This window comes from Mytilus edulis, chromosome 6, assembly GCF_963676685.1.
Source record: "Mytilus edulis chromosome 6, xbMytEdul2.2, whole genome shotgun sequence".
NCBI classification, from domain to species: Eukaryota; Metazoa; Mollusca; class Bivalvia; order Mytilida; family Mytilidae; genus Mytilus; species Mytilus edulis.
In genome coordinates this window covers 66,523,039-66,595,127 of record NC_092349.1, presented here as the reverse complement: position 1 = coordinate 66,595,127, position 72,089 = coordinate 66,523,039, and the positions used below count along the sequence as shown (strand labels likewise).

Genomic DNA, 72,089 nt, shown 5'->3' with positions numbered 1-72,089 from the left:
ATAAAGTTTTATTATTGTACAAAACCATACAAAGTATTTGACTGACTTTTTGTGTATATTATGACATATACATAAAGAAAAATATCTATAACACGGTATAATAATTTAAACATAACTACATATCTCTGTATCTTAAAATTATCGTGTTATTTGTACTCTAATACCATATAATAGTTGTATTGTATTTTAAATTGTGTTGCGTCTTTATTGATCATTATTATTGAATGTGTACTATTTATGTATTATTATATAATAATGTGATTATTATTGTATTTAGAGAACCTTACTGAAAATTGGTGTAATTCAAATGAAGTACTCAATCTTCATAAATATATCAATATAATCATTATTATTGTTTTTATTATTGTCATATTTATGGTTTTATTTAATAAACATTTTGTATAGGGGAAGACCTCTTATGTTTACGTAAAGTGACATATATATGTCAATTATAATAAGTGTTGCTTTGACAATAAAATAACCTGTTCTGATGTTGTAGCAAAATGTGTATGCATCTTTTTAGAAAATCATAAAAAAACTAGAAGGAATTCATTAACAGTCAAAAGTATTTACGTCGATAGTAAAGCTTCTTTTTCTGTAAATTTCGACAATGCAATTTTCCAACGGAACTTCTTTTACGGCTAAAACTGTACCTCTTTCACTATGAAGTTTTGAAAAAAAACCTATATCATAGAATCGAAAGTGCTTATGCAATACTATTTTTAAAGGTCGAAATATAGGACTGTGTGGCATTTTTTCAACGTTTCCATGCCCCGAACTTCTACGGATTAAAACTTACACTGAAATTCTTTACTATCCTTACCTTAACTTTAGCTTTTCCACAGAATTCGATTTGACTGTATGCATTTGTTTATCTACTGGAAACATTCCCTAGTTAATTCTCTTCGAGAAGAAACATAGAATATATCAGAGAACCATTACGTAAACAAAATTGATTATCTATGAATATAAGATATACATCTCCCAAAAAAAAGAGTGGTTTAAGAAACGGCTGTATTTACAAAGTGCAACCTAAAGATGCGATTAGTCTTTGATTAATATCCCAGACAACAAAAGAAACAATACAATGCAATGCATTTTCGATATATATCATGACATTGTATACACTGTACCATGGTTAATAATTTCCCAATTGGTCAAACATTTACAGTGGGTGTTTTGTTTCTTATCAAAACCATTGATGGAAGGCAAAAACGCGTTTTTTAACCCCAAAATTCAAAAATCGATCTAAAATTTTTAAACATTAAACTTGAACATAGTCTGTTTAAAACTTCAAATGCCTTTGCAGACATTTGAATTAATAATTCTCATCTTCGCAATTAAGTACCGACTTTTTCATCTTTTTTTCTGCCTTGTAAAGCCCCGGTTACAACAGATCGCACGAATTTTTGTCGTGGAAGATCCATAAGATAGTTATCGTGGCACTGTCGTGCAAAATGTCAAAAAAAATTATTTCGAGTGGTCACATCAACTACGACATCTCCACGATGGGAACACGACAGAAATAAAAATTGTAATTATCCTGTCGTTGGTTTGTCGCAAGTTGGTCGTGCGACAGTCGTACGACAATCATAAGTTTTTTGGGGCTATTTTTCAGGTTTTTCTGTCATGGGATGTGCGTACACTGTATCACTGTCGTCTCATTGTCGTGTCATAGTGGTATCACTGTCGCATGACTGTCTCACAACTGTCGCACAACAGTCATGGGTCACTCGTTCGTTTGACTCCGGGACTACCAGTATACATAGAAGGCCCGATTTATTGCAAGCTATTTGCCATTTGCTTTCAATATAGTTAAGTGTCATTATAAGTTCGGTCCAAGTAAACCACGTTTTTCGTATTAGTTTATATTATAATTGTTCAACAAATTAGGACCAGGATGTCCCCGAAACATGGATGATCATTTTGCCTTTGTTGGAGTCCAACAAGGCGCATTTTTAGCAGTACCAAACGTAATCGTTCTGGTGGAATAGCCATTCTCTTTAAACGACAGACGGTATATTTTCCAAACATTCATTCCTGCTGAATTATATTCTTCTGAATAAAACGAAAACATGTTGCACGATGAACGTACCACTGTCGTACGACAGACAGTCAATGTTGTGTGAGAATTGTACGAAATTTGGTATTCGTGAGACAATCGTGCGACTGTATCACGAATGTATTGCGACAGTCGTGAGATTATCGTACGACAGTCGTACGATTCTTATTTCTTAAAATTGTTTATGTTGGTACCCACGACAATGTGTTTATCGCACGACAGTCGCACGATTGTGGTAAGCTACCCTAACGACAGCCACAAGACACTGACACGACAAAAAATCGTAGAGCAAAAAAGGTGCATGTCCTATTTTCGTCCCACGACACACGACAGCTCCACAATGTTCAAAATATCGTGCGACTGTCGTACGACGATAACAGATAACCTGCGATTTGACCAAATTTCTGGTCGTGGCGCTGTATAAATGTGTTTTGGGTTCGTTGTGACCAGGGCTTAAATTAATGTATTTCTTTGATTATTTAACAGTTTTGTCTATTCATTTTATTTCATGATGAACTTCGTATCATTTGTTGGCTAGTATATAAACAAATTAATAAGATGCAAGATTGTTTTTCGATTCAATAATTTACAAAAAAATCTAACAACTGCAATATAATATATTAATTGTCTGCAAGTGAACAAACTAAAAACAAATAAAAGCTTTTAAAACAGGATATTGTTGATTGCAATATTTTCAATTGATTAATCGTTTTGCGGTCGAAGCGGTTTCTGTATTTTCCTACTGCAGAAGTGTTCAAAACCAAATAAATGAGACCATACCTTTAAATATTCATGTTTTTATCGGGTATTCACCACAACAAGGACACGTGTAGTTCATTGACTAGTACTATAGAAGGAAAGCAGTAACGTTATTACTGGCGCTTACCAATATTTTTTTCTACTCTTTTTAACGGAATTCATATTTATCGTTAGAACATGAAGAAAAACCCTTTTGAATATTAACCACTTATTTCACGACTTCTGGAAAATTCTGTTTATGCTGAATTGGCATAACAAATGTGTTGCACACTCAATAACCCGCTGAGCGGGTTATTTTTAAGTGTTAACCTCATTTTTTTATGTTATTTCGAATAGCCAAAAAAATATTATCGATTGTCGTTGAGAACAAGTGGTATTTTGTCTGATGCTTGGTCCGTTTCTGTGTGTGTTACATTGTAGTGTTGTGTCGTTGTTCTCCTCTTATATTTATGCGTTTCCCTCAGTTTTAGTTTGTTACCCCGATTTTGTTTTTTGTCCATGGATTTATGAGTTTGAACAGCGGTATACTACTGTTGCCTTTATGTATCCTGTTCCAAATTGCAATAGATATACAGTCTGATATGAGTTAATGTCTGTGTCTGTGTTTTTGTCTGTTGTTTTTTTTTTCTTTGTTATTTTTTCGTTTTGATGAAGGAGTTGTCTATCTTTTTCGACTTTGGTTTTCTGATTCGCATAATATGTGTTACGGCCAAAAATCATCTCTAACAACATGACAGTAGAAACGATATTCCAGGGCTTGTATATCCTATGATAATTTCCTTCCAAGAGGGTTGCGGCTCACAAGGATTCTATTAAATCAAGAGTTTACATTGGTGAAGTTAAATTCATCCCGTCGTATTGTCTATTTTATAGATGATAACGAATATACTACTAATGTCGTCGTAAGTACAATCCCGTTCCCTTTCCCAAAGGCAACCTACCGTGTTAGAATTGTTACTGGGTTTGTGCTATTACGAGCCATACGATGGTTGCCAACGTAGGATCAGGATCTGGTTATCCTTTCGAAGCAACGAATTTATGAGATTTCTATTCTTCAGTCTTTATTTTATTTTTCTATGTTGTGTTTTTCCTACTTGTGTTTTTCAATCCACTATTTTCTACATTTGAAAATGCCTGTACCAATCATCAGGAGTATGACAGTTGTTGTCCGTTTGTTTTTGATGTGTTTTGTCATTTGATTTTGCCATGTGATTAGGGACTTTCCGATTTGATTTTCCTCGGAGTTTAATATTTTTTTGTATTTTACTTTTTTTCTGTTGGTCTCTTGAAGCCATGCTGTTGTCAGTATATTTTCGACTTATGGACATCCCAAAATTAGAAGCATAGTATATGCTTTATTACACGAAGATCAAACAGAATACTTGATCGGAAGTCGCCCAGTATAACAAGGTCCGAAACAGACGTCACAATGGACATGGTAGCATCTGATATTGCAAGTGTCCCTTAATTTCCCGACATGACAACTAGTATATCACTAACATATCGCACTTAGATCATAAAGCCTATAACAACAGCAGTAATTTCAGTTCGTCTACAGGCATTATGGATGTTGATGACACTTAACAACACCAACTATTTTACGAAATTTGAAGCCAATGGCGGCAAAACCTGAGGCATTTTAATACATGTAACAGATGCTCCATTCACTAGAACATTTACCAGAAGCAACGATGGTCTGAATAGCAAAACATCAAATGGTATCTACTGATTAGAGTGTTACCTTTGCGGACTGGTATACGTTGGGGAAACGAAAGGAAGGCTAAATAAACGTATGTGCGGTCATAGATGATCGAACATTAACCACATTGTAAAGTACACTATTTGCCAGCATTTCAACCAGCCCGATCATTCAATTCGTTCTATCCAGGTTTTGAATCATCGAAAAAATATACCACATGACAATCAATGCTCATCTTACAACTCCCTTTGCAGACAAAAAGAGAACACTACTGGAATCGGCAAATGGGAACTTCAACACCATTTTGTGGCACTGACAAAATGGATGTTATATCTATACTTTACAATCCTTCATGAAGCTCGGTGAATGTGATGAACACTTTCAACCCTGGTTAGTCAAATTAAAATGGCTTTCTTTCTAGCGTGTAACTTATTTCCACTTCAAAGTAAACACGTTCAAAATTTTCCTATCAGAAACGGAACTAACACTAACGCTCGGTATTAAGATATTGACAAATATAATGTCTACCCATGTTGAAATGAACATAGCGCATGGCATGAAAGAATTATTTCTTAATGCACACCAGTACAAACGCACAGCTGTCATTTCGGATATTGCAAGTCAAAGACATTAAGTTTGCATGATCCTTTCTTTAACGTTTCTTTCTTAACAGAGATCTGAATCCAATCAACTTTTGCATTATCCTTCAACATAAATCAGTTCACTCGAAAATACCTCCCGTAAACCACTAGTTCATAACCACTTTGCTTCCTTTTTTCAATTCTGCAATTTCAAGTAGAAAAGGCTATTTTGTCTGAAGTAAAAAAAAAATGGCAGTTTTAAAATCAAAACTATACCTTATCCTGAGTTGTGCTCAAATATTCAACATACATTTAATTGTTGTTGTTTTTCGAGCGTATTGGTTCCTTGACGTTTAAATGCACAAAAAAAATACTTCTGATCAAAACAACAGGGCAAATGTGCCCTCCTGTTAAAATTGTTTATAACTCTTTATTATTCAAAAGAAACTTTCAACAAGGGTATAACAGTCATCCGAAGTTCCTCAGCGTTCATTTGATACCGAAACTACACAAATATTTCACCTTTTGACATCATACAGCTATGCGTAAGAAACACTTTATTTGAAATATGTACTACTTTCTTATATGTTCCTTCCGAGCTGGTCCGAATACCTGTCTAAAAGATAAAAAAGACAAAGATACAAAACAAATATACAGACAATTGTTTCATGATCTTAATATTTCAACTGTAACTCCCTGATTGCACCTGTTCTGATACTCCATTCATATATAATTCGAAATGTGTTATCCAAAGGTCCGAAAAATCATGAGACTAAATCTTTCAATAAGAAACACAACTTCAATATTTTCAGTCGAAAATTATGTCAGGCAATGGATAATGCAAGAACGAAGATTTGCTGATCAAAATTCTGACGCATTTATCGTTGGTGGGGCAGAAATGGTTAATTCCAGGCCACCTTGTTGTGCAACAATATTTGATGATTTTGCAAATGATGTCATACTGCCTTACATAAAATCTTGCATCAATAAATATTCAAGAGCAGACTTTGTATAACATTTTGATGTTTACTAAATGAATAATTTAAAGGCTAGATGTACATGTGACAAGACAAAAGCAAGGTTCTTGTGCTAGACGGAATGGTGTTTGTTCTGGTAGAACACCAGGGGATTGGAGTAGCTTTCTCTGTGCAGATGACAACGAAACGAAATTTTTCAAGTTTCTTGCCGACATAATTGCTTCTTTAGAGACTAATAAGGATACTATCCAACTACCCCCTTGTAATCATGGAGAAGCAGATACACGAATGTTTGTCCATGTTCGGCATGATTATGAAATTTGTTGTAAAACGGTAATTTTATGTTGCACTGACACTGATGTAGTAGTATTAGGAATTGCAGCACTACCAAAATATGGTGGAACAAACTGTGGATAGGTTTTGGCAGGAATGAAGACTTTTTAATGGCTTCCTGTACGTGACTTATCAAATGCGTTTGGTCCTCGTGTAGGTACTCTTCTTTTCGTTCATGCATTCAGTGGATGTGACACTTTGTCGAATTTTCCCGGGAAAGGGAATAGGTCAGTTTGATGAAATTAGTATTTCAAGATGTAAGAGCGGATTTTTTTCTGCGCTGAAGTATAAAGACACATACATAGATATCATAGAAGCATTTGTTTGCATCATATATGACAGAACAAATCATCATTTGCTGTTAACGAGGTACGATGTAAATTGTTACCCAGGAAGGAGCGGCATTGTGATGCTGTTCCGCCTACAAGATTTTTTTTCTGGAGCACATCCAAAGCGAAGCACATCAAGGATGACAAATTTGGGCTCAGCCTGATTTATGTATTCGACAAGTACATGAACCAAGTCATGAACACTGGGGGTTGGATGAAAGAAAAAAATCGATGACAGTTGGAAACCAAAAAGGACTTCTTGGGATGCCCTTAACTTTGCATCCTCCTGTCAGAAACTTTTGAAAAGCTGAGGCGAAAAATCAAGCTGTGTTGGTTACTGTAAATACTACATTTCTGTCCTTCCTTGTACGGGTTTTTGTATTGGCTACTGTCAGATAATTATAAGATAACCAACAGGTCGATCTTACAAAACTAGGCATTTAAACATAACAAAGAATGTGATATCACTTGTTGAGGTGATGGAAATTATAAAAGAAATATATTTTCAAAATTTTTACCGCCATTTTGGAACCGGAAGTCACTTTTTTGTCATTTGTGTGTTGTTTTGTCGTCCTTTACGAACTGTAATTCACGTTATATCATAACTTATATTGGATTATACCTATAACGCAGCTTTCAAGGATTTACGAAATGTAGCCAACTGGATATGACACCATTTGCAAAATGATTGGTGGCCGTCTTGAAAAAATAGAAATTTTTTATGGCCAGCACCTGATTTTTTTTAATTATCATTTAGTCAACCTGCATGCTTGTATCACGATTTGCACAATTATGTCCATGATATCTCCCACTATGAAGCGCAGTTTATTCTATATGAATTAATATGGGACACCAATTTTGTTACAAAATAGAATTTGATTGGAAATCAACTTGCATAATTGTAGGACTTCAGTTTGTTTATAGTTCAATTTAGTTCTGCACCCTTTCCATGCCTAGATATATTTTGACCAGTTCCTAAAACTATAACATGTATTGCTGTTCATTCGAATTGCCCAAATGTCAACGGTATCTAAAAACACCACAAATGACCTCCTTTGTGCACAAAGGACGCTAGGGACCCCAAAGAAGTTTGTTAAGAGCACAAAGGACCTCAAATTCCCTTTAAAGCAATTATATAAAATAATTCCTGATTTTTTTTTTAAAAAACGTAAATAATTACAATGAAAATTGCGATTTTTATAATGTACATTTTGGTGTTATTACCGGTATCGGTTTGGAACAGCCTTTTTATCCGGACTTTGTTATAGCTCATATATGTGAAATTTTAAAATAATATGATATAAATGATGAAAAACGTCAATTATTATTCTTTCTAATTATTTATTGTAATATTTTTTAAGAAAAGAGACTTTACCAGAACTACGAAAATTATGTAAGGATACCGATGATTTGCTGGATTTATTTGGTCTCGTATTTCATCATCCGCTTGTTTTCTTATGTGACATGTATTACATGTCTCTGGTTATATGTATTGATATGACGAAAATGTTTCTAAAGGCACAAAGGGAATAGTATGGCAATAATTATAAAGTAGGAAATAAGTTTGAATTTGTCAATCCGTATTTCATAAATTTCAGTATACACTTTGTTTAAAAAAAAATATTCTGCACAAAGTATGTACCGAAATTTTCTTACTTGACGATTCTTAAATTGCGTTTACGAAAACGTTCTTAAGACACAAAGGGACCATTGAGGGATTTATTCTAAAGGTAGGAAATTGGTTTCAATTTTTCAATCCTTTTTTTAGAAAGGAGTAAGGGCCGGTTTTGGCCTCAAATTTCAAGTTCATCTGACGAAAGATTTTGGACACTTTTTCAACACTTAAATGTCTATTTCAATTGATTCAATTATTTTTTGTGAAATATTTTAACTGATTAACTCATTAAAAACGCTCCGATTCAAGCGTAAATATGAAAAATCTTTCAAATATGCCAAAAACTGTCACTTTTCATATGGTTTTTGTCAAAAATGAAAGTGGCCGCATCCGTGTTCATCCTCGACCTTTATATATGTTATGTATTTCATTAAACACAACTTTCATTTCAATATAAAGAATGAACACGAATGCGGCCACTTTCATTTCAGACGGAAACCGTCTAAAAGGAGTAGGTTCAGTAAGACCCCTTTTTGGCCCCAAAATATAGCAGTTTTACAAAATTGTTAAAATGTAAACCTTTAGTTATTTATTGGACAGTAGAATGCTTCTGCTACATAAATATGGACTGTTTTTTGACAATACAATGCACATATATCCAGTACTAGCACCATATAGTCATGCTAAATTACTGAAATCCTCATAATTCTAGCATTTTAGTTAAAATTTAGACGGTTTTCGTGTAAAACGAAAGTGGCCGCATTCGTGTTCATCCTTAATATTGAAATGTAAGTTGTATTTTATGATAATACATAACATATATAAAGGTTGAGGATGAACACGGATGCGGCCACTTTCATTTTTACCAAAAACCATCTGAAAAGTGACATTTTTCGTCATATTAGGTAGATTTTTCATATTTGAGCTTGAATCGGATCGTTTTTAGTGACTAAATCTGTTAAAATCTTTCACATAAACCAATTAATTCAAATAAAATAGACACTTAAGTGTTTAAAAAGTGGTCAAAATCTTTCGTCAGATGAACCTGAAATTTGAGGCCAAAATCGGTCCTTACCGGACCTACTCCTTTAACTAAAATGCTGAAATTGTGAAAATGCTATTTAGCATGACTTAATGATGCAAGTACCCGATATATGTGCATTGTAATGCCAAAATAAGCCCATATTAATGTAGCAGAGGCATTATACCTTCCAAAAAATAACTAAAAGTTTACATTTAAACAATTTTGTAAAACTGCTATATTTTGAGGCCAAAAAGGGGTCTTACTGAACCTACTCCTTTCAATGAACACTTTTGTTTTGTCAAATTGTATTATGCACAAAGTAAGGTGTTTCTATTGAGAGTGAATCAAGTTGAATTGGTAAAGCTTTGATTGTTCCATGAAAAACTCTGATTTTTTATTCTTTTATTTCTTATAAAATTTTGAGAAAAATGGTTTTCCCATATATTTTGTTTTAACATAAATAGACGATGTATTTGGTCGACGGTTGTGAGATCTATATTTAGGAAACCGGTATATTATTAGAATGTTGGACAGAAATTCACAGGACAAAAAGTCACAATTCATTTTTTCTGATCATTTTCTTTGAATAAAAACCGCTTATTTCTACAATTTTTTTTTTTAATTTTTCTTCAACTATTGTATATGTTCCAGACCGTATGAGTATTTTACAGTACGCGTACGGTCTAACTAATATTTAGAAGTTGGTCAAGTTTTTTCGATACAAATGTATATAACAGATCAACATAACTCATAACTTAAGGTAGCAATAAACAGTTAGGAAAAATATCAAAATTTGCTCTCATGAATTTTACCATCCCCTTTTCATTGCTTTCTTACAATATTAAGCTTTCTATTTTTGTCATATATGTGCATATGTATGTAATCATCTTCCATAGATTTTGTATCCATTATATAAAATGGTAAAATATAATTTCTTTTGGTGCAATCATGGCAGCAATCTGCATTTATTTGCTATAAAATATTGCAAAAAGGTGGGAAAATATGTCACATATTTTCACAAAATTTGGCTAAAAGTAGAATTTCAATCGCTTAAAGTAATACCTTTTCTGAAGCTGCTTACATATATCCTTCAGTTAATCCAATAAAAATCATATGTCTTTCGTCTCATTATTTTGTAAAATTGCGTCCAAAACTTCGTGTAGAAAAGAAGTGTTTGTAAACATTACATTAATTTCTGGACCGATCGCTGGTCTAGCTATGAAACTACGGAAAGTCAAACAGAAAAGTGCCAATAAAACATATGAAATATAATCGTGATGATCTCATAAACCATCTTTGAAGGCTAAATTAGTACTCAGCTGTTTAAAAATGAATTTTATTACAAAATAGCTTTCATATTTGAAAAATCCACAGGGGCCAAAATGCGAAACTAAACTCCTAACTGTGTATTGCTACCTTAGCTTTATAAAATCTTATAGAAAAGGACCGTAATATCATGCATATCCGTATACTTATGTTACAAAACACGGTTCGTAAATCGTCAACTTAATACCAATTGAACTCAAAATTTATTTCTAAAAAATATCCTTTTTTTTTCGTAAGAAATCACTTTCTCCCATTCTATTAACAATTTCAGTTCCCTTTCATATAAAACTCCGTTGTGGTCCTTTGTGCTGACTTATACTTACGTAATGTTTGTAGTTTTGGTAAAGTCTCTTATCGTAAAAACTATTAAAAATAATAATTGACGTTTTTATCATTCATACCATATTAAAACTATTTGAATAATTTACATACATGAGCTATTACATAGCCCGGATATAAAGTCGGTTCCAAACCGATACTGGTGATAACACCAAATTGTACATTATAAAAATCGCAATTTTTAGTGGGTTTTTTTTTTTTTTTTTACATTTTTTCTTCAGAAATTATAATATGTTTATACTTTAAAGGGAATTTCATGTCCTTTGTGCTCTTATCGAACTTCTTTGGTGTCCTTAGTTCTCCCTTGTGCACAAAGGAGGTCCTTTGCGGTGTTTTTAGAGACCCAAATATCAATAAAGAAAGGTACAAATTAAGAGACAAATTGAAAGAAAGGTTCAACAGCCGTTCAATAATCCTATTTAAGTAAAGCTTGCACATACAATATCCCAAATTCTTTTTAAAAAAATTACAAAAACATGTTGCTCACCATAAAACCAACAAGGTACAACATTATGCATACCAATCTCTGCATCATAATCCTGTCAACCCGACCACTCCAACTTGTGATCTCATACCTTAGCTTTATTGTCATCAATATGCAACATCGACTATATCTACATTATTTGCATGTCTTTCCCAAGAGGAAATAAATACGATTTTTAAAACAATTTATCATGTTAAAACTTTAATATTTGACATTTGATATTACAAGTAGAATATTTAGAATATAATTGGTCAGTAGCAGATATGATCGGAAACTCTGACTGCTAAAGATGGAATGGCATATAGGAGAATATATTTCATCGTGAAAAAGGCAACTAAGTCCCGGCCTCCTGTGTGTTTAAGCTAGTGAATGTTTCATACATTAGAAAGACAATTTACAACATTTTTAAGAAAACTCATTATGTTAACATATTTACAAAAAAAGTCATATATAACACGACAAAAATATTTGAATAAATTTGTTACAACATTTGGTAGAAACACAACGATCAGAAATCAATTACATTTCGATCAACATTTTTACATGTTGTTTTGTACTTTAATTTCTTCATTTCAAGATCACCTGGTAAAATAGAAACTGAGCTACTGTGGATTCATTAATATTCGTTGGATACCAATTTTCGTCGGTTTCGTTGGTATAGGTGAACTTTCTTCCTCAATGCTTTACAACTTCTCACTTTTAATGTCATTATAACGTTTAGAGTCGAACGTCCCTGAAAAGTCTTTTGATGCAGAAACGCGAGTCTGCTGCACACAATTTTTAGTCTGGTATTTTGAATGAGTTTAAGTTGCCTTTTTATTTCGTCAGAAGATGAAATCTGAATATCGGTTAACTTATGTTGCCTCTATTTCACTAGATACCGTTTCTTTTGTAATAAGTAAACCTGGTAAAGCTAGGTTAATCGAACATCGCAATTTTCGTTTAAATGTACATGCATATACGTGTATATAAGAGTATTGGTAATTGATATATCTTATATATTTATGAAAACTATGGCTTAAATATTTCAATATTGATAAATTTTAGGACAAATCATAGTTATTATTTAAAATCAATACCAAATTATCAAGTGACGAAACAAAATCTTCCCTCATGACAGAAGATAAGCATTGACGTGAAACCATTAATTGAATAACCATATGTAGTATTGATTTCATTTCAATATGACCTGACTTACGGATTAAGAACGCTAAGGAGATAACTACAATTAGAATTGCTCCAAACCTGAGCATGGCAATACCAGCATGCACTAAACCATTATTTCCATCCTGTTTTATGCTGTTGGTCTGAACTGTAAATAAGAAAGCTTAAAACAAAACTTACCATTCAAGTAAACAGATCAGTACATATATGTTTATATTTTTATTCAATTGAAGCTTTCAGCTGACATCATTTCATCATTGATATATTGTCTGAATCCTGGGATATCTTTCATCTTCCCTTCTCTTGAAGCACTTCAAAGATCTAACACGATGGGTGCTACATTTGAAATAGGATCTGCCTACCCGACAGGAGCACGTAAAACCTCTCTAAGTTTTGTAAATATCGTGTTGCTCAGTCTCTATTGTGCTTTGTTGTGTTTATATTCTTATTGTTGTCTGTTGGTCCTTTTCTGTTTTGCCTTGACGTTGTCAGTTTATTTTCGACTTATGAGTTCAAATATTCGTTATATGTCTCTCACATGTCTTTTATACTTTCAACTTTCTACCTAGACTATACCATGTATATGTGTCTGCTCGGATTTCATGAATATATACGCATATAGTCATATATCTTAAGTTGTATTTTGAATATTACTTGATATGTATTTGTAAGCATAGCAAATATTATATATAATAGGACGAAATGTGATAGACAACATTAAAAAAAACATTGGAGAGAAAAAGAAAAGATGATCAGATTTGTTAAAAAAATAAAAATTGAGGTGACTGGTAAAAAAATTTAAAAACAAATTTTGAAATATGATGTTATGTTGAAGTTAAAAAATATTTTGCTAGCACTGAATGTAAACTAACGACTGTATTTCCATTGTTAATTATTCGGATTACTTGTGCTTTTGTGTAATGTTTTGGTGCCTTCCTGTTTTAAACGTTGTTAACAGTTTCTAATTTTTCGATCTTTGGTCTAGATCATAATATAAAGGAAATGTATAACTGGTATGCACATCCGGTGCAGAAATATTTTGAATTAATGTGAATTAATTATTAAATTTACTTCGGTATCACTAGAAATACTGCATCATTTTGATACGTCATTAACAATCTATGACTTTTTCAACACGATTCATGTTACCAAAACCTTAAAGTTTTCAGCTATGTAATGTTTTATTGGACGTTAGGGTTCTTTTTCTTTCATAATTTGCAATGTTTTCGACGAAGAGTTTTTTATGTTAGCTATTTATTAAGAAATAATATATTTATACAGGATAATTCTATTCTTAAATTTCAAATGAATCCAGTTCACTATCTCATTAGAATCATTAAGCAAAATCGAATTGTGAGTATATGTACTTAAATATCTTTCAACTTTTTTTGCCATAAAATAACAAAGTTATAATAAAAAATCATAGATTGAACAAAAACGGACAAAACCATGACAAATAATAAACAACGATAAGAATTCAATCAATAGTCAATTACACAATACGCACTGTGGTAACATTGCTGGATGATTTTCGTCATTTATTCTTTCTGTATGTGTTTGTCTTGTTCATTTGTTTGCCCCTTCTGACGAAGCGGACGGAGATTTCACTACATCGTAAATTACGCAGACAATTTTTTATTTCATTATGGTATATTAAACAGTGGAATCTCTTTCTAGATTTATTACATCGTGTAATGTTTATGTTTTCGGTCTTTGAATCATCACAAATTACTCAAATTAGTAACAGTAATTTTGCAATAAAAAGTCGCAAATTGAAATACTAACATTCATTGGTCTTTTCACGAGCGAGTTCATTACACTAGTTATAATGTATAACGAGTTTTGATAGTAACCAGAACTAAGGGGAATATAATTTCACATGAATATTCATCAAAGATTCGTTCCAATATTGTTTTAAATGCTGGTTATTTTTTCAAATTAACCAGCAATTAAATGCTAGCCTATTTTTTGACAAAAAACGATCAAATTAATAACAGGAAAGATTTTGCATCTTTGACAAACTATTTTAACTTGTTGATACTAACAAGCGTAACTGTAGCTTTACTTTCCTGGTAAGGGTAAGCAAACATTATATACTCTTATAATAAACGTCATGACACATCAGTTATGCACGCAGCCGTTTCTGAAACAGATATACCCTTTGTATTCGATGCTAAGATGTTAAGGCTGTAATTTGTTCCAGGCAATATTCCATTGACGACATACTTAAGAGAGGTTGGCTTCTCTAAATCCGTTACAGGTTCCGATCTCTTTCTGTTGTTTTTCTTTTGTGATATCCAGTACTCAACAAAAAATGTTTGTTTTAGTCCACCATTGAATTCAGACACCCATGAAACGTGAAGAGACTTTGTCTTGCAAAGAATATTAATATATACAGGCGCTGAAGGAATTGCTTAAATTAAATAATATAAAATCTTATTTAAAATAAAAACTGAAAATAAAGTCTTCTCAAAAATGCATATAACATAGAAATGTTGTAAAATGTAAAAGAAATTTTGGTACAAAAGATTTTTTTTTATAATGAAATTCATATATTTAATAATACCTTTGTATGCCCCCACTTTATTCAGTATAACCTTTGACAGTCCGTTTATCAGTCGACCTTTCCGTCGATACTATTGTTTCCCCACATGTTGAAGGATTGCCTCATGGAAAATTTAGGATACTCATTCGAAGTTGAGCAGTATGCGTATTACGATTCAAGACTTATACAGCTTTTAATAAACTACGAAAATTATACACAATACTATGAACCTTCAACACGCAAAGTTTCTGTTGTGAAGAATGTACTGTTCTAGAGCTTCATTTTAACTTGGACAATTGCAAACCGTGATACATAGTCTTCTTATATTTTTCTCAATGCGATATTTTGATCGTATACACCACTGTAATTCTGAATTTGGAATAATGCCTTGAAATGAAATATTACTTCTTCATTTTGTATGCATAACAGCTTGATAAATAGGAAATAAGGACGTCTGCCATTCAGAAGGTTGTGGTCTAACAGATAAATAGACAGGAAATATTTTATTGTTTAAGCGGAGTCTTCAAATATCACTTTTATTACTTTCAATAATATTTTGTCAACATTTATTGGGGCTGTTGTTTTAGTCATTAAATTTTCACACCTAGCAATGCCAGGTGATGGGTAATAAAAACCACATGTAACTTCATTTACCTGTAGTTTTGTTTACCTTTTATTTTAATTACCTGTTAAAATCATACATATTGAATAAAAAATATATTGATTTATAAATGTTGAAATAATATGTATTTTTTTATATATATCTACAGTGTGTAATCTCATAATTCATAATAACTAAATCAGTAGGAATAAGTGTTATAAATGAATAAAACTTATCTAGTTCATTAATTTATATAAGCTGACACATGCATAAAGATGAAAGTTTGAATATATTTGACTTTTTATCAAGTTTTTACTTCAATTAATAGAAAAACAAACCATGAAAATTTCAATTGACCAGTATTTGCCAGTATTTACCACTTTGGAAGTATTGTCCGGGGCGGTAAATACCGGCCCAACCTTGCTTATTATGTTACACTGGCAACGGATACAGGCAGGAGTCCAACCAATATCACCACAAATTGCCGGAATCGGACTACATTTCCCAAATCCCATAAATGTCCTGATTGCTCTGTTTTGGAGTCTTTCAATATTTTCGTAAGGCTTGTAACCCCAGACACCTGATGAATAGTCCATGATTGGAATAACTGTACTTGCAAATAATTTTGTGTATGTTACATAATCAAAACCATCTACCAGAAAATATTCTGATGATCAGGCACCAAATGCTCTACTACTAGCTGTAATGAGTTCGTTCACGCACTCGTTGTATTCTAGAGTTTCAGATATTGTAAGTCTATGTACCGATATCTTGGTGTGCATGTGTCCTGTGTTTGAGGTGAAAAATAGTAAGGTTGTTAAAGAGATATATTGAGCCCAGAAGGCGAAATGTATCTTTTTAACGTGCTTACGCTTATCAATTATTTATTTTGTAAGTTTGAATACACTATCTATTATCTACGCTACAACTCAATTTGATCTAAATAGTAACGTTGAAGTCTTCATTAATGTGAAGATGAAAATTAATACAAAACATATGTTAACAACAGTATAAGGAATATGATGCAGACATTTGTCTTCTTATAGTTCATTTCATTCCCTCGGTTTATTGTTTGTAACCAAGATTGTTTTCCCCCATTGAAGTATGACTTTCGAACTACTATATAGAACTGTGTCCTTTATCATCAATTTATACTTGTTTCCGTATCATGTTGATATATATAAAATCGACATTTTACTTATCCGATTGGTGGCCGAGAGGTTTAAATCGATGTGTTCATGGACAGTGAACCATATTTTGTTTTACTTCAAGGAGAGTATTCGACCCCCAATCACAGTATGTTGAAGATTGATAAGTCAAAGATAAGTTTTAAAGTATATTCACTGAAACAGAAATTCGTTAACAAAGGGAATGATTGAATATGATTTAATAGCTTCATTCACAGGCTGAAGAAACGCTTGATTGACAGGTTGACGTCACAGCAGTTGTTTTATAATGTTTAAACTACATATTCTTGAGTTTATCACCGAAAATAACTCAGAACTGTTATTTTGATACAACGTGGAATGATTAAGTATTATCCACGTAAAAGAATAACGAGGACATTCTTCACCAACTCATAGTTTCTATCGAAGGATAACTATGCATTATCTTTAAGCTACAAAATAACTCGTTTTTGTTCAGGTTATAGTTGCAGCATTGTTTTAACAAAACATTTAGATTGTTACTCTTGTTTTAACTGTAACAGCAATGTGTAACGATAAGTATATTTTGTATTTTTCAAATTTTTTTATTTAAAAAAGCGTAAAATTAAAAAATAAATACGTGTTCCTTCAGTTTTTATTTGATTCCTGATCATTCTTCTTAATCAGTTTATGAGATTTTAACATCGATAAATTACTGTTTATGTATGTAATGAATTAAAATCCCAGTGAGTTCCGATAGTCTTTGCATAGGAATATGGCCTTATCTTTACACAACTAGAATTCATAAAACATTTGACTGACATTTAGTCAGATGATATCCAATGGAAAATTTTATACAAATAACTTGATATTCCTAATTATTTTGAGGAACATGTACACTGAAATTATATTTTAAAACTCGACAAACCTATTGACCAACCAACCAAACATTTTACTCTTCTTCTTGTTTTTGGTATACCTTAATTGTTACATTAGTTAACTGGTTTAAAGTGTTTTAAATATCCATAATTACAGGAAAACTCTACATAACTGTTCTAGAGATTTGGGAAAATAGATTTTCGTAAGATACAATCAACACCATGGAGTCGTAAAAGATATTAAACCTAACACATCACACCTTTACAAGAGACGATTCTACAACACTACACGTTACATATTCTTTGTGTAACGTATATGTCAAAGAAGGGCAAATATTTGCTACAGCTAAAAGGCTAATCTTACGTTGTCGGACTGAAATTTTGTAAAAACATCATTTTAATCCTTCATTGTCGAACTGAAGTATTGTTAAAATATAGTTTTCACTAAAAAAAAATTACTATTGCTACCAAATTTTGATTAAAACAATAGTCACCAATTGCTAATCATTAAGGTTCTGGTATAGGGGATGCTTACATATCCTATGTTAAAATGATAATTTTACACAATAAAAAAAAATGCAATGTTAATTGATGGCGTACGTGGTTTATTTCAGAAAAGCAGTTTAAATCTCTTATCATAATACATCAATCATAATGTTATATTTTACCTAATCGTACACAGAAAGGCATGTATATTAAATTTAACCCTTCAGTTATTTCAATGAAAATAAAATCTACAATGGAAAGAAACTCATAAAATTATTATTCTACTAACACCAATATCATTTCCTGTTGACAGCTGTTCTTTTCATTTTGATTATATTAGAATTATTAAATAATAATTTCCATTCTGATTAAGCAAAATCTTCATGTATAAATGAATATATTGAAAAGGACTACAGAATTGCATAACTGGTTTTGTAGTCATGCTAGTCAAAATGGAAGCCCGTCTTAGACTTCTGGTGTTTTGTTTCTTTGTGACAATTACCCTTTTCGAAGTTATAGAAAAAAGTGAGTTTTAACTATAATACGCTTTTCGTAAATGTTGGATATAATTTTTTTTTTCAACATTATATCGTATTTTTGGAATATTTAAATGTTATCATCATTGAATAAGGATTTCAAAACGTAGGTATGACTGCGAACATATTACTGTGAAAGTACTTATAATTCGTGTGTATCAATTTACATGGTTTGAGCAAAAGTTACACGTGCGTCGGTTCCTAATACTTGTGTATTTAAGTTTTCTGGGGGAAATCAAATTTGAATGCTCTAGAACGAATATTCTTCAAATAAATCATATGTATATTGATTTGTCGGAAATTGCAAGATAAGGTGTTAGTTTTCACTCATTTGTTCGTCTTTCATTACTAACAAAATTCATAAAAATTTTGATAGAATAATTGCTTGCGAAATAAGCTGATATTTTTATGCTTATAAATTGTCTAGATTGAAGGACATTACAAAGTAAACCTTTAAGTAGTTTCACACGTGTAATACAAGTGATTCATTATTTTATAATAAAAACGTAAGTACATTGCAAAGGACTGAATAAGTCGGTCCATTAAATAGCAACGTATTACAAATGACCAGTTATTAAACATTTGTCTGATGTGAATATATTTTGAACATCAATCAATCAACAGACAAACAAATGTTTTGATCCTGTGTTTTGAACAGCACCTCTGCATTTTAATAGGAGTATACAGTGTGTTTTCTCTCAGTCGACTTGATTCTTTTTTATGAGAATAGTACGGTATTTGGGCTACGTCGATTGGAAAAGATTCGTTGTTATTTTCGACACATTCAACTGACCCATCAATGTGTGCTGAATTCTTTAAAGGGATGATATCAACCTTATCATTTGGAACCTTTGGTACATTAGCTTCATTAATTGCAACAATTCTTTATCAATGAAATCATGCAAGTAAAGGCAAACTCTGAGAAATATCGTATCAACTAAGATATATTTACTCTATATGTAGCACTTTCCAAATGTAGAAAGGAAAGTAATTTTTGTAAAGCTAAAATAATCTAGTAAAATTTGTTCTCGACCGATCTTCATTGGCAACGCGACTGAGGGAACACACACAGTTTACTCTCATTTTCCTCTTTTTTTGATTGTAACTTAACCGAATCAAATCTATAATCATATTTGTATTGTACCACGTCTGGTGCCACATATGTAGCAGTGTCTTTTAAAAAAATCCTGAACCTCTGATGGATGGACGTCTGCAAAGCTTCAAATACAATACAGTTATCTCTTAATTAGAAATTTTGGGTTATATCCTCAATAAACCCTTTAGCACCTCCACCTTTTTTTCCCCTGTAGGCAAACCTTATTCGATTTGACAGAGAACCCCCCTTTTCCCCAAAGCCAAACACAGAGAAAAGAATTCGAAAGGTTGAAACAGTGATAAATTTTGATTATGCATTTTAAAGGGAAAGTGCAAAATCAAAGAAAGCCTGAATAGTTCTCGTTTATTGTTACGGGATGTACATGTAGGTTGTTAAAATGTTTGACACGCTCTTGGAAGAAATGATGGTATAAAAGTATAAAAGGGTCAAGGTATAAGTTGTGCAGATTAAAATCTGCTTAGAAACTGTTTATTTAAAACCTACAAGCAACTCAATCAGTTGGGTCATCACCCAAAACACCACTTGTGTCTACGTCGTCTGCTGTCACCACTGCCGGCACTGCCATGGGTTCATGTTCATCAGCTTCTGACACATCCCCTGTTTTTTTCTTCGGGTACAGTTAGATCAGCTAATTCTAACCCATCCAATACATCTGTTTTCAAGTTAAAATTTGGTATCAACGGTCACAAAAGATCCAGTTCTGTCATGTCAAAATCGTCATCTGACGTAGTCATTGTTATTGTTTTGCGAAGTATTTATGTCACACGATTCATACGCAAGGTATTTTGTGAATCGGCTCCGACGGTTGTACGCTTGACAAGAGCCAATGAGAAAGCGTGTTTCATCACGATTGCATTAGAATAAAATAAACCTAGTATATACTAGAATAAAATAGAACTATATACTAGAATAAAATAGAATAGAATATAACAGATTTATAGAACAGAATAGAATAGAATGGAATGGAATAGAATGAAATAGAATGGAATAGAATGGAATAGAATGGAATAGAATAGAATAGAATGGAATAGAATGGAATAGAATGGAATGGAATAGAATGGAATATAATGGAACAGAATGGAAGAAAATGGAATAGAATGGAATAGAATGGAATATAATAGAATAAAATGAAATAGAATGAAACAGAATAGAATAGAATAGAGTAGAAAAGAATAGTGTACATATACATCTAGATATCAGTACTGGTCAGAATAAGAGCCATTAAAACAAATGATAAAATTTATTAGATGCATTCGCTATCAAATTGTTGACATTTATTTGTTATCAGACCTGATCTCCTTAATTCAAAGCATTTGCCAATATAACATCCTTTTTTTCATAAAATATACATGTTCTTGTGTCAAGAACCATACAAATGTGTTATATGTGCATATTATGCTTTCGGCTCTAAATAATTCGAAAGTTCACATTCTATGACATTTTTTTTCAGCCGAAGCAACGACAACTAAGAAGGTAAACGTACTAGTACTGCTATTCGATGTGAATAATGAAATTTACAAGATATTGACTAATGAAAAAGCGAATTTTTAACTGCCATCGAAAAACACAGATATCTTGTTCAATTACAATACAAAAACTAGTAACCAAAATGATGACCTATGAGATCAGGACTAGTAGAAATGCAATTCAAATAATAGTATTCCACATTTTATGTCTTGTCTAAAATCTCCCAAAATACAATAGGAAAATCCAAAATATAGGAATTAATGAATGGAGATGAAATGCCAAGGATACTAAAGTCACGCTCAAAATTGACGATAAACTTAATACGCTCTTGTTAAAAATGAAAAAGATAAACAACAGCACACAACATACAACATAGAAAACCACTTTGTGTGTCGTTAGATTTTGGTCACATGTACACTTGTATTTGTTCAGTTGGCACGCCAATACTGTTGTGTTCAGTTTAAAAGGTAAAAACAGCATACTGCAATGGCCATACAGCATGTTACTAAAAAATACATTCTATAAACCATAAATTGTACATTGTTCATGCAATAGCTGTTGATTAATAATATAATAATTGCCTTTGGTTGAGGTCAATTCGATTTTATCAACATAGAGAAGCAAATTTGAACTCGTATTTTGTCCTCGGTCAATATACTTTTCTTAGTTCAATATAATCTCTACGACCTCAAAGACAGGCTATGAAAGTATATTTTTTTCATAAATTTCATAGTGGTACAGTAACCTAAACGATTTTTTTTATTCTGATCAGATGACAGTTCAATTGAATGATTATTGGAATACCATATATATTTAGCGTCCGAATATTGTTGTATGCCTTTACATTATGTTGGATGAAAAAAACACAGATAAACATTTCAGCCTATGAAATGCAATACTTCAAAAGAATGTGGACCCAACCAATGCGGTGCTGATCGTCGAAGACTAAAAGTAAGGAAAAAGAGATCCACGAGCTATAGCGGGATTTGTAATAGAGAAATCAGGTACATGCAAAACTACTCTCTCTCTCTCTCTCTCTCTCTCTCTCTCTCTCTCTCTCTCTCTTTCTCTCTCTCTCTCTCTCTCTCTCTCTCTCTCTCTCTCTCTCTCTCTCTCTCTCTCTCTCTCTCTCTCTCTCTCTCTCTCTCTCTCTCTTTCTCCTCTCTCTCTCTTGAAATAATTCAAACCAGAAAACCAACGACCTTATGTATTACAAATCATAAATGAAAACCAAACATACTGGATAGCACCAACTTAAGGACCAGCCCATACAAGGTAGGAACAGGGTTTACCAAATACGTGTGAGTACTCAACCCTTCCAATCTGAAAGTACGCGCTGACTCTTAAAAACTTGTAACAAATAAATTCAAACTAACATAATTCAGATTCGTTGGCGTTGGAAACCAGTTAAATCACACAAATGATAAAATATTTAGACAGACGGAGATGGAACAAAAACGCCAGGAGCTATTGAACCAAATTTACTGCCTGAACTTAGCATTTGAAAAAATCCCCCCTTAACATTATCATTTTTAAATATATACGTATATTCAGTTCATATAAAAAAAATGAGAATAAATTTTTCGAAACACTAAGAATTTTCTTATTCCAGACATAGATTACCTTAGCCGTATTAGACATACAATTTTGGAATTTTGAGATCTCAATCCCCTTTCAACTTTGAACTTCTTTAGTTGTATACCTATTTTGATCTGAGCGTCACTGATGTGTCTTATGTAAACGACACGCTGGTCTGGCGTATTAAATTATAAGTCTGGTACCTTTGATAAATATGATAGACCACTTTAAAATTAAATCTACTTATTTCTATATAATTAAGGACGTTATATTTTGTAGAATGTCTCGTGAGAAATCAAAATGCCACTATTAAAACCGGGTTCCTTATTTGGTGTCCATGTAGCAAACAATTTTATTGTATTGGATTAGGGTTTATTGATCGACCGTATGGTGAAAAGGGTAAGCAATTTGGGAACATTTTTCTATTGGAACAAGTTATGTTTATGTTCCATAAGGTTTAAAATGAGAGAGATTCTGGTGGTTCTTTTTCTGTATTTTAGAAGTTGGATGTTAGATGATTGGATTAATACATGAAAGCTGCTTTTCTGCTTTCAACGATATATACACTAGTTGCCAGATTTATATATATGACGAGACCAAATTAAAAAAGTGAGACAACTTCCGATTGCCAGTCATGATATACAGTCAGTATCAGTCACACCTGATGAAAAGACCACCTGTATGAACAAAACGCTGTGTTATACAATTATAAACCATCGATTTTAGAACATGCACTTTTTAGATCTAGATTTTGCTCTCCGTATAGAGATCTCGTAATGTAGAATGTACTATGATTTGTTGTGATACAATATTTGCACTTTGGTACTAAGTGAGAAAGACGTAATAAACTTGAAAATATGAGTATTTGCAAGCAAAAACAAGGGAAAGAGTAAACATATGCTTCTATATCAAGCCAAAAAGTTGCAATTGTCTTACAGAAACTATATATCGTCATCTGTATTTCAATATGTGCCTGAATGAAGGTAAAAACGGTCAAATTCAGAAACTTTTCGTCAGTTTTTGTCTTTTTCAATTTCTTCAAGAAGAGACACTCAATCCTATCAAACTAAGTTATAGTGACTTTTTTAATCAGTCCAAGTTCTTGCTAGTACTTATGCTTACCGAAGCAATAAGCTGATCAAGGTCATGCTTACAACCAGTCCGTATTTGTTTTATTTCTTTTAAAGAGTTAGACCAATGTTACATTTCAGATAATGTACAAAAACAACCAACGATCTAATGATCTTATTTGAATCAATCATAATAACTATGCAAACACTATGATACTAAGATTATGACAACCAGATGGCTATATATGTGTTTTTGTTTTTCACAAATTAAGACTAATAATAGTTTTCATTACTTTAAATATTTATAAATTGTGTAATATTAAAAATATTTCACCCAGATTATTAATAAAACGACATAAATTAGGCCAGTAGTGTTCTCGTTTGAATTGGTTTACGTTTGTTATTTCGGGGCCTTTTATGGCCGACTATACAGAATGGCCTACGCTCATTTTTGAAGGCCGTACGGTGACCTATAGTTGATTTATATTGTGTAATTTGGTTTCTTGTGGAGAGTTGTCTCATTTGCAATCATTCCACATCTTCTTTTTATAATTATTCATGATTGGTGTTTTAGCGGTCAATGCTATATTTAGTTGCCAAATCTTACTTTTGTATTTATTTTGTAGGGGAATGCAGATATAGATTTAAAGATAGGCTGAAGGATCATTTACTTTGTTTAAGAGATGGTCAATGCTAATGAATATCATTTATTCAAAAAGTCATTACGTACATGTATTTTATCATTTCAAAATAAAAGATTGTGTATTACTCAACTATAGTTCATGCTGTAAATACAATGGTGTGTCGTATCCCTAAACTTTTGTAGCACTTTGCCTCAATCTTTATCTACAGATCAATCGGTCTCAAATAAAATCTAGTATCCGGACATATATGCTCAAAATACGTGTTAGCCTTTGGTCCCTAAGAGGAGACCTGACGAACCCGAATTTTTCGATGACGTTTTTATTTTACTTAAATATACTATCTACAATTTTTCTTTTGTAACGTTAAGCTTCTTCAATAGATATAGAATAGAGTATACGAAATAAGCAATAGAGTAAAATGTTTCAAAAACTATTAACCCGGTTAAAGGTTTTGACATAATGTTTCCCGAATTTGTTCATACTTACATTTTTGTATCTGACATTAAAAAATGACGTCATTGAAACTTTGCATTGCTTAGGATTTCTCGTGGTAAAGTAAAACAGAAAATATCTAAAACAGAAATTCAACAAATGTTTAAATCTGATAACTATATGTCTTCTTATATCTAATACTAAACAAGACACAACATAGAAAACTAAAGACAAAGCAACACGAATCCCACCAAAATTTAGGGTGATCTTCAGGTGCTCTCGAAGTGTAAGCAGAACCTGCTACACACCTGCTTCATTTTAAAACTGTTTGATAGTTCTTTCAATTGCAATCATTCTTATCTCCTTATTTAACGTTATATTTGATATTTGGTTCACTTTTGGCCCTTTGTCTATCTAAATTTTCAAGTTTCCTTCTTCAATCCCAAAATGTGATTCGAAGTCTGAATTACGGTTAATTAGGTTTTATCAGCATCTACCTATTAAGCTCATGCTGTAGTTCTGTCCGCTTGTTACTGTGGAGAATTTTTAAATGACGAGCCACATCAGGTCATGTTGACCGTCAATTCGGAGCTCAGGAATTTTCTTCTGGAGACAAAATGTGACATGTTTGATGGCAGAATGTTAACTCTTCCCAACAAACCCTTCTTTTTATGAGGAGTTAAATATAGGTTGACCACTCGGCAGATTTCTATTAATTTTACATCGTCTTTCAGTGGCATGAGATACCATTACTAGACGTTACGTAAACAACAATGTATCATCCATACTTTTTAGTTCAAATTGCTGCTACCTTTTTGGCGCTTTGCTTCTCTGAGTGTCATGATAACTGTGTGAATGACTTGTCTATGCTCTTTCAATTTATGAGTATACATAGTAAAGCTATCTTTTTTTTTATCTTAGCATTTATTGGTCTCGATTGGCATAGCTTTTCTCGTTTATGAGTTGTTTCGTAAAGTTTGTGATGTAAATATTTTTATGAGTATTTCACTCAAATCTCCTTCTAAATGGAACGAAATACAATACACGCATACCAGTATTATGTACCAAAAAAAAAACACTTGATAAGTAGGTTTTAGTGCTGTAGGATTTTTTTAAAATTTTGAATCATTTATGTATTTCGCAGTAACTGGGACGTCCAGTTTCATTGTGTAGAAGACCCATTGGAGACCTTGGCCTGTTTTCTGATTTTGGACAGATTATTTGTTTCTTTGACACAACCCCTGTTTCCATTTTCAGTTTTCTTTTATTGCGTATGAGAATAAGAACTAGATATGACCCTAAACATTCAAAAAGTTATTTTCTAATTTGCAATCATTCCACAATTCTTCATATTTACATCAAATGCTCCAGTAGATTTATCAGTCTCTGGTCAATAAGTTACTTCCCTGCAACATGTATAACATTTACGACATATCTGACATCTTCAACTATATATACATCGTCAGTAGAAATCTAGTCTTAAAAAAGGATATTCTTTAATGCATCCCTTTGGCGATATAACAAGAAATGTACTATCCGAAACTAATTTCAGTGAATTCAACATGTTCAATATCTTCGATTTTATTTTTACAAAGTCTTGAAATAAGTGTTGTTCATAGATCCATATTGGTCTTTCTGACGACAAAAAGGTAGATTGCGTTTAAAAGTGTAGAATAAAATCTTTAGAGCCGGTGATAAATCAACAGCTGTCTGTCTACCATTAGTGAATTTATCCAACATTTCGTTGTTTTGGTGATGGTCTGCAGAATAGCAAGAGAACAATAAAATTTGGTCTCGAACGCTCCTGTTGATTGGAAATGCAGAAAACAGCTTCGGCTGCATAACAATTATTCCCCTGCACTCAATTATATTCTAATAATTTATTTCTGCTACGTAGTTTACATCGTTCTTGCAGACAATTTTTGTATGATATTGCAGTGTTCGCCTGTTTTGTTTTATATAATTGAATCGAAAGACAAATAAAATTAACGGTACCAATTTTCTTGCACCAGATGCGCATTTCGACAATACATATCTGTTCAGTGATGCTCGTAGCCAAAATATTTGAAATCCAAAGCTTATTTAAAAGATGAAGAGCTATAATCCAAAAGGTCCAAAAAGTATAGCCAAATCCGTGAAAGGAATCAGAGCTTTGCATGAGGGAGATACATTCCTTAATTTATAGTAATTTCTATCATTTTGTAACAGCAAATTTTAATAACACAAACAATCCATATTTTCATGCCAGTACCGAAGTACTGGCTACTGGGCTGGTGATACCCTCGGGGACTAATAGTCCACCAGCAGAGGCATCGACCCAGTGGTAGTAATAAAATTAACGGTACCAATTTTCTTGCACCAGATGCGAATTTCGACAATACATGTCTCTTCAGTGATGCTCGTAGCCAAAATATTTGAAATCCAAAGCTTATATAAAAGATGAAGAGCTATAATCCAAAAGGTCCAAAAAGTATTGCCAAATCCATGAAAGGAATCAGAGCTTTGCATGAGGGAGATACATTCCTTAATTTATAATAATATCTATCATTTTGTAACAGCAAATTTTAATAACACAAACAATCCATAAATTTGTTAATGAAAGATAATTCACATCTTTACTATCGATCGGTGCAATTAGTTTGAATTGTTGATAATGTCATTCTACCTCGTTTAATTGGGTAGATTATGGAAACTAATAGAACAGTTTTTTTACCATTTTTATCAAAAAAAGTCATTTAAATAATGCTACAAACTCAAAGCATACATTTTGTTTTATTGTAAAAACACGACATATTACAATGGATAATAATTAGACACTATATTAAAACAAGGTTTTCATCTTTACAAAATCATTACTTTATAAATCATAATAAAATACATGGCATAATACACACATAAAACACAAAACACAAAAATACCGACTTCCCAGGACAATTCTAAACAGAACGTTCCTGGGCGAATGGCAAAGTCTAAAGTTAATAATCATCACATGAATAGATAGCAACTGTCGTTAAACATGCATTTTGTAATGGAGAAAATAATGAATTTAACCTGGTTTTATAGCTAGCTAAACCTCTCACTTGTACGGCAGTCGCATTTTTTTTTTATTATATTGACAGCGTTTTGTGAACAGAACAAACAATTATAATATGTCAAAATTTAAGAAATAGAGGAACATCAAACTACACTATGTATATATGACAAACAAAAACAATTATGGCAACAAAGAAACACAAACTTAATATGAACAAAGACAAAACTATTGCAAATGCAAATTTACTGGCGACATAAAACAGATATGTTTTATTGTTATGCATAAACAAATAAATAATAATAATAAACTAGGGAAAAAATGCACTATTACAGTGTTCATTCACTTCATAACGTTGGCAAAAGTACATTGCAGTTCAATATTGGTTGTTACTAATTGCGCAGATATTTTACCATCATTATAAACCTATTGCACCAATAGTTATAGATTATCGTTGATCATCTCAACAAGATTAATTTTCTTGCTTAAGCCGGGACGGCGAAAGCGAGAAAAGCAATCGAGTTGAGATGACCAATTCTAATCTGTTTATCGCTATTTTACCTATGACGACCTTGCCAATTTCATTAGCAAAGCCACGTGCCTCCTTAGTTTCTAGCGATAATTGTCCATCTCAAGCGAGTAGCATGATAAGAAAAATTATCACAAAAAAAGATCAAAGAAAAAATGCACAAAAAGCGATAATGGTGAATATCATATTGTGTATACTTGCATAGTATTATGAAGCTTTTATAATATGATAATCTGCAAGAGACAATGTTACTACTTTCAGTAGACTTCAAATTTTAAATTCAAATTATTTTTTAAACTGTTTATTTTTTTTTTAAATTTACATAAATTCTATTAGTGTTCATTTCAATTAAATTATTCAAGATTATTTTTATTAGTTTGTAGTTAAAGTATCAGACATTGTTAATTGATATAGATAGTTGCAAATTTTACTCTGCTGGTTTGACGTTTACATATTCCGATTTTTGCTTGCTATTTGAGAGGTCTGAAAATAAATATTAGAAAGAATATATTACGGAAAAATGTTTTATGAAAATAAGAAAGTGTTGTGTACATGTATAATGGCAATTCAAACAACAGTAACTATTCATTAGACAACGAAGAAGAATAAGCATTAGTGCGTATTAAGTCTACCAGATACAGTGTACTAGTAATTCCAAAGAACAAACACTTTTGAAAAGAAAACCGATGACACAAACCATGATATGTTGATACTTTTTTAAATAAATTGTATATTTATTGAAATTGTTGTAAGTTTTAAAAAGACTTTAAAACTATTTCCAATCAATTATGTCATATTGCTGTTTGTTTAATCAAAATAAAAAATTAAGGTTTTTTTCTGGCTATTCGAAATAATATAGAAAATGTTGTGCAATTTTAATATAACCTGCTACGCGAGTTATTCAGTGAGCATCGCATTTATTATGTTATGTCTTCATGAACATAAAGAAATATTACAGCCATTCTTTAGATAGATTATCACCAATGTGTTGCCATTCAAAAGTAAACCCACAACAACATTTTGAGAGTAATACATGTATATATTGGTATTTGAATACTGTTTTGCAAATAAGACATTCAATTCACTTAATTTTCCGAGTATGTGGTCTTTGTCGTATTCAGAATCGCTTAAAACATTGAAATATATTCCAATGAAGTTGAAAGGTAATGCGTGAAACATTAATACATGTCTTGCAATGCAATTACCAACAATTCATTTTGTTCTTAAAGGACGAGTTCGTTACCTTCTTCAAATAACAAATTTTTCAACATACCATTTTCTTTCAAATCTGTATTTTCGTACGCCCTTCTAGGAACATCATATATCTGTCTGGTGCTAAAAATATTGAAGATAAACAACCATAATATTTCTATAAGGGAGACTTGCTGGTTCGATCATTTCTATGTGAAGAAGTGAAGTAATATATGCGTTTAAGGAGATTTGAAATACACCAGAGGGAATTAACACATTATTGGTTGGTCACTGGGTTGAACGCATATATCATATCAAACATGAAAAGATGAAAGAACAGAAACTGTTAAGTCTATCTCATATCTTAACTGACATATAGAAATTAACAGTAATCTTTGGTTTTGAACAAGACTTTACGACAAATGAGATGATTTAAGATTTCCAATTGTGAATTTTCTCCCGGCTGATATGAAATGACAACATCAATTTTCTTTCATGACTTTCTGGTTACAGAGTGGTGCTTTCTAGGTACAAATTAAATCAAAAGTTCCAAGTATTTAAGGTCTAATCACCCCTTATAAAATTTTGCTGACGTCTTAGTTAGTTAACCGTTACAGATAATCTGTTTCATTTAGGACGACGAATATGTTCATTTTGTCGTTGCCACAAACATGTCCATTTTTTCTCGAATGAAACTTATTATTCCTTTTAAAATTGTTATTATGTCTGTTTAGTTCACGCATCATTGTAAATATAACGGACTTGATGAGACTGTCATCAAAGGGAGATGTTTAGCACTATAAAACCAACTTTTATCCACCATTTTCTACATTTGAAAATGCCTGTACCAAGTCAAGAATATGACAGTTCTTGTCCATTCGTTTTTTATGTGTTTTGTCATTTGATTTTGCCATGTGATTATGGACTTTCCGATTAGATTTTCCTCAAAGTTCAGTATTTTTGTGATTATACTTTTTACCGAGTTAGACTTATCACCAGGTTTGTGCTAACATGACCCATACTACAAAGAGCACCGGATGAGCAGGATTTGATTAACCTTCCAATGCATCTGAGATCAGCCATAGTTTTTGATGGGGTTCGTGTGCTCTTTACTTTCTATTTGGTTTTTTTTTTTGTATATTCATGATGTTGTTCTTTTTATCTAATTGTTTTTGATATGACATTTTCATTTATCTTGTTGACTAATGAGTTTGAATGTACATTTGTGTTTCCCCCTTTTAATAAGATAAGTTTAATATAACTTACAAATGTAAATCTTTAGTTCTTTGTTTACCTCGTTTAATCGATATCAATCAGACATAACAAATTGCATGATGTTTGATTTGTCCTTCAGGCTTCAAATATTAAAACCAAACCAAAATATCGACCTTTGCATTGTGAAGTCTATCCCATCTGCGTATTACCTTTTTTTGGTTTTTCCAGTTTGTTTTATTTTTTATTAATTTTTTTTTGCAGAGGGAGTATTGTAAGGATGAGGAATACTTTTTTTCATAAAAATTTGTTCAAATGCTACTGTCCATATCCTTTTTCTTTTTTCTTTTTTCTTTTTCTATCAATTCGTATATACCAGTTTATTCTAAGATTCGATTCGTACCTTCAATTATCTAAAGGCAATGAAGAGTTTGTATTGTTCTGTTATTTATCTACTCAACATCGACAACAAATCCTTCTTCTATATAAAGTCAAATTTTGTAGAGAAAGATCAAAAGAAATTAGTGATATTTATATAATTTGATAATTCAATTACCTGTCTGTTTGGTCGCCAACGACATTTTCTGAAATAAAAGCAAAAAATCTTAGTCAGTTAAATATACAATTTTTTACTTACATTTTTATCTCCATGATTAAAAAAGTCAGAATATGTTACAATACAAATTAGATCTAGAATCTTCTTAGTATAAAGTAAAATTCCAGCATTCGTTAGTATGAATTTCTATGTTGTTTAAAATTACAAAATGTAACAAATATCGATGTATGAGAACGAAAACCTTGCAATTACACTACATGCATATTGCAAAATAACAAAAATACCGAAGTCTGAGCGGAAATTCCCTAATAGAGGAGAGTAAGACCAGAGGCACATTAAAACTCATTAATAGAAAATAAACAGACAACACCATGGCTAAAAACGGAAACAGACCAATCGACAAACAATAGTCCAGATAACACAACATAGCAAAATAAAGACTTAGCAACACGAACCCAACACATACTGGGGGTGATCTCTTGTGCTCTGGAAGTGTAACCCGAGCTTGCTCCACACTCGGCTAGTTGCTTAGCTTATTACTAACCTATAACGAAGTCTAATTCGAGATGTCACATTCGGGTAAAGGGAACGGAATTTAAGTTACTACTTTGAGAACATATCCGTTACCATCAGTGAAACGGGTATCCTATAACGGTCAAACAACTCGTGATGACGTCCGTAAAATTCATGAAGAAATGAATCTTACTTCCTCACTTGGAACTCTTGGTTTAATAACTTCCTTGTGAGCAGCAACACTCGAACAAGGAAAGCGTGATAGGAAATACAACCCTATTGTATCAATTGAGAAATATATCATGTAAAATGTAAATGGCAAAATAAAAAGCTCAAACCAAGCAATCGAATGGGTAACAACTGTCATTTCCTGACTTGGTACAACTATATTTCTAACTTTTAGCACCACCATTTCATCTACTTAGAATATACGGTAATTCAGATCCGGATAAACATTCTACTATAAGACCCTGCCTATTTTACGAAAAAAAGTAAATAATAAAAATACCAAACTCCAAGGAAATTCAAACGGGAAGTCCTTTATCAAATGGCAAAATCAAAAGCTCAAAGAAATCAAACGAATGCATTTGGAAAATAATGTTCCTGTTTTGGTACAGATATTTCCTTAACCTCTCAGTTATATGACAGTCACATACACTTTTATTAAATTGACAACAATGTGTGAACAAAACAAACAGACAAGAAGCATTCAAGAATATATTTATCAATCGCATGAACCAAACACATACATTATTTCTGAGTCGACATGAAACTTGCTATATCTGTACCACAATTCATACAAATCCATACACCAGTGTGTTGGGAAACTAATCGGTCCATCAATCTCGGATTGTGACCGTAAATTTATTCAAATGATTGATATGATTAATAAACTAGTATGTATACCTGTTTGTTGTAGAGTCATTTCTTCATATTTTTGTCCTCTTGCATCGTTATCTCTAACCCTGAAACATCAGTAATATTTTGGTTCAAATTCACTTGTTCTCATAACAAAATATTCAACAGTTGTTTAACTAACCTCGTTTGTTTCAATTTTTACAGCCCTTCTTTTCAAATTAGCAAATCTGAACGTTAAACTGGTGATTATATTTGCAGTATGATATTTCGTGAAAAGGCTAAATGACTAAATGAATTCTCATAATTATTTGCTTGTTTGTGTTCAATTTTAATAAATGAACAGCAATGTACAGTTGGGATTGTATACTTTTTCAGTTGAATGCTGGCTTTGATTTTATGCATGTTTATGGACTTTCTCTTTTTTCATTATTTTTTGTTATTAACTACAATTTTATACTAATGCTACTAATTAAGAAAGCCATACATACAATCGGAAATAACAGTCTGAACGAAAGTACTACGATGTACGAATTTCTTGATGAAATTATCGATTTACCTAATATATCTGCTTATATTTGGTGACGAGAAGAGAGAGGTTTTCTGCCTTTATTTTCAAATGAAGAATTTATATATAACTGATATAGCAGAAAGACAAGTATATGTTTGTATATTGACAGCATAGATAGTGAAAGGAGGTAGTCTAGAATGTCTGCAATTCTATGTATAATGTTGAATTACTTGTAAGGATTTCAATTAATAAGAACTAGGCTAGTGCCGAAAACATAATGCATTTTTCAATCTTAAGTCAGTATTTCTATAAGTGCTAGATAATTTACAAATACACTATAGGAATACCATTCTTCTAAAGATTTCATGCGTTTGCGCAAAATGGCAACTTTAGCATGGTGTTGTAGAATATATTTTTCATAACCTTAATTAATTAACAAGCAGTTTAAATTAATAATTCGCAGTAAGTATAAGTGACAAATAAATTTACCTGCTTATTTCAGGTCTGTTTTCATTTTCTACAATCATGAACATTTCGAAAATAAAATAACTAATCTACGCAATTAAAATTATTTATTTTTTTATCAAAATGGCATTACCGTTTTACCATTATAGCTTGCTGTTCGGTTTTAGTCATGGCTCTGTGTTGAAGACCGTACTTCTCCCTATAATGGTTTACCTTCATAAATTGTGACTTTGATGGAGAGTTGTCTCATTGGCATTAATACCACATTTTCTTATATCTATTGTTCAAAACTACAAATATATCCTCGTCTCATAGATCATAATCATCATCCTAGAATCCACTAATTGATGCACTTAAGTTTTAAAATCTCTAATTTGTAGTTTTTGTATATTATATGTCGTTGTATATCCCTTTATCCTTAGATGTGGTTATTGTTTGTTCCTTTCTATAACTTTTATACTTCTGGTCCTCTCATTATGTTACATAAATAAAAACAAACATGACATAATCATATTTGCGTCTATCTCTTAATTTCTCATGTCTCATTTTGATATAATGTTTGGGAACTGCATATAGTATAAACTGACCTATCGCGATACCCGAGGTCAGTGTTTTGTGTGAATTAAAGTTGATTTGTTATAAATTGTCTCATGCATTAATTGATGCAAAATTTTAGACTACATGAAGAAAGCGTTTTGTAAAGTAAATGTTTCTTAAATGAAAATACAAAAATAACTCGATATATTTTATTGAAGTGGTAGCACAAATTTAAATGTTGTGATTGCAAATTATAATTTCGTCTTTTATAGAAACTTCCTTCTACAAGTATATACCTAATTCAGGAGCACCATTTCCAAGGTGGAGACTCATATCCATATAAGCTCTAATTAGAAGATAAAAACATTTCAATATCTGTTTTCTTAATCAAAGAATTGGATTGTTAAAGAATATTTTAATTTTAATTTCTTATGTGATTTGTATAAATATGATACATTTTGCGGTCGTCATTCTGTTAAGGTTATTATTATCAGGAGTACCGAGGATCATCCCCCGGTTATAGATTGGATCTGTTTTGCTCAGACGTTAGTTTTCTATGTTTTTTTTTTTTTTTTTGTACAGTTGTGTGTCCTTTGGTTGTTTTTTCTTCTCTTTATATCATGGTGTTGACGGTTTATTTCGACATAAGAGTTTGGATGTGTCTCCTCTTATTTGAAAAAGAAAAAATCTTTGATGATAAAATCTTCTTAGTTGCATGATCATGTCATCTTATATTATAGAAATAAAACTGCTATTTTGAACCGTTATTGTTTTGATAACAAACTTGTAAGGAATCCTTATGTTACAATCTTGATTATAACCATGTTGTGGTTGTATTGTCGCTGGTTTCGTTGACTGAACCATATTTTTACTTACAGTCTAAGATAAACATGATTTTGTTTTATCTATATTTTTTTTTTATGTTTTTTTTCCTCATAATTTCAAAATATTGCATGTATACCAGAAAGATTAAACTATGATTACAGATTGTACCTGTTTCCAAATACGTTGTTGACTTTATCTGAAATAAAATCAAATTATGCAATCAATATAAATGTATTACTAAGATGATACATTATTTTTTGCAACTAATCGTATTTGACTGAAAATTGATAGATACATGACAATTTATATTTGATGTTGAATTTATCAATGTTTCGGATATGTTTCTATTTCGTTTTATCATGCCACCGTTTGAATATGTCACAAAAAGTTATATGTTTTACAAATTACGTATTTGTATTATTTTGGTTAAATCATTTTGATTACAAGGGCAGACATTCGATTGTGTAAAACCTCACCAAAGATACCATGCTTCTTATTTAGTTCTTAATATGTTCGAATCAAATTTTCAAATCCAAATCAAAAATAAGTAAATCAGCATTTGAAACCAAACATTACACAAAATTGCGCTACATCAAATTGATCATCAAAACTAGATTGACTGATGAATCACAAATATTTAGAACAACATTCTGATTTTATAAAAATAATTTACCTGTTTCGCTAGCATCAATTTGTAAATGTCTGAAAAATATAAATAGTATATCAATCAATTTTAAGTAGCTTCTTCCTCATATAAACAGAAAACAGGAGGAAACAACTATTTACCAGTTAATGAATAAAATATTTGTTTTGTTGTCCAAGTAAATAATAGGATTAAAATCTTATACGGCAAATTTGTATTTCGTCGACAAAAGACACACCAGCGATGCTTAAATAATAATAAAAAAAGATGAAAGGTTTAAAATTAAGTACAAAGTTAAAAGCATGGAGGACCCAACATTTTGTCCAATGCTCTTCCACTTTGTACTTGTTTGGCTTTATAACTATTTTGATCTGAGCGTCACTGAAAAGTTTTATGTAGACAAAACGCGCGTCTGGCGTATTAACTTATAATCCTGGTACCTTTGATAACTATTTGAAAGGTTTTGAAAAATATGGATATCATATTTCAAGTTATTAATCAAGCATATTTGTGATATTTCAATCAACTGATAGGGCTTTTAAGCGAAGTTAGATAAGAAAACTTTCTTTGCACAATAGTTTGTTGGTACATGTAATTTGTGCCTATTCAAAGTTCTTGAAGATATTGAAACTAATATCCTATAACATGTATAAAATGCTATAGAAACGAATTATAGTTTATCGTTTTGTAAATGCATCTTTACGATCATACACAAGTAAATTCATTTCCATTTTCGCTTTTCAATATTCATAAATCAGACATTTATTTTGATTCATATCAACAATTTGATGCAAAATCTATCCAGAAGGTATTTTTTAAAACACTAATTAATGCACCCAAACAAATATCAACAGAAATGGATTCACCATAAAACGTCAAGTGCACGAATTTAAGAAAACAAGTGAAAGAAATTTTAACATTGGTTTTATCTCCATTTTAACATTATTGAGCTCATGAAGTTCATATGATACTAACTATGTACTAGTGACGTCTATCAAAAAGGAACACTACAGGCAAATGTTAGTCTCTTCGTGCATAGGCGAGAAAACTTGATATTTACTGCATATATAGTCATTTCGAATATTTGAACAACTTTTTAATTGTTATAAAAAAAAATCATTTACCTTCCAGTAATTGTCTCCTCAACCTCATCTGTTAATATAATAAATTTATTGATTATGTCGATGTTTTTGCTAATATATATTGATATTTGAATGCCGTTTACATTTGAGGTACATTGGTACGGACTGATTCACATAAATTTCTTCACACAAGAGCCTTCAAAACTTTCTTGATATTGACTTTCATAGTATAAAGCAATGCGTGTATTCTTTAAGGTTCTAACAATAGTATGACTAATCACTGTTTGTCAATTGCAGCAACTATATATAAATACAAAACCTTGTTTCGTAGAATCGAGAGCAAACGGTTAATATTTAATAGAAATTGAAATCAAATCTAACTTACTTTGTAAATTTAACTCAAAAGAACCATTATTATGCTGATTAAAGGTATTGTCATTGCTATTGTTCCTGTAAAGAACAAAACGAGGTACTTAACGCATCATGCAATCATTTAAATTTAGAAAACTTCTACGGTATGCTACGATAGAAATAAAACCAATGTTTTGAATTACAAAAAAGTCACAAAACACCTGGATGCAGTTGTCCCTTAAAATTAGATTTTCATTTATTATTATTTTTTTCATATAAAGACATGTACAATTGAAATTATTTACTGATAAATTAATATTGTAATCGTTGAACACAAAAACATCAGTAATTTAAACATCAATACACCTTTTCTATACATCCGTGTCTTTCAAATATTCGGCTTTGCTTGTTTCTGATGGAACAAAATCCAGAAAATCGCTTTGCACAAATTCAACTTATAATGTGTTGTTTTCATTTGTTATATTCTCACTTTATAAATCTACAAACCATTAGTTAACAAAGATGACAAGGCAATGGTCTCTCAGGCAAACATTGACCTCGTTGATTTGTTTTTCATTTTAAGATTCTTTTTTGATACTTTAGGTAGACAAGTGGGCTGAGTCGGATAGAAATCGACCTTGTGCAAGTGCACGTATATATATATATACATTCGCATGTATGAGACTTTGATTGACCTTGAAACATTCAAATACGAAGTAAAATCACAAAAATACTGAACTCCGAGGAAAATACAAAAACAAAAGTCCTCAATCAAATGGCAAAATCAAAAGCTCAAACACATCAAACGAATGGATAACAACTGTCATATTCCTGACTTGGTATGGGCATTTTCTTAAGTAGAAAATGGTGGATTAAACCTGGTTTTAAAGCTAGATTAACCTAGCTCTCAGTTGTATGACAGTCGCATCAATTTCCTTAATATTGACAACGATGTGTGAACAAAACAAACAGACATATAAGGTAGAAATGTCAAAAATAGGGGTACAACAGGGAACACTGTGTTATAATCTTAATCACTATCAAAACAAACACATATGTAACAAAGAAGCACAAAATGTCATTTAGACCAAGCACATTAGCAAAAAACAGTGTCAAGAATACACAAATAGATAATAATAACACAATTTTCAAACAGCTACAGACTTTTCTTTAGAGATTTTTTGAACCCGAAATAATGTAAACAGATGTATTCATATTCATTTGCCTAAGGTCGATTTCTATCCGACGCAGCTCAAGTATCTTAACTGTGTATAACTCTCCTGTGGTTTTTTTTTAATTTTATTTCTTATTTTTTTTTTTTTTTTGTATTTGAGCCTTCCTGATCGAGAACAGCGCTTCTGTTGTGAAATGATATGTAATATTCCTGTTCTTAATTTTGTGTTGATTATATTAAAATTCCTTCAAGTAAAGTACACTTTATATTGAATTGGCTTTTATGTATATGTTCCTTTTGGTCACAACCTTAACAATTATCATATATTCAAGTGTAACACAACATTTGCATTCAAGTTTTTGAATTACAGCGTTCCATATCAAGTTCAATCAATTTATAAAGGCCTATTTTCGATTGTATGAAGAGGCAAATCCTCCATTTACGGGAATTGATAAATAGGCACATATCATAGGAACATAATTATACACTTCAACATGTTCAAGATAGTATTTCAACATGTTTAATGTCATTTCAAATAGATATAATCTTTGATGAAAGCTAAACAAAAAAGGTAATAGAAGGCATTTAGATGTACCCGGCCACGTCCACTCTGTGTTTTTGTTAGATGAATTCCTATTTGCATCCTTCTGATGAGTTCAGCCTTTTTCAACTGATTTTTATAGTACGTTCTTATGTTGTACTGTTACACCACTGTCCCAGGTTAGGGGAGGATTTGGATCCTGCTAACATGTTTCACCCCGCCATATTCTGTATGTATGTGCCTGTCCCAAGTCAGGAGCCTGTATTTCAGTGGTTGTCGTTTGTTCATGTGTTACTTATTTGTTTTTCGTTCATGTTTTGTACGTAAATAAGGCAGTTAGTTTTCTCGTTTGAATTGTTTTACATTTGTCATTTCGGGGTCTTTTATAGATGACTATACGGTATGGCCTTTGCTCATTTTAAAGGCCGTACGGTGACCTTTAGTTGTTAAGTTCTGTGTCATTTGGTCTCTTGTGAAGAGTTGTCTCATTGGCAATCATACCACATCTTCTTTTTTATATTCAATGACAGAGGGGAATAAGGCTAATATAAAGAATTGTAGGCATATCAATTGCACTTGACAGCTTCATTTTCACTACTTTTTGCATTTATCTTACAGCTATAAATAGTTAGACTTTATGCTAATTTTATAGCAGGGAAGTGTATCAATTCCGCGAGAAGTGTTGAAATGTTATGCATTATTCAAGACATTTTTTTAATGAAACGGGAATATTTCTCGAAATGTTGGGTTTATTTCTTGCTTTCCTGATTTATTTCAAAAATGAATTTAAAGCCCACAATATCTTAAATGTTTTAAATATGTTTATACCTCTATTATACTTACACCGATTGTTTTGCCTGTCTTTTGAAACCTAAAACAATATCAAAATATAAAAAGACCCTACTGCCATTAAAAATCTTTCACCTTTCATTTGTATGTAAATAAAATGTGTTTGGTTTTTCTTACTGTTCGACTTTTTTCAAATAAAACATTTCTATTGGTAGTATTATGGGAAATATGGCACAAGTTTATACATTAACAGGATTTAGTCCCTAACACAAAAAATATTCCTTAAGAGTTATGATGAAAAACGACTGATATTTTTGACGGGAAAAAATGACGGATACGATGCGTCTGTGTTTCAAAACACTGGAGACATTTTAAGCTGTTTTTGATCTGATGATAACAGAATGAACGTATGATCTGTATAGTTTTGGATTGCGTTCCATTTCCGAATGTGACATTTTGATTTAGTCTTGATTTACATTGCAGGTGATGCATACATAGCAGTAGATTGTATCTAATTCGATAAGATTTTTTTTTTCTTACTTTTTTTACTCACTTCTCTTCAACTCCGTGCTTTATTCGTCCTTTTAAAGTCGAACGACACTTACAGTTTTTTTGTGGAAGAAACGCGAGTCTTGTGCTCGAAGTTATTATGGTATCATGAATGAGATCGTGCTACTTTTTTTATATCGTCTAATATTTGAACATCGCTTCACTGACGTTGTCTATAATTCACTAGACATCATTGCTTTTGAAATATGCAGACCTTTTAAAGGTAAATTGAACATCGAAAATTTAAGTGAAGAATATTTTGTTCCAGAGAAAATGCACATACGTGTACATAAGATTCTTTTTAATTGATAAATCTTATATATTTACGAAAATTATGGTTTTTAATATTTCAATAGTCAGACAAAATTGATTTTTAACACAGAACATATTTTACATTTGGAATTAATACCAAATTATCAAGTTACGACAAAAACATTCCTTCATGATTGAAGACATGCACTGAAGAGGATCCAACAGTTGCATTCCCATTTAAAAGTATTGAATTCAGTGCAATATGATCTGATATAACTTTACCAATTATCCAATGCTTCTTACGGATTAAGAACACTAAGGAGATAACAATAATTAGAATTCCTCCTACACTAAGCATGGCAATACCAGCATGCACTGAACCATTATTTCCTTCCTGTTTTATGCTGTTGGTCTTGACTGTAAATAATAAAGCTCAAAACCAAAAACTTACAACATGTTACAATTCAATATAACAGATCATTGGATTCTTGTATGTGTATATGTGACGTCAATAACAAGTTCTAGCTGAAATGCTTTCATCTTTGAAATATATCCGAATTTTGGTAATATCTGTCATTTATCCTTCTCTGGAGACAATTCAAAGCTCCAAAACGACGGGTGTCACGTTTTAGAAAGGGTTTGGTTACCATTCCGGAGCACCTCAAATCTCTACAGTTTTTCGTTGAGTTCGTGTTGCTGAGTCTTTATCTTTTTTTCCAGAGATTAGACATGTCAAAAGGAAACATTTTGTTCTTAAATTTTAAATGAATTCCGTTCTTGTTTGTATTGGAAATCATTATGCAATATCTGAATTGTGAGTAAATGTACTTAAAAAAACAATTTCAACTTTTCTATCATACGTAAAATCGAGCCATATGATACCAAAGGTATAACAAAAAATCATGAGTCGAAAAAAAACGACAAAACAGTGACAAATAAATAACAACAATAAAAGTACGATCATCTGTCTTTTAAACAATATGCACTGTTTTCATCTGGCTGAATTATTTTTGTATTTCATTCTTTCTTTATGCTTATCGTGCTTGTTGTTTGGCCCCTTTTGACGAAGCCGACTGATATTTTCCTACATCAGACATAATGCAGATTATATCTTTTTTATTATTATTATTTTATTGTAAACTGTGCAATCTCTTTTTAGTTTTATCAAGTCGTGTGTAGTGTTTATGTTTTCGGTCTTTGGATCATCATCAGGTAATCAAGTCAGTTATCGTAATTTTGCAGTAAAAAGTCGCAAATTGAAATGCTTACATGCATTGGTCTTTTAAAGAACAAATTCACTACACTATTTACAATGTATAATGAGTTTTTATTGTGTTTGGAGCTAATGCGTACTTATTTTCACATGAATGTTGAGTTAACATTCGTTAATTATTTAAATCATGGTTCATTTTACAATTTTCTTCTAGCATATTTTTTTTGGTCAAAAATTTTAAAAGTTGATTCGAATAATACCTGGATAGATTTTACAATGTCGACAAAATATTTTAACTTTTTGATCTTAACATCGACAACTGTAGCATTACCTTCCTGGTGGGGGCAACTAAATGTTACAGTCAAAACACATAAAAGACTAACTTACTATCGAAATCAGTTATGCACTTAGACGTTTCTGAGACAGATATACCCTTTGCATTCGATGCTAAGATGCGAACGCTGTAATTTGTTTCTGGCAATAATCCATTGAAGACAAAATTGAGAGTTGTTGATTCCCCTAAATCCATTACAGGTCTAGATCTCGTTATGTTTCTTTTCTGTAGTGATATCCAGTATTCAACAAAAAATGTTTGTTCTCGTCCACCATTAAATTCAGACACCCATGAAACGTGAAGAGAATTTGTCTTACAAAAAATATTGATGTGTACAGGCGCTGTAGGAGTTGCTTAAAATAAAAAAAAATCCTATATAAAATAAAAACTGAAAATAAAATCTTATCAAAGAAGCATATATTTGATTTTACTTTTGTATGCTTCCCATCGTAGGTAGCAGGCGCATTAAGTATTACCTTTGACCGCCCGCTTTTCAGTCCATCCATCTTTCTGTCCGTCCCATTTTTGTTACCACACTATAACTTAAGTTTGTCTCATACCTCATGCAACCTTCAGGATATTCATTCGAATGTGTGCAGTAAACGTATTACGGTACTAAACTCATGCCGCTTTATAACTTCGAAAAATGCAGTTGTTTCCGTTACCACACTCTTACTTACGTTTTTCTCGTCCAAATTTTACGAAACGTATACCTCAACACTCAAAGTTTCTGTTGTAAGGAATTTGGAATACTACCTTGACATAAAATATTACTTCTGATGTGGGTCTTTTGGTTGTCAGGAAATTAACGACTAGCGGGAAACTCAAAGGAACATGTTATAAGAAGAAACACTTCATCTGCCAAAGCTAAATTGTTTGAAAATGTTCCTGAAATTAGGAATACTGCATTGACAAGATATATAACTTCATATACGAATCTGTTTTCCTTATAAAACTGAAGACGATGAAAAACAAATAAGAATTGTATAACGAGAAACTCAGCATCCAAGTTTTAACATTTCAACATAGAAAGGATACATCAGAACTTATTTTTCCATTATAGCGATATACTTACACATATTTATGCCGACATTCCAATAAGTGTGTAACATATGTCCCAGCTCGAGACTATTGAATTTAATTTTTATAGCTCGAGGTTTCCGAGCCTTTTAAATTTAACTGTTGAGATTGGAGATATATCGTTATACACGGGTAATGGTATTGAAATCTGATTCTCTAATGATTTGTGTCAATTTATTTAAAAGATTTACAGTAAGTCATGTTCTTTTTATGTGGCCTCATCAGGTATGATCGCCTTTTTCATGACATTACAATAGAAAGTTCAGCAGAAAACAAGACAATTGAACATCATAATTAAATTTCGACCAATTGTTTGACGAGAATAGTAATTTTAGGTGAGGATGATAATGTTTTTACAGTCGTTTGAGAAATAATATAAAAAAAGAAAACTACGTTAAAAGTAATCGAGCAAGATTTTATGGATAAAGGTTCTACGATGACTTTACAAGAGGTGTGCAAGTAATAGAATATGCATGATTAGAAGGAGACGGTGATCTTCTCGACACACTTTTAGTTCATTCGATGCCGTATATTTTCACTTCCAATTTGTTTCGCTGTATATATCCTAGAGATTGTATTTTACATAGTGTTACTAGTTAAACAAAGTTATAGTCTCAACTAATAAACCCCTCGAGCAATGGTATAAGAGGGAAAGTGGACACTTTCGTACCATGAGTTATTTGATCATGAAAGTGGCTGATGATTTTTCAACTAAATAGTTACATTTTGGAATTCCATCGATAACGCAAATGTCAAACTGACATTATGACATGTTTGCTTGAAAAACTCACTTATATGTTGTTGTGTCATTACAAGTGCAACGGAAAATATTTCTCCTTGTTAAAGGTTGTATAATATCATACACTTGCTTAAATCTGCTTCATTTAGACCTGATGGATAGTTGTCTCAATAGTAACCATACCATATCGCTTTGCTCTATATTAATATAAGCCTTCATTACAACGGATATGATTCATTATTTTCTTTTTTTTCGGGCTAAATATAAAAATTGCAACCTTGATATATAATCGGACCATATCATGTAATAGAAAATTAAAATTTGATATTTGAGTTTTTTTTTATCAAAATTGTAATGTATTTCGGATATTTGTATAAATGAGACCAAAATTATCACATACGTTAGTAATTCTACATGTAATATCAAGTTTAACAGTGTGTTACCTATAGTGTGCATCCCTGGTATAAATGCATTTTTTAATTATTTCAAAAAGACATAATTGGTTTACCTTTTTCTGACACAGATACCTGAATGAATAAGTCCCCATTGTCATTATTGGCGTGCATTGTATATACACCAAAGTCAAAGCTTCTGATATTAGAAATGTACAGGTCCGAAGTGTAAGTGCTGACTGTCCGTGTGACATATGTTGAGCTAATAGTTTTGCTAAAGACCCAACGAATAACTGGTGGTGGATAAGCAACAATATATACTGTTAGATTCAAATCATTGCCAATTTCAGTGGTCACTGTTGCCGGAGTTTCTTTGTAACGATTATCTAAACGGGGTGAACCTGCAATAAAATCAGCACAACATTTTTGTTTTAAAGATTGTATAGATTGTCGGTTTGCATCATCTTCATCATTATCGTCATCTCATCATCATCATCATCATCATCATCATCATCATCATCATTGCTATAATTTTTGTTGTTTTTTATTTCTTATATTTTTATCAATGTTATCATTATTCTTCGTGTCAACGAATAACATAAGAAAACATAAAAGTTTCAGTGGACTTACATGTGACTTTCAGTTCAGTTGGTTTACTATTCATTACTTTCGTCCCATTTACTACGTTTTCAGTTGTACATTCGTATATTCCTGTATGAAGACAGTTAGTTGTGTTAATTATATAACTGCTTTCGACAACCTGGTCTTGTCTCTGCAGTATTTGTTTTGTTTCATTTGATATAAGAAACCAAGTTACATTCGGTAGTGGATTTCCAGTTACCTGACATCGCAATATTGCTGTTAGATTTTCAGGAAATGTTGGCCCATTTAAAACAGTTACTTTTGTTACACTCGTGTTATCTGAAAAAATGATACTACTGCTTGCTTTATTGTATAAACTTATTTCAATACTTTTTTTAAAATATGTCATACTCATAATATATTTTATATAATAATGTCAAAGACCAACTTAACTTTCTCATTAGCAAGCACACCACATCTCCTTTGTTATATTGATTGCAGGTATTGTGAATGCTATTATCTTCTCCAGTTATGGAATACAAGTGAGCAAGTTGTCTACCGTTAGTTGGGTATTTTTTTTTAACTCTGATGGATATTTTTCTCATTGGCATTCACAACACATTTTCATGTATATTCTTATAGCTACAGATTGTTTTTAGAATACTTAGTACAAATAACCACAAATTGATAAAATTAAGCAAGTTAAATATCAAACTTCATATCAAAGGTGGTGAAAGGAATACACATTTTTGATTTTTTGTTATTTAACTCCTCAGCTGTGTCCCTCAATGCACAGATGTAGAATGGTTGACATCTAGCAAAGATGTCAGCTCAACAATGTTCAAAAAGACGTCTTGTGAGTTGGTAGTGTATTGCTTCATGTAGACTACCGTACTTTTTTTCAGATTAAAGACTCTAACACAAGTTCTCAATCTTTTTCTTTTTCTTATTAATAGTATTTATTCTATTCGTTCGTGTTTGCTGTGTTCGTGTTATCATTTGACACTTTATCATGTTTGCCAAATCAAATTAAAATAACAAGCTTTATTTCAGATCAGCATGTCACTGAACAATACAATTAGCACTTTCAGCTTTTATAATCGACTTATACCTACATATACTCAATATCCATACATATTAATCTTATTACTGCATAAGAAACATACAACACACATTCAGTGAATAACTAGGCAAAACAGAACAAAGTAAAATATTCAATCAACAAATATTGATCACCCACAGCACACAATTATACTCAAGTCTTTATCTGAAGTCAAGATGTCAAAGTTTTGAATATTTTACCAACAAATATTGCATACTCACAAAATACAACTACACTCAAATCTTTATCTGATGTCAAGATTTCATATTTTGAACTGTTGGAAGTAGCTTTGCATGTATAATTTCTTTCCTGATCCAGTCGATCGATGTCGGTTAGATACAATACCGACTGGTTTTTCTGTGGCTGGCCCATTTCTAAACCATTTATATACCATTGAGTATATGGTAGAGGATTACCACGTGTGTTACAAGTAATTGTTGTATTTTCGCCTTCTACTACATATACTGGGAATCTGTCGAATTCAATATCAGGAAAATCTACAATTATTGTGATATGTTAGTTGTATGTGGTGAGTTGGTTAATGAGCAAATATTTGTCAACACCTTATCACTCAAATAAAATGTATCCTCAATATTTATCTTTTACTAGCAAAATTAATGATTGAAAAGCATTTTACTTGTTATAACAATCAAATTTTTTCTGAAGATCACGATGCATGTGCACTGAATTCGATGAAACTTCTTGGGTATTATGATTGATCATAACTTAATGGTCAGTCTTGAATTTAAAAGTAATTTTTACTTGTCTGATGTCTATGGCGGAGTGTTGTCTTTATTTTATGTTGGAGACATTGTAAGACCATGACAACTTATTGCTTGACTTACATTCAACGTTAAGTTTCAATAATGCAGGTTGCAATGTAATGTTGTTTCTTAATGTGTAATTGTTATTGACAGAGCATTTTATTTCCTGGCCATTGTGTGCCTTTGACAGCGGTTCGATTTGTAGAAGTGACTTGTTTTGCATCTGTGTCTGTCCACCAATCATCCATTGGTAAACTGACCCCGGGTTGCCAACATCAGCAAAACAATCGACTGTCCCTGTGTTTCCTTCAAACCATGGAAATCCCTCTCCTAAAATTATCTTTGGTTCACCAGGTGCATCTGGAAATGAAAATCATTACAGAAAAATGAAGTAAGGGCGAACTTGGATTAAACAATTTTTCAAACTAGGTCCTGTTGGAGTTACGACACCATGCCACTGGAACCACATGGCAAAAATTCATGTGATCATCTATTGGCGCAGATCAATATTTTAAGGATGATGTTTGGTGTTTTTCTTTTTTGCTATTCAAAAAGGGTACTATTTAGTTGAATACTTGCTGGCTTGAATCACTTTATCTGTAATTTCCGCACAACAAATTTTATTCATATATCAGAATATTTTTTTTTTCATTAATTTCGTAATATGAAAACAGAGGCAACATTTTTGGTAAAACTCTGTGATAATGCATTGCAAACAGAGGAGGTGAAAATGGGGGTAGATTTGTAACCCGAATTATGCAGGTCCTCCCTGAAATCTAAGACGATGGCCTAATACGTAAATTAAGAAACGGTCCGGGTAACTTTATCGATCCTTTAAACTTATTATCCTAAAAGGTTACTAAGTCAACACTACACAATGTTATAATCAGATCTTTGAATGTTATTTTTATCGGAATGAATAGTGATTTTGTTATCAGGAAATTAAAGCAAAATACACATATTCAAATTTATAGTTCAACAGTTTTTCGATACCTTTATGTTGGCATTGCATAATGTATAATCTTCTGCTTCTATTTTACTACAACCAAATTGGAAATTAAAAATAAAAGTTTTTTTATTTATCATGGATCCTAGTATGTTTCACTTTCTTACTTTCTCATCACGCAACACCTCTCCATAGACAAAAAAGAAGTCTAATTGATTTGAATTTGGAACTGCGATACCAAAGGCTACAACGGCAAATTAAATGGTACAAGTATTATATCTAGTCCTTCCTGTATATCGGTGAATGTGATGAACATTTTCAACTCTACCCCTCGACGTAGACGCAGTCAGGGTAATCTTCATTATACATCTCCTATTTTCCATGATGTCTCTATTAATGACCTGCTGCTATTTATTCATAAGTCGTTATGTATTCATCCCACCTATTCATCGCACGAAGCTTTACTCATCAAACCTTTTACAACTTCATTCTCTGTACAAATTATGTTTGGAAACCCCAGTCATACAAACCAATATAAACTTACAGCTATCATTTCGGATATTGCAGGTCATAGACTTTTCAAATCAGTTCGCATTGGAAAAGTTAAAAAGCCAACAAAGGTCTCCATGCCATCAACTTTGGGAAATATCCTTAAACATATATCAGTTCATTCGAAAATACCTCTCAATTTAAAGATCAGCCTGTACCTACCATTTTTTATACATATACCAAAAACAATTGCAACAAATATTTTCAATTACAAACACGTGCTGCATGATTTCAATGTTGACGTCGCCCAGTCTTTAACTCCTGATTTCACCTGCGTTTGTACCCCATTCATATATATTGGCCACGTTTTTACCAGTGACCTTATCATTCTTCATTACACTACTCTGCGAAATGTGTTATCCGAAATATTGTGAACTTTAATCCTTCAATTAGAAAAATAACTTGAAAATGCTGATGGATTCAGTCGTAGATTATGCAAGGCATTTGGTTAAACACTAGAGAAAAGACGTCAATAGTCTTTCCGAAAGGATAAAGATGTGGTATGAGTGCCAATGAGACTACTCTCCAACCAAGTCACAATTTGCAAAAGTAAACCATTATAGGTCAAAGTAAGGCATTCGACTTGGAGTCTTGGCTCACACTAAAGTATGTTATATGTTCCTTTAGGGTTTCAACCAAAGATGAAGAACTGGATCTGCCATCTCTGTATTTGATACCTAAACGACAAAGTTGTCCTTACAAACAACGGTATATTGTTCGGTATTCCACAAAACCTCTTTCTACATTTACAAACATCGACTTTATCAGCAATCAAAGCCGGGCTTCAAAGTTATTGTGAAACTACCTATTCTAGAGGTGACGTGAATTAGATGTGGATAATAAAAACATTCTAAAGATCTTTTAGAGTACATACTGTGTAGTATTTCTCTATGTTTTGTGAAAGTTTTTGCTATAGGTCTGATTCGTACAAATACAATAATCGAATCGGAAAATACTAAAAATGATTTTCTAGAACACTATGTCATGAATACATTAGAAGTCATCGAACACAATAGTTAAAGTGAAATAATTAATTACTCCCAAATAGTTTTAATCTGGTTTCTTAACTTACAAAACACAGCCAACTGATGTTGAGCATTCGGTCTGTATGAATCAATAAGGTGTGTTGCAGAACAGGTACAAACTCTTCCATCAAAGTTCTTGTTTACAGTGAATGTAACAATATATTCTGTTTTTGTGCTGGAAGATGAATTTTGTGTTATTCCGTTACAATCCCAGGTGAGGAAAGCCAAAGGATTGCCTCCGGACAGTGAGTAAATCAGTGATACGGAGCTCCCTGAATCAACTGGACCAGGTATAGCTTGCTGAATTGTTGGATGACTTTCTGGTGGATCTAAAAATAAGATGATGGATATATGAAAATGTGATATGAATGGCAATGAGACAACTTTCCATCCAAGTCCCAATTTGTAAAAGTAAACCATTACAGGTCAAAATACGGTTTTCAACAAAGAGCTTTGGCTCACACCGAACAGCAAGCTATAAAGGGCCCACAAAATGACAAGTGTAAACCCATTCAAACGGGAAAACCAAGCATGGATCTGTACTTTGACACATTTTTTCCCAATACTGTGGATTCATTTATTTTCGTGGCTATCAATTTTCATGGATTGAGAGAAACTTGCATTTTCGTGGATAATTGATTTCGTGATTTTTAACAATCTTTGAATTTAAAGCTTATAGAAAACCTTTAATTCGCTGAATAAGTAAATTCGTGGTTCACTTGTACCATAAAATGCACGAAAATCCATAGTAACCATGTTTGGAGATTTTGAATTAGTGTGGATTGGTATGATGCGAAGTAATGCGTAACATGAGACGCTTTTCATGTCGACAAACTAACACTCTGCCTTGATTTAAAGCGATTCTCACTTTTATTTCAGTTTTGAATATTCCTAAAGAAATTAACGAAATTTGATTATCGTTAAATTTCTTGTTGATTCAACATTTAACATTATATTGCGTTTTCCTCATATCGTGACAAATATATGTTTGCACCAATGAACTTAGTATTTAGGATAAAGAAACTTCATTTCCAAAAAGTTAACAAATTTTAAGAAGATTTTTTGAGTTTCAAGATAAATGATTTAATATAAAGACTGTCATTCAAAACAGAGCACATTTTTCCTAGTCTACTACCGGATGTATTTTCAAGTTTTTTTTAATCTGTTTTATTTTGATAAGTTTTTAACATATATCATAAATCTTCTTTTGGAGTTTACTTTCGTAAATTAAGATTCTAGATCAGCTTTTCTTATTTTCTTTTATTCTTATTTGACCGAATTTGCAATGGTCCTTAGAAGTTGCTGTAATTTATCAATATCAACTACCTGGGGTTTATACTGTACCTTTAATTTATCGATAATTTATTATTTGAGTAATGATTTATTATGTAAAGTGTACTCACAGATGACGTTCAACATATGACTGGCACTGTCAGAATAACTGTCAATTGTATCTTGTGACGCCAGACAAGTACATACTGTATGATGATAAGATCTGTTCACATTGAATTCAATTGTACTAACTACAGTTTTCCCTGAAATGGTAACGTGAGTATTACCACTACAGTTCCAGGATAAAGTGACAACCGGGTTTCCTCCGTTCAGAGTACAATTCAGAAGAACAGGGTCCCCAGTATCGATATTTCCTTCTGGAACTTGCGTAATTGTCGGTGAATCGTCAGGATAATCTAAAATACATATTTGTTTAAGACATGTATGTGAAAAAGCAGTCGGTTCCTTATCGATATTCGATATTCAATTTCCAACCGGCTGCTAGCAGTCCATTCGATATTCCAAATTAGTTGAAAATCATTAAAATAAAATACTGGGTAACATTAAAAGCATGATTTTTTATAATTAAGAGGACGGATAACATACATAGGCAATCGTTTAATGACCTTTTCAAGCTGTCGTTTATCCTCATTGTCCTCGAATATAAACCCTTTTCAAAGTTACATACATGTATTTGTCTTTATGTTATATAGATTTTCATCAATAAAACACCTCCAAAGATGTACTTTTATATATGATATTTCTTAAAACAAAAAGAAAAACCGATAGAAATATTTAGAAATATACATAGAAATATTTATGAAAGCCCAAAAATGAAATATATAGTGAAAACCTACCCGAGACCGCTTAAATGAGGATGAGACCCCCTTGGTCTTTCAATGTCCATAAAATTGAAGTAAATAATAGACTCTGTATATATATAAAGGTTGTATTAGAAGGATTTCTCGAATAATGTCATCTTCGATATCTATGGAGGACATAGATTGTCACTTACCAGCTAAAAATTGTAAAAATATTAGGACAAAGGGCACAGGGCAATGGTGAGAGCCCCCTGATCTCTCAATCTTTCTAATCTTATGCAGACATTTAGTTAGTAGGTAGATACAAACGTGACTAAAAGGAATTTGGGTACACTTCCAGTTTGCTAGGTTTACGGAGGGCCCAAAGTGACAGTTGGATATTAAAAATATATAGCGAAAACCTACCTGAGACCGCTCAAATAAGTGTGAGACCCCTTTGTCCTAAAATTTTGACCATTTTAGCTGAAAAGTGACAATCTAAGCCCTCCGTAGATATCGAAGATGACATTAGTCGGGGAAATCCTTCAAATATAATCTTAATATATACCGATAGTTGTTATAGTTCACACACAAATTAATTGGGCTAGTTTGAAATCTCCTGCATGGTTTATTCCATTGGCAATCATATTCAAGAAAAGTTGTAAATCTTGAATATTCTGTAACATATGTATGAAGCTTGATTGAGACGTAGATTCACACAGATACCGATCATTGTTATCTTTTCTTCATTTACACAAATGAATGTCGGAGATTGAGAATATGGCAGTTATACATGTATTCTCAGTTTATATTTAGTTTGAAGCATTATCGAACTAATACGACTTTCATCTTTAAAATTTACTTTGCACTAAATATCTAGTAAATGACATTACATAGGAATAACTTGTGGTGTATTCATGTATACTAGTATGTAATAATAATAAAAAGAAACCAACAGCACTATTTGACGAAGACGAAATTAAGGATTGAGTTTTAACGTCCAGTGACATATATTACAATGATGTCGAAACAGAACTTGAAATTGACAATAGGTATTCATAGAACCGTCGCTTTTCCAAAGAATTCACGCTCAGTTGCGATTTCACGTTTTTTCACAACCTCGGGTTCGCATTATAGTTATATTTGTACAAAATAACTCAAAATAAAAAAATTGTGATGATTTCTTTAACTGTTCTTGACACAGCTCCTGGCTAGTATACCTGTAGGATAGTCAAAGATAATGGCGTTAAACAAATATTTTCTTTATTTATGTTTTTATTCCATTCAGTTCTTCAATTTATCGATTGATTAATACAAATATCGAATCAATTATTTTAGTTAATCTACTAGTAATTAAATGTCAGTACGATCTTTTTGATAAGATTGTAAGGCCTATATTGCTATATGGCTGTAAAATTTGGAGATTTAGTTTTACTGATGCAATAGAAAGTGCATTTCAAGTTTTGTAAACTTTTCTTAAACTTGAAAAAATCAACCCCAAGCTTTATGGTTTATGGAGAGCTAGGCGCTTATCCTATGTCAGTATATGTGGTATCTTTTTGGTCTAACATTGTAAACAGTTCCGATAGTAAATTATATAGATATATTGATAAACTCAACGTAGATGGTGGATTTACTTTCGATTGGTTGATTTGTATTAAAAATATCTTGAATAAATATGTATTTTAAAATATTTGGTTAAATCAGAGTAACTATAGTTTTAATCCAAAAGGGTTAAAGTTGAGCATTAAACAGAGATTTGTTTTTACCAATTTCAGCAGACTTGGAAATCAGAAATGGAATATTCTCCAAAAGTATTATGTTAAAAACTGTTTAAAGAAATCTTTGAATTTGCAGAATATTTAGACTTATTACGTTATAAAGATAAGATAACGTTGTATATGTTTAGAACTTGAAATCATCGGTTACCTATAGCAACCGGTAGATGGCATATAATTATGAGACAGGAAAGGTACTGTGTACTTTGTAACTCTCAAGAGATAGGTTGATGTATTTCACTATATTCTAAACTGCACAACTCTAACAGAAAGTAGAAGACCTTTTCTTAAACCTAGCTATGTAAGCCGAGTAAATGTTTCAAAATTGGGCACTTTATTTATTTAAAAAAATATTGTGTTTTGAAAAATTTGTGTAAATTAATTTGAATTATATATACATAAAAGTATGTTCTCCAGGCTGATCACAATCTCTCATTCTTGTTGCTCGCTTTGTGCAAACTTGTCATACGCAAAATCTGTATGTTAATATTATATGTAAAAATATCTTTCTTTTTACCGTTCACTTTGTTTTATAAGAAATAAAGAATCTAAATTAAATAATACAATTAATTTTATTTAGTTTTTCGGATTTAATTACCTTAAATTAAAGGATGCGAAAAGATATATTAATGTAACTTTTTCAAAGTTCAAGTTGATGAATTATTGATTTAAGTGAATAAATGAAATTTATTTTCTCGAGGAATAAATCAAATCCGGAACATATATATTGTTAGGTATACTGTTCCCAGATTGAATAGTATACAAATCCTAGTTCTTATATTATAGTTATAATTATTCATCAGCGAAAAGGATAGTATATTTATTGTGTTGGAAGTTTATTGTGTTGGAAGAATCGTAAAAGTGTTTAATTTTCTAAATTCTATTTATTTACTCGGACATCGTAGAGTGTAAAATTCTTTTTTTTTTTAACATATTGGACTTCATATTGTGTATTGAATTGAAACACGAACGCGGACCTCGATGAGAGCACCTGGATTGAAAGTTTGCAAATATTCCGACCAATGAAATTCATTTTACTATGTAACGCGAACTTTAACAAAAGCACCTAGATGAAATATTGTGTATTGAATTGAAACATGAACGCGGACCTCGATGAGAACACCTGGATTGAAAGTTTGCAAACGATTCAACCAATGAAATTCATTTTGATATGAAACGCGAACTTCAACGAAAGCATCTATATGAAATATTTTATGCATACGACAATCAGTTTTTATTAAGACATTACCGCTCAAATATAGTTAATAAAAAATAGATCAGAGCAACAATGCATAATTGTTTCTTTTCCTTTCTTGTTTATTTTAATAATGTTTATGTTGATTTTAATTTGGTAGGTATTCTTATATTAAATGCCCTAAACGTAAATATACGGGATTTTTAAATGCATTAGACGTAAGATAATGTCGACTTAGAGCAAGTCAAGGTCGTAAAACTTAAATAAACCAACCCATCGTTATCGCAGACTAAAATTTATCTCATATAAACAGAATATATGTTCATTTATAGCAAGACTTTTTGTACGTCACGGTGCATGACAGCACAATAATCCCTTTACAGAATCGGAACCACAATTCACAATTTTCGTATTGTGCTGCTTTTCCACAATTAACGCCCGTTTCGTGTCAGTGACCGATATTACAATTTGAAACACAGTTTTAAAAGTTTATTGAGCTGTTCCTTCATTTACAAAGTTGTGTAAGACTTAACTGTTTATTAAATTCAACAAATGTTAACATTATCTTCATTAATTTTATTATTTAACACAACATTGCTTTTATTACAAGCTATTTCATATATCAATATACAGCTAGGGAATATTTGTTGTTGACCGAAAATATAAGATATATCGATTTTAACTATATGAAAAATAAATAATTTTTGTAAGTTACTTTAATTTCCGTGTCTATATTTAATTTCCGAGTACACTATAGTAAGACAGAAAAAGAGAAACGTAAATATACAGGAATACCTAAAGTTTCGTAAGTCAATGGACCATACATTACTGACATGTCACAAGTTTCATAGCACTCAGCAAGTTTTGAAACGAATATGTGAGATAAAGATCTACTGCATTATGGCAAATTAAAAATATGTTAAACACCTAACTATTTTATTTTTAACAGATTCACAAGTTTTAAATTTTTTAAACCGTGCATCAATATTTTATTTTTTTATTTAAATTCCTTATATGTTACGTGTATTGATCATTCATTTGTTTAAATTGTGAAGTATATGACTTTAATAAGAATACACGCATTTATATGTATAAGTCGATAAAGTTTGAAACAAATAAACGAAAGATACATCGATGTTGTTTTGCTTGAGTGATTTACCTGTTAAAAGCTCGGGTCTCAACACGGTTTAAAACGAATTAATACCAGTTTGAAATAGTTTAACGAGGGCGTGGCCTATTTGTTTGACGTAACTTACCGCCAACTTGAATTAAATTGAACGACTGCAAGCGAATCTATTTGACTGGCATTAAAATGATTTGATATGCATTGAAATAAATTAAAAATGATTTTTAATTTTTGTCAATCTTTATCAAATGACGATTAATCTCATTTAAACAGCGTTAATGCGTTTTTGTCCGATCAAGTTGAATTCGGGTTACTAGTGAGAGTCTATAATTAGTAGAATGTTATGGACATTGAAAGTCCAGTGGTCTCATACTCATTTAAGCGGTCTCAGGTACGTTTTCACTATATATTTTAAATATCCAACTGGCACTTTGGGCGCTCCGTAAACATAGAAGATAGGAAGTGTACCCAAACTCCTTTTAGTCACGTTTGCATATACCTAATAATAAAATGTTTATATTATATTAGAAAGATTGAGAGATCATGGGGCTCTCACCATTGCCCTATGCCCTTTGTCCTAAAATATTGACATTTTTAGCTGAAAAGTGACAATCAAAGCCCTACATAGATATCGAATATGACATTAAATCCTTCTCATACAATCTTTATATATACAGAGTATACGATTTAGTAGAATTTATTGACATTGAAAGTCCAGGGGGTCTCACACTTATTTAAGTGGTTTCAGGTAGGTTTTCAATATATATTTTGAATATTCAACTGGCACTTTGGGCGCTCCTTAAAAAAAGAAGACAGGACGTGTACCCAAATTTCTTTTAGTCACGTTTGTATTTACCTATTAACTAAATGTCTGCATTATATTAGAAGGATTGAGAGATCAGGGGGTTCTCACCATTGCCCTGTGCTCTTTGTCTTAAAATTTGACAATTTTTAGCTGAAAAGTGACAATATAAGCCCTCCGTAGATATCGAAGATGACATTATTCTGGAAAATCCTTCTTATAGAATCTTTATATATACAGAGTCTATGATTTAGTAGAATTTATTGACATTGAAACCCCAGGTGGGTCTTACACTCATTTAAGCGGTCTCTGGTAGGTTATCCCTAACATTTCGTTTTTGGGCTTTCTATAAATTATATTTCTAAATGTTTCTTGTGTTATCGGTTTTTTGTTTTGTTTTTAAGAAATATCATTTATTTTAAAGTACATCTTCGAAGTTGTTTTATCAATAAAAATCTATACTATATAAAGACAAATATGTAGCTTAATTAGAAAAGGGCTTATATTCGAGGACAACGAGAGTTTAAGACAGTTGGAAGGGGTCATCAAAAGATTTCATACGTATATTATCAGTTCTCTTTACTATGTAAATCATGCAATTAACGTAATCAAGTATTATTTTTTTTACTAATTTTGGAATATCGAACCGACTGCTAGCAGCCGGATGGATAATGAATATCGAATAACGAATTACAAACCGGCTGCTAACTTCACCGACATACATCTTTACTCATACTTTATATGAGTCGAATACATTGGATTTAAAAAATCTTTTGATGCTTTAAAATATCAAAATTAAGTAGTTCCAGTTCGTATATAACTAAGAGTGGACCGATACATACATTTTTACTCATACCTTATATGAGTCCAATACATTGGATTTGAAAAATCTTTTGATGTATTAATATATCAAATCAAGTAGTTCAATTTCGTATATTACTAAGAGAGAGGCGATTTTAAGTCTAAAGATTTGTATAGAAACATGTCTATTGTGAGTTGATACATAAAGTTGAAATAAAATAGAAATATAAAACATATGGATAGCACGACAGACATCACCATCCATCAAATCTCAACTCCTATCAGAACATTGATATACAACAATTAAAAACTAATAACGAGCAACACATAATCAAGATAACTGAACTTGGTAGAGGCAGAAAATTTAGGGGGGGTTAAAATTTGACCTGCGCAAAACTCTTTCCACTTTACGATGTAGACCATTTGTCTACAAGTTTCAAAGGCCTGTAGAAATCTTTTGTCGTTTATGTCAATTATTAGGTGACGTCTCATTTTTAAAGGTTATCCCATATATTCTGTTCATTCATTCAGAATAAGACTTCAATTATGTTCGTTGTTTCGTTCAAAGACATGATAATTGAAAACAGTAAACTCAACTATGTAAACTAAAAATGTTGGTAGTCAAGTAGTCAAATTGTAGTGTAAATCTATATTTGTTCCTGTATTTAATGAAATTGTAATTTTTGTTACGTTATCTGAATGACTGTTAATGCTTGATATGGCATAACTGTGGACTGAGTCGGAAATTGGAATTTAAACGGCTGATGTAGATATGAATTTATTTTGTTAAGTTTCTGTTTATTAAACTTACAATACACATTTAGTTTAATAACTTTTTCCGCTGTAGCGTTGTACGACGCAATAAGATGGCTTGCAAAACATGTGCAGATAATTCCATCGTCCTGTTGTCCTACTGTAAATGCTATATCCAGAAAAGCGGATTTTTCTGATGATTTGTTTATAGCAGTGCCACTACAATTCCAGGTAAGAATTGCTAATGGATTCCCACCAGATATAGAGCAAGTCACATGTAACGTCTCACCAGAATTAATTGGTCCTGTTGGATTCGCCGTGATAAGAATTGTTTTAGACGACGGAGCCTCTGAAAAAGACACTTTGAATTGATTTTTAGTAGCTTTGAAAGAAACAAATTGCCCGTTAAGATAAATTATTTTGATCATACAGAAAAGTAGAGAAATAATAACATATTTTATCTAAATATTTGCCTTTTCACTTTTAAGCTTTCTACAATGTGGGACAATATGCTTGTTCTGCAACCTAGTTTACATCGAAATTATATATCAGATTTTCCTGTATGTGAGACTTATTTTTAGTGATTATGTGCTTGCAGTTTCAGTCAATTGTGCAAAACTACAACAAATCCGTGTAAACTTTGGTTGAGGTTTTATATATACATATATATTTATAATCACTTTAAATATCAGCAATTATAAATCTGCAAATTTTTTTTCTTCTCTCGCCGAGATTCGAACTCATGCTATTAGGGTGTCGAGACAACATCGCCTGAAGTATTTCTATCGCTCTAGACCACTCGGCCACCTAGACTGAACTAATAATTCAGCTTTCAGTTGCCTAGTGTTACCTTTCCTCGTCAGTAGAATCTAGAAATGTAACACAGAAATGATATATTAGGCATGAAGATGGAAATTATTTATATATATATGAGTGTGTGTCGGTTTATATGATACGGATTTGCATGTGAAATGTCCAGACTGATATCTCTGATACGAAAACAAAAACGACAAAATAAAAACTTACCTTTAATGGATATCACTGTTGTTGCATTCTCTATTAACTTTGATGCTCCGTCGGAAAATTTTACACTACATCTTATGTACATCATATGATATTTTCTCTCTACGGAAAGTAAAGTCACATTAAATTCTCCGGTAGCTAAATCACAAGAAGTATTGTATACATTTGAATTTGAAATTGATATGCGGCATGTACCCTCAACCGATTTATCAAAATATAATACATTAGGGACTCCATTTGAATTTGTTTCATCATAAATCGAGGTACTTTTCCATAGGTCAGTTACATTTGTCTTGCACATCAGTGTAAAAGGTTGATTAAGATCAGCGTATGCTGGTGAAACTGGGTACATAACAACATCAGCACTTTTTGTGAAATTTTCTGAAAGTGAAATAAAAATGAAATGTCAGCATTACGGGGTGTTCGTGAACACTGTAAAAAATATCATTGAGAATTATTTCATTTGATTAAAGTTGTGTGTGTGTTATCAAAACTGTTAGAGAAAAGATGGATACGTAATCCAAAAGTATGATTATTTAGTGATTTCAATTACTAATTGAGTTGTGTGCACTGCATATGTTAATGAAAAATGCAACATGTCATTTGCTTTACAAGGTCATATATCAATTGCATCAAAACAATTACCTATTTTGCATTAACTTAAGGTTCAAAAAATGAAGATGGAAATTCTACTGTAGGTTGAACACAATTGGGAATTTTAGTGCGTTCATATAAAGGAAAGGAGATTATGTGTTATTGCCAGTAAGACAGCTAACTATCTGCAATATTCAAAATGACGTGATAGTAAGCTACAATGGGACGTCGTACTGCCTTCAACAATGAGCAAACGTATGCAATAAAGTCAGCTTAAAAAGACACATGCATTACAAATTATGTACCAATTCAAGCGAAAAATCAACGACCTCATATTGTATACATTGGCCATGAAATGTGTATTGTTTACGTGTCCAACTCCAAGGTGACTAAATAGACAAAGGTCTTTCTAAAAATTCGATCATACAATTTATTGTCGAATAGATGCATGCGTTACATATATGCAAAAAAAGAGAATCTCTGTGACAACATAAGGGACGTAGAACATAGTTTTATGATCGAAACAAAAGCTGTTGATTTTGTGTTTAATCTCATAATCTAAGCTTTTAGACAATTATTCTGCTCGATATCCTACTTCTCCTCCCTGTAGCGGCAAGGTATAATATGTAATGATGGAGGATGGAAGATTTAAATTTTAAAGTAAATAATATAAACTGAATAGTAAAAATAGATTACTATTGTATATGATTTTTAAATGATTGGTGCAAACGATATATTCTATATTTTGCAGAAATAGAATATGGTTTGTGACACAAAAGGAAGTAATTTTGGCATGCTAAAATAGCCAAAGAAAAACATATATCGTTTTCATTATAAATTATTTCCTATGAAATTGTAAGAATTATAACAAAACAAAAATTAACCATCAAAACAGAGAACCTAAAATATATAAGTAACACCTGAAGTTAATAAGCAGAGAGAAATATATTTTGGACAATAGAAACAGGGTGTGACTTGATGAAAAGAATAAAGGCATATGTTATGTCGCATATGTAATATATGAAAATAGACATTGTAGATTCTGCAAGAAAAAAGCTGTATTGTTATTTGTATATATATTTTTTGAAAGAGTGGGTACGTAGAAAATGAAAGTTGATAAGTGAATGTCAAAATGTACTTTCCGGCATTCAATTTTGAATTTAAATATGTGTTGGTATTCTATACTTATTTAGACCCCAAAGGGGTGTATATGGTACACTTACCTGTTATGCTGAAGTAAAAACACAAAATTAATGAAAGCTTTTCAAAAATATTCATTTCTAAATTCTTCCGATTTTGTTTTATTCCGGTACATGGAATTAACTCTTACGTGTGTTATTCTAATAGCATGCAAAAATATTTTTATTTAACACGGAAATTCAATCTTTGCTAAAAATAACTATAGCTAATGGTTTAAATATCTAAAGTGTCGTTTTGCATAGTTGGCTACATTTAAATTCATTGTGATGCAATTCATGGTGATTATGATGGTATTATGTTTCTGGTTAAAATTTAAAAAAATAAAAATTGTAATTTGTATCTATAATCATTTTCTTTTGTTTTGTTTAAGATGTAATACTTCAAAAGGAATTTTGTAATGCTGTTAACTACTTAAAGCTTTGCCTACAATGATTTTGCGTTAAAAAAAGTAGCTTTTTGTTTTTTGATTTGAGGGCTGGGTATGTGGAGTTTATAATTACAAATATAGTCAATATTTTTGGTCAGAGAACATTAAACGTATATAAAGGCTTCATTTCACATAACCTTTCATTGCATATAAGGTAATTACCAATAACGGAAGTAAACACAGTAATTTCACCTCTTTTTCCTAAAAAAAAAAAAAAAGCTCAACTAACCATGTCATCTCAAGTTTCTAAAATATTTCATAGAAACACCAAATAATAAAAAAAGAATTGTGCTTTGAAACACCCAAGATATATGTTATGACTAGTTAAACTTTTTCTGCATTGAACATGTTGAAATACAGGTTTGATTGTCTAAAACTTTCATATTCAAGGGACTTTTTTGCGACCCTTTTTTGTATGAAACCGGATTTGATGCACTAAGATTTGGTGGTATTTCACTTAAATATATACAATAATTTTATTACTGACTAGGAAAACAGAATTAAATATTAATTATTTACCTGATGTATGCTTGTCTGTCATATTGTTTTAAAGAGCTGTATGAATTAACATGGAACACCAACTTTTTTTGTTAGAAAATAGATTTTGACATCACCTTGCATAACCATAGAACTTCAGTTTGTGTTTAGTTCATTTATGTTCTGCGACGGTTCAATGACTTGATAGATTTTGGCAGGTTCCTAAGAATTATACCATGTATTCCTAATCATGTTAATTGCCCGAATATTTATAAAGAAAATTACGAATCAAAAGAAAAATTGAAAGAAAAGTTCACCAGCCGTTCAATAATCCTATTTAAGTAAAGCTTGACCATACATCATCTCTTAGTCTTGCCAAAAATATAGGACGAAAACATGTTTTGTTTACCATAAAACCAACAAGTAATATCATTCTGCTTACCAATCTCAGCCTTCTAAACCTACCAACCGGACCACTCCAACTTGTGATTTTGTATCTTAGCTTTATTGTCATCAATAAGAATCACCGACAAGATATACATTATTTACATATCTTTGCTATAAAGAAAATAAGACAATTTTTAAAACAATTTATTATGTTAAAACTGAATATTTTTTATAACTATTGATATTAGATACTACAAGTAGAAGATTTAGAATATAATTGGTCAGCAGGGAGATAGGATCGGAGACTCCGACTGCCAAAAATGAAATGGAATATAGGAGCATAAATTCATAATTTTAATTAAACTGTTTATAAAACTTTGAATTTTTGAAATAATAAGGCGTTTCTACCTCAGGAATAAATTACCTTATCTGTATTAGGCAAAACTTTTAGAATTTTTTGGTCCTAAATGCTCTTCAACTTCGTACTTTATTTGGCCTTTTTAACATTTGTTTGGATTCGAGCGTCACTGATGAGTCTTATGTAGACGAAACGTGCGTCTGGCGCAAAAACAAAATGTCAATCCTGGTATCTATAATGAGTTTATTTATATCGTGGAAGAGGCTTATTATGACCGACCTTCTGTGTATTTAAGACAGTGAATATTGTTTACATTAAAAAGATAATTTACAAAATGTTTACGAAAACCCATTATGCTAACAAATATGATGTATTTACAAAAACAAGTCATTTGTAACACGACAAAAATATTTGAATAAAATTGTTACAACATTTGGTAGAAACACAACAATCAGAAATCAATTACATTTCGATCAACATGTTTTAATTTTTACATGTTGTTTTGTACTTTAATTTCATCATTTCAAGATCACCTGGTAAAATAGTAATGGAGCTATAATCATCACGTCTGGTCTGTTAAGAATCAGGGTCCTTCTTATTCTTCATTAACCAAAGAATGTATGAATAATGAAGTGCTGGCTAATGTGCGATCCTGAATACAATAATTGAATGGATTACTTTTCATGAGTACTAACTAAGTCAGGTATATTTTCACGGGTAGTAAGGTCGTCATATCAAGGAGCGTTTAGTACAGTGATTTTGTCATAGTTTGGATAAGTTTGACATGGCTAATTTATGTTGCTTCCCTAAACTATTGCCTCAGTTCTATTCACACGAGCAGATAAAAAGCAAATAAGATGCTTGAATCTGTATTTGAGTTCAAACGATCTATATTGAAATTGTTGTTTCACGAAATTAACGCAGAATAAGCAAGATATCGGAATTGCTATGGTTTGGTTAAGCGATTGACATGGTTCGGTTAAGAGTCTAGAAATTCGTCATGGTTTTGGTCAAGATTGTCATGGTTTAGATCGAAATAAATATATATGTATTTCACTTTTAATACTGAAAAGTTGATTGATAGCGCCTGTTATTGAACTAAGTTACACTATATATTAACTGTCTGAGAAGAAAAAAAGCCTGTTTAACCAAATTTAGTGGTATAATCGTCAAAGCGTATGTTAAACATGTCATGTTACTTTTCGGAAGTTTTCTACAATATAAATTTAAAAGTCACTGCTCTTTTAAACTAGCTTTCGATATAATTTAACAAAAAAAAGACAAAGCGTTGCTTCTGTTTCACATATAATCGTTTGTCAATATGTCCATGCTTGACTCTGCCGGGGATATCATGAGCGGCATCACTAGCCAAATAGCTAAAGACTTCTATTCAAAAGTGGCAGCCAGTCCAAAAGTAATTCTTGTTATTCATTTTCTTTTCTAGAAAACTATTCATTTGTTGGTTTTTCTTTATTGTAAATTTTGAACTAGTTAATGATGAATAAAAGGAGATGTGGGGTTATAGGTCCATGATACAGTAACCCAACTACAAAACTAACCAAAGGATATTAAGAGGACATCATAAGTCTTCAACCATTTACGAAACCGAATAGTTACGCGTGACATGGACAACAGTTTTAAAACTTATTGGTTTTAAAACTATAATAGGTGAAATTACAATAAAAAGTACTTTCAAAGTTTGAATTTAAAATATGAAAGATCACAACTCCAATTTTGGATTTAAGCCGATATAATGTTCAAGTTTATCAATTATTATTAGGAATCAATAAAAATCTTTGTAATATTGTATAAATGCATCGTGTATAGTAACATTGAATTATTTCAAATATTTTACTTTTTATGTAATACAGTTTCTATACTATCTGAAAAAAACTCTTGATATCTAGTTTTAAGTATGAGGTGGTATATTATTAAATGTGATAGAGAAAAGGATTGAAATTCAAAGAAACACGTGTTATATTGTCTGCTACATGTACATTAATTAAACTGTGTACGACCTTAATTGTCTGGCTAGACAAGAAATCATCGTTTGTAATAGGACAGAACGCATTATAAGATGAACGAAGATGAAACAGATGGTAAGTTTGTTGATATATATCACTAGTACACTTCATTTGAACTTCTTAGAACATTCAATGCTATTTTTATGCTATCTGTATTTGCCCTTTATCCTTTTTGCTTATTTGATTTTCAATTTACAAGGTAATATCAAATGTAAGATGACGTGGAAATACATAAATGAGACAGCAAACCAGCAACACAAACATGAGTTCTTCAACAATAGGATGAATTAAATTGGCCAAACTCTATATCTGCCTGTTTCTATAAAATGGGTAAATAAATAGAACAGAGACAACCAGAAATCTGAAACCATCAAACTATTCTCAGTATAGCGTAAAACAGTAAGGTATGACATATAGGACAACTTGTCGCGTCACTAGGTTCTGGACTTTTTTGGTGAGTCGCAACTTCGGAATTCAGTAACTAGGTTTTTGAAATGAAATGTGTAAAACCCTTCCTTTCACAATAGTTAGCTCTTATGAATGCCTAAGTCCGGCGGCTACAAGCATATTTCAGACGAACTGTGCACATCCTGTTACAAGCATGAAATTTGGCATAGACCTTCCTCAACTATTACTCTTTTTTTTCAGATATGGAGACATTTGAAAAAATGTCTCACTTCCGGTAAAATCCAAAATGGCGGACATCATACTTAAACCAGCCAAATATCGAAGGCTAGCGTGTAAAAATGTGTTATTATCATGCTACTATCATAATATTTGGTACAGACCTTTGTTTTTTACTACTTTTGGATAAATTAAATAGATAATATGTCTTCAGAAACCCCACTTCCGGTAAAAATCCAACATGGCGGACATTGTACTTAAATAAGCTTATTTTTTAGGGAGGGTAATTGAAATGTGTTTTAACGTATTGCTACTATCATTACATTGTGAAGGATTCTTTCTTTGGTGCTTCTGATGGATACAATGTATAAGACATATGTCTTAAAAACCCTTACTTCTTTAAATATCCAAAATGGCGGACATAGAAATATATTTTTTTATTAAAATTTTCAACTTTTTTCAAAATGTAAAGAAAATGATGTTATTTTGTGCTGGTCATTAAACTTTTGGCTTAAAGTTATCCCCAAAACCACTTATTTTAGCATGTTGTAAATGTTTAGATATAAAGTTGACACTTCCGGTAAAAATATGACGTAAATTTCAAAGATGAGTCCTCAATCTATTTCTTCGATGAAGAGTTTTGGATAGATTGATTAAAACAAAATAAAATCACCATTATACTAAAAAATATTTAAAGTTACTACTATTTGGCCAAGAATACATTTTTATTCACAGTCACCATGACATGCACACATCGCAGTGCACGGTATACCCGATTTTTAACATTAAAAATAACCGCGGTATCCTTTCTTACATCCATAATGTACAAGCTTCTGATAAAATTATGAGGTCTCAGAAAGAGTTTTTTTTTTAAGGGACCCTCTTTGTCCCTTCGCGATCCATTAATGACTAGACTAGGTAGCATAAGAGTCAATTCCAAGCTCGTCTTTCTAAACACCTGCATAAGTATATTGCACGTTTTACATGCTTGAAAAGACTAGGCCAAGTCGTGGGAATAGCCTCACTGGGAATAACTTAAAGCCAAAAGTTTAATGACCAACACAAAATAAAATCATTTTCTTTACATTTTGAAAAAAGTTGAAATTTGAATAAAAAAAGGATATTTATATGTCCCTCATTTTGGTTAATACCGGAAGTAAGGGTTTTTAAGACATATGTCTTATACATTCTAGCCATCAGAAGCACCAAAGAAAGGTTCCTATACAATGTAATGATAGTAGCAACACGTTAAAACACATTTCAATTACCCTCCCTAAAAAATAAGCTTATTTAAGTACAATGTCCGCCATGTTGGATTTTAACCGGAAGTGGGGTTTCTGAAGACACCTTATCTATTTAATTTATCCAAAAGTAGTAACAAAGGTTTGTACCAAATATCATGATAGTAGCATGATAATAACACATTTGTACACGCTAGCCTTCAATATCGGGCTGATTTAAGTATGACGTCCGCCATTTTGGATTTTACCGGAAGTGAGACATTTTTTTCAAATGCCTCCCTATCTGAAATAAAAGAGTAATAGTTGAGGAAGGTCTATGCCAAATTTCATGCTTGTAACAGGATGTGCACAATTTTTCACAAATCCGCCGGACTACCTGTTTGGTGTCTGTGTTGAAAACTTATATTTTCATGATTTCGTAGTTTATAACTTCTTTTCAATTTGTGTAACTAAATATGTTTAGCATAAAAAACACGCAGCCAAATTCATAATTGTTTTTTTTTGCTGAAAAAGGCTCCAAATTTTACACAAATGCATTGAATTGGACTCGTACAATTTTTCAGAGGCAATTGCATCTATTGCTCCTTTAGACGGGTCAGTTGAAGCTGTTGGTAATACTGATTTAATTGAAGAAACAGTGGTTTCACTCAATAAAGATGATGACAAATTAGATGAAAACAATAATGAAAATCATTAGGGTTTGCCAAAAAACAACTAAAGTTCAGTGCGACATCTGTTCTAAAATTGTGAAAAAAAGAAGATGTCCAACACGCCACATGAGAACACACGGGGATCAACTGATTTGTTCTCATTGTCCAGCGAAATTTTCAGATAGATGGGCCTTGACGGAACATGAAGCACGACATTCAAACCCTTTAATGTGCGATGTTTGCGGCAAAAAATATGCTTTAAGAATCGATCATTCCGTGACCAGACACTGTAAAATATGTAAAATAAAATAATATTTTATTAATAAATTTAACATTTGATTTTTGATTCTTTTCTAGCATTCATAAAGTTTAAATGATATATTGTCTCATTTTCAAGATAATGACATTTTTAGATATCATAACATGCTCTTTTATGAGGAAGGATTTTTTCTTAATCTTTCCTATGGTACTGACGAATTCCTTGAGCACCATGTGCAAATCCATCATATGGGTTCACGATTGCACTATTTACGTTTAGCAGTAGATCTTCGGGGTTGGTCAAACTTTGCATGGCTTCTGTAATAAATAAACGTAGTATTGTTTAATTAATTCTTTTGGATTTAAGTTTATAATATGACTGCGGCAATAAAAGATTTAAAGATTAAAAAGCAAATATTGAAAAATAGGATCCTCTCAATATTGTTTCATATAATGCTATTCAATGAAACTACAGTGTTAAATATAAATCGTTATTTATTTGTGTCTTTAGTGATTCTGTTACTTGAATTTCTTGTTTAAACCCGATCTGGTGAGTTTACATTTGTGGCATGGTTAAGGCGAAGAAGAGGTTGGGGAGCCCGCAAACATGTTTTACTCCGCAATATTTTGTATATACTGTCTCAAGTTAAGTGTCTGTAATGCCGTGAATATCGTATGTAACTGTGTATCATATTTTGCTATTTATTTTGGACAGAAATTAGGCTGATGATTTTCTAATTGGAATTCCTATACATTGAATTTTGTCGCAACCTTTTATATCTTGCTAAGAAATATGGTTTTGCTCATTGTTGAATGTTGAAGGCCTCTTGATGACAAATAGTTGCTAACATCTACGTCATTTGATCTCCGGTGGATAGTTATCTCATTGGCAATCATATTGCATCTACTTATAACATATTACTACATTGTGTGTGCTTTTGTGTTTCAAATGGAACGATTTTTGTTAATTTTGATAGTAACTCTTCATTATACACGAGAAGAACTACATAACTGAACCATGTCGAACATGCACTTAACAATGACACTAATGAACCAAACTATGACACAGATATTTCAGTAATTTTGAATTGATTGCAAATGTAGGTATTTTTCAGAATAATTGACCGCAGTGTTATATCACGAAGATATATGTGATGTAACAGACTGTAAGAAAATAACTTTTTTTATGCACGATAAACCAATTAGCAAGTTTTAAATTTTGACATACGCAAGCTTTGTTCTGTGTTAAATCATTAACTATATGATACAACTTGTGATGTACTAACATATTTACTTTATACAAAGGTACTTACCAGCTTGAATTAATGATTACAAAATATCCCAATGTTTACATTTTTGCATTGATTGTCATCAAAAAGACTTAACACCGTCATGTCAAACTTATCCAAACTATGACAAAATCACTGTACTAAACGCTCCTCGATATGACGACCTTACTACCCGTGATTTTAGGTGAAATTAAACTTGAATGAATTTCACATCTGTGTCCTTTTCGTCAAGTCTTCCTGCAAATGTATAAAATCACAGTTTAATGTGTGTTTTGAGTTTGAGATGGATTGAAACACGTTAGTTAAATAAAACGATACATTTATCTTGGAGGACGAGGTGTATCTTTTTAGCGTACTAACGCTCATCAATTGTGTCTCATACTCAACTTTTAGTTGCGAACTTTTTCTGATTACAGCTCCTTTATTAGTTAGCCCTAATTGTGTGCAAGTTTAAATTACCAACTTATTCTGTACACTACTATTTACACTGATCTATGCAGTCAATATGATGATTTAAGTGATTGGTGGAAATGAAATTAAAACGTAGGGACCTACAACATTAATACTTAAGAGATTTGTCCATTAATTGCAGATACGGCATAACGATTAAAACTTCCAATATAAAGATGATGTAACTAGAACAAAAACAATCTTAAATCAATTCTCGCAAGTAGATTTTTTTTTTTTTTTTACGAATATGTCAAAACATGCAAAGAACAGATAACATTGTCAATTACCTTAGAATAGGTAGGTTGAAGTGGCTTATTGTTGACATGAAATGGTTACCAGTACTATATAATTTTGAAAAGTGTTTTCTTACTTCAAAAGAAATTGTTTTTTCGACTAGCAATTCCTGATCAATATAATTTTACTTAATCGCACAATGAAAGACAAGCACTTTCATTAACCATTAAGGTATTTTAGTCAAAATATTTTACAAAAAAATAATTTTTAAATGTATAAAATTTATGTTCACCAACATTTCCTGTTGACAGCTGTTCCTTTCCTTTTGATTTGATAATTAGTAACAAATTAACATCTACATCCTGATTCAGCAACATCTTTCACGTATTGATAAATATACATGTATATAGAAAGACTAAAGAATTACATAACGGATTTTGCATACTTATTAATTATTAGTCAAGATGGAAAAACGCATCAAACTGTTAGTTGTTTGTTTCTTTGCGATAATAACTCTCTTTGAAGCAAAAGGAAAAGGTGAGTTTTTAATCTTAACATGTATTATATTGTCATAAATTCATCGAGTGACCTCAAAAGTGATAAGCATGCGTATTTCTCTACAACAATTTGTCTTATTATAGTGAATTCAACAAATAGATATCTTCTTATTTTTCTAATACACAAGTTTTCTAATTTTGTTGATCAATTAATATATAATCAATAGTATATCCAAGATAAGCAAATCAAATTTTGCTACGTCGCATTGATATTTTTCAAATTCAAAACTTATCTAATTTGTGGTCAACATACTGTACTTTTGATGGATACACATGTTCAATTTCGTGGTTTCTAGCCATAAAAGAACGTATCTGATTAAAAATACGAAGAAATCGGTATTTCGAATTGTTTTATTTGATGTATACGGTTTAATTTTATAGTGTTTGCCAACTCAGAACATCAGTAAAAAGACATGTATTAACGGTAGATCAGGTTTTTAAACAAAATCAATTAAGTGGGAGGGGGCTTTTAAATTACATTTTATAAGTATGATAAAAAGAAATGATTATTCAATTAACATTTGTTTGTGCACAGGTTCGGAATAATTTCAATATTTTCTATAGGTTATAGGGTCTTTGCATCGGAACTAAACACATTTATTTAAAAACCAGTTGTTGGCATGACACGGGTTATGTTCTTCTCATATATGTTATGATGGTATGACACTAAACCCCTCACGGGAAGGATTGTGCCTGATATTCATATGATGAAGACATAATATTTCAATCAGTTTAATTGAAGTCTGGAGCTGGCATGTCAGTTAACTGCTATTAGTCTGATGTTATTTATGTATTATTGTCATTTGTTTATTTTCTTTGGTTACATCTTCTGACATCAGACTCGGACTTCTCTTGAACAGAATATTTATGTGCGTATTGTTATGCGTTTACTTTTCTGCATTGGCTAGAGATATGGGGGAGGGTTGAGATCTCATAAACATGTTTAACCCCGCCGCATTTATGCGCCTGTCCCAAGTCAGGAGCATTTGGCCTTTGTTAGTCTTGTATTATTTTTAATTTTAGTTTCTTGTGTACAATTTGGAGTTTAGTATGGTGTTCATTATCACTGAACTATTATATATATTTGTTTAGGGGCCAGCTGAAGGACGACTCCGGGTGCGGGAATTTGTCGCTGCATTGAAGATCTGTTGGTGACCTTCTGCTGTTGTCTTTTCTATGGTCGGGTTGTTGTCTCTTTGACACATTCCCCATTTCCATTCTTAATTTTATGAGAAAAAAAAACTATTGATTGAAAAAATACTGAACGATCGTATTTTAAACTATGAGAGAGGGTTATTCTGAAATTCTACGCTGTCAGAAAATACAAGAAAAATGTAAATAAAAATTATCACGGGACTTGTTTTTATGCTACAAATAAATAGGTTAATTCCCAACACATTCTTTCATAATCGATTTTAATGCATTGCTGATTAACTTCTAAAGAATTATATAAACAGTTCACATTTTATGACATTTTTTTCAGGCGAATCTTTAAGACCAAAGAAGGTAAATGTTATGCTAATTTGAAATTATGTTATTGCATTTTCTTTAAATAAAAAAAAGAACAAAATATTTTCTATTTTCCAATATCGATAGATGAGGTTGCCCTAAAGAAAACAGACAATTTTAACTGCTATCGAAAAAAATACATATCGTGTTTAAATCTTATACTAGAATTAGTTTTCCAAAATGATGACTTATAATATTTCAAAGTATAGTAGAATTTAAAATTTGTATTCCAAATTTCATGTCAAAAGTCAACAGGAATATCCCAATATATAGGTATGAAAAAAGGAGATGAGGGCTTTACGTTAACGAGGCAGCAACCCAACAAACATTGCTGGTAAACTTAATTAGAGAAAAGCATCCAATACAAGCGCGTACAGAGAATATATCAAGAGCTATTAGGACTTATTTGACTAAATAAAAAACTTTAGATTTTCTCACCAAACATTATACAAACTAATTGGGAAGAAAACAGAAAGATACTATCAATACATTCGCAATAATAGTGATATCCGACATTTATGATGTCTTTTAATGTTGTCATGCATTTCATTGTAAAACAAATACTTACATGATTTTTTTATTCTGATCAAATGACAATTTATTGAATGATTATTGGTATAAATGATATACTAGTATCTAGCGTTCGAATTTTGTTGTATGCCTTACTGAAAAATACATTTTTCAGCTTAAAAAATGCAATAGCTCAAAGGATTGCGGCTATAATCAATGTTGTGCTA

General features: G+C 31.6%; 1 protein-coding gene and 1 long non-coding RNA gene across 2 annotated transcripts in view; one reads left to right on the top strand and one right to left on the bottom strand.

The window, feature by feature from the left end:
* Nucleotides 1-28,058: 28,058 nt before the first annotated feature.
* On the bottom strand, nt 28,059-60,985 carry LOC139528197 (synaptogenesis protein syg-2-like). The gene is made up of 22 exons (XM_071324075.1): nt 60,891-60,985; nt 59,077-59,454; nt 58,109-58,399; nt 50,927-51,211; nt 49,571-49,852; nt 47,085-47,363; nt 46,461-46,736; nt 45,186-45,476; nt 44,672-44,956; nt 42,398-42,697; nt 41,080-41,214; nt 40,051-40,078; nt 37,527-37,591; nt 37,184-37,211; nt 36,090-36,118; nt 35,585-35,612; nt 34,888-34,937; nt 34,079-34,106; nt 33,130-33,188; nt 31,711-31,738; nt 30,025-30,086; nt 28,059-29,234 (listed from the first exon to the last, which is right to left on the bottom strand). Exons 1-22 carry the CDS (start codon nt 60,943-60,945, stop codon nt 29,179-29,181), a joined length of 3,318 nt encoding a protein of 1,105 aa, XP_071180176.1. The 5' UTR covers nt 60,946-60,985; the 3' UTR covers nt 28,059-29,178.
* A 10,339-nt stretch (nt 60,986-71,324) lies between these two features.
* LOC139526785 (uncharacterized) overlaps nt 71,325-72,089 on the top strand; it is a 2,833-nt gene continuing 2,068 nt past the window's right edge. Inside the window, exons 1-2 of the long non-coding RNA XR_011665173.1 lie at nt 71,325-71,349; nt 72,038-72,089. The exon at nt 72,038-72,089 is cut by the window's right edge and continues 78 nt beyond it. This is a non-coding gene — a long non-coding RNA (uncharacterized lncRNA). The remainder of the gene's footprint in view (nt 71,350-72,037) is intronic.

Coding starts and splice junctions, on each gene's coding strand:
- LOC139528197 (XM_071324075.1), bottom strand. CDS start 60,945: ATGAATATTTTTGAAAAGCTTTCATTAATTTTGTGTTTTTACTTCAGC. Junction 46,737..47,084: donor ATTGAAACTTAACGTTGAAT/GTAAGTCAAGCA, acceptor CAATAATTGTAG/ATTTTCCTGATATTGAATTC. Junction 34,938..35,584: donor AACAACGTATTTGGAAACAG/GTACAATCTGTA, acceptor TCTTCTAATTAG/AGCTTATATGGATATGAGTC.